Source organism: Chelon labrosus, assembly GCF_963514085.1.
Source record: "Chelon labrosus genome assembly, chromosome: 24".
Classification (NCBI taxonomy): Eukaryota; Metazoa; Chordata; class Actinopteri; order Mugiliformes; family Mugilidae; genus Chelon; species Chelon labrosus.
In genome coordinates, this window is record NC_140357.1 from 7,411,954 (window position 1) to 7,484,042 (window position 72,089).

The window sequence follows — 72,089 nt, forward strand, 5'->3', positions numbered from 1 at the left end:
TCTAACGGAAACGTCTGCTCTGTCATTGGCAAATGGGAGCAATATTGATTAGAACACTAATGCCCTTCCATCTCAACACTCATGCAGTTTGCTGAAATGGAGAGAGAAGGAAGTGTTAGGTTGGGAAGCAATTTTAACAGGAATGCAGTTCGGAGTCCTTGGTGAAGTGTTTGTTGGACACACCAATGTAAGCTGTTGAATACTCCTTGTCCTAGCCATGCGAGTCTGGTAACACCCCATTTGGATTTCATTTTGGGCATGTTTAAACATGTACAAAGGAAAAACAATACATCTGCATGTCACTGGATAGTCCTACAACCAATCAGAGCCATTCAACTAGACATTGCTCAGATGACATGTATGACTGTTACTCTTCTGTCAATCAAAGAATAACAATTTCATCGGGCTGCCAGATTATCTGTTCCCAACAGAGTGACTCCAGACCAGCTTTCTGTTGCAAAAGCTTTGTAGGTAGTGGAAGTCGGGCTAGCTCCCAGGCTATCCTAGTCTTTCAGTGCTTGGAAAAGCATTAACTGCTTGTACTAATTTTGCTTAGCGCTTAAATGAGTCAATCCATCCTGAGGGATGCATCACGCACGGGAACTGGCGTTGTACACCTTCGTGTGAACACGAGCTAAGGCTAAAAAGCTAAATATGTATACAACGGTCATCCACAACATTAAAACCATTGACGAGACGAGTAAATAACATCTTGTGACCATCTTGTGACAATTCAGTGTTCTGCTGGGAAACTTTTGGACCTGTCATTCATGTGGATGTTACTTAGACATATAGCACCCACCTAGACCAGACCAGGTACCCCCCACCCCATGATGGCAGCAGCCATCCCCAGCAGGATGCAGCCTGATATGGGCACATACACAACTAAAAACAAAACGTGAAGAACAGCACAAGGTGTTGACCTGGCCTCCAAATTCACTAGATGAACTGATCAAGTATCTGTGGGATGATCCACAGAGGCCCCTCCCCTCAACCCATAGGACCCAAAGGCCCCCCACTAACAAGATTCTGCTGCCAGACACCACAGGACACCCTCAGAAGGCCCATGTCCATTCCCTGATGAGTCCCAACTGTTTTGGAGGCACAAGGAAGACCTACACAATATTAGGAAGATATATACATATATGTGCATATAATCTTATGGTGTAGATAAGAAAGACGAACTTATAGGCGGAGTATGAAGGCTAGGCTAGGTCAAATGTCTTAAGCATGGTATAAAAACGTCACAAACAACTTGATATTAGCTGAAAAACCACATTGCTGTTGGAATCCCTTTTGAGTGTGGGACTATTTCAAGCATACACATTTAACCAACCAGCGACCAACAACAACCGAATGTCTTATTAGCTGGAAATACCAGCAGTCAGCCTTTTACTACACACCCTCTAAACTGATTCCAGAGACAATTACATTCCTCCTTCACTTCCTCCTATTTTGCACTTTGCTTTATGCCTCTCATTCTTTACATCCCTCTCCCCCGGCGTCAGCTACTTCCTCACAACATCCGATTTGGGCCAAAACGTTTCCTGCCAAATAACCAATCCCAAAGTGCTGTCCGCTGGATTAATACCAGAGCTCGCTAATTTATAACCGCTCCATTGTGGCATCTGCATGCTGACAGGCCGGGTCCTCTCTGCGTCGGCCTCGCTCAGTGTCTAATCGGGATGCCCTTCTCACAAGGCACTTTATTTTTCCACCTTTTCACTGGAAAACAATAAATAAGAAATAAAAAAAATAAGAATTCACCACAGCAGTGCCTTCTGAGACCAAGATAAGAAAACAGCTTTTTTTTTTTTCTTCCCTTCTCATAGAAGTCTGTCTTAGCAACACATATCTTTGGTTTACTTGTTTCTGTAATAAGACATGAGGGACGATGACTTATTCTTTGAGCAGCGGTTGGATGAAATCTAATAAATCTCTTCAAGTCCCATCAGAATGCAGGTCGTCTACAAAAATGATTTTATCTCACGGGGCAGCCAGATTCAAAGTTAAATTAGGGAATATGACAGCTGCTTGAGGAGGAAAATGGGAGGAATTTGCATTCTGCTTCATTGCCATTCCCACCACCCTCTAACAAGGAGAGCCAAGTGATTCAGTATTAATGAAAGGCGTCTAAACGGAACCGGGATGAACCGGTGCGGCAGTTTTCTTATGACAGGGTGCAAGATCGGGTGAAGTGGTGCTAAAAGAGACACTGTATAAACCTGTTGGTCTGGATCATTTATTCACAAGACCCTGTGAACAAAAGAAAGCACAATGCCAATGCTGTTAGTATATATTGCACTTGAGACTCTGTCCCTTACATATGTGCAACCCAGATAGATGTTAAACCCATTTGCCGTGCAGTATTTTTTCGCTCCACACAGTGTTTACTGGCTTCAAAGACTCGTATTGTGCAGTCGCTTTCGGTTGTTTTGTACCCTACAACTAAAAAGCTGGAGTAAATCTTACGGAAATGTTCTGCAGGACATAAAACGGGGAGATAAACACTTCACAAGCGCAGGAATGGCAACACATGTAAGCGACATATACAAGACATATAACGTCAGGGGAAAAAAACTAGAAAGTAGTCCTAGATACCGGTGTTATTGTCAATACACGTCCCTGGTGGGTTATATAAATAACTTCAAAGCCATTTGTGACATAAGTATATCTTAAGGAGGCCACTGCCTTGTTACCCCTGCACGCCATCTGAGACTGTGGGACGTTGCATATGTAGAACAGTAACAGGGCCACGGCCGTGGTGATTATGCTCCGAAAAAAGCTTTCGGTTATAAATTAAAGATGCAAATACAAACACAGCCAGCTGGCCAAAAGTGATCACGGCGCACTGGTTAACAAGACCCCGAGCAGCTGCCCTCTCCTCCGACACCTAATGCAGAATCGGAAGTGTATCGGCGCGGCGAACGGGGAGGACGGAAAATAGGAAGGTCACATGCTGCAGCGTCACATGGTGTCAGAGCCTGTTGCGGAGTGCCTGTGTAATGTTAGATGACAAAAGCAGCTTAGTGATATTAAAACCTTGAGTGTATGACGGCGGCGGGAGTAGATTTTATTTTTTTTTCCAGTGTTAAAAATACACCGCAGAGGGAGTCACGATTAAGACCAAGCGAAACAAAAATCTTTCTTCTAACAAGCTGCGACGAGAGCATTTCAGATTCGCCACGGATGACTCAGACTGCCACCAAGTGTTTTCTTTTACCTCCCCGCCGCCCACGCGAGCCACTTAGGAAAGAAAAAGGTCCAACATGTGTGCAAATGAATCATGTCACACCGACATCTGTCTATAAGCCAGAGATTTGACATTTCTACCTGTGTCGAGCGGATGTTGACAACATCTTTTAGAGCTACACTAAGAAGGGAAAGTGAAAGGTTTGAAGAAACGCTACGTGTAAAGTGACATGTTGATTAGGACCCAACATTACACAATGTGTGCATAGTGTAAATACTACATCCTTGGATGATTGGTGTGGGAAATATTCTAGGTTTTGCCAGTAGAAAAACAACATGACCATATACGAGTGATTTATTAAGATGTGACAGGCTGTAATAGAGGCAGTGGCAGTTTCATCATGAGAGTTTAAACCAATCTACATTGGATATTGCCACTAGAAAAACATAACAGCTGAAGGCTGGTATGCTCGGTGTACGTACATTTACATACAGTTGAGTAGAATTTGTGTTATTGGCTCTTTTCAGTGCTCCAATCTCTTCCGTTTAAATTTTAATTGGGCGACGGCATGACGTCAACAAGCGCTTCAACGGCGGCTTGCCAACAGTGTAGCTGGCCACGCTTTCTAATGTTGACACTCATGTAATGAAGTCATGATAGTCCTTTAGACTTGGAACAAAAAAATAAATAAAAAAAACACTTACAGCACCTCTTGAAAAGTGTAAAGCCGTGCACCAAATGTGATGACTGCTTCGATTTAGCAGCGCCGTGGCACGCACCTGCAGGCGGGAGCACTTTCCCTCCCTTTGTCTCGTCCTCTCACACACATACCTTATGCAAACAATATTGCTGCCAGTGTAGAAAGCGTCTTCTTTTGTTCAAATTACAAAGAGACGGAGGGGGGGGAGAAAAAAAAACAGACTCCCACTCACAACCCAGCTCTTCCAATAAACAATCTCAGAGGCTTGTGTGAGTACTACTTTTGCTTCTTAGTGTTCTTTTCCCTTCTGCTTCCCCTTAAACTGTAAGAAAAGAAGAAAACACTTCAATATTATGTCTGCGTCACTTTTAAAATACAGAAAATATCTTTTGCGGAAGTTATTGATTTTATAAGGTAGATAACACGGGAGCTCCACAGATGGATTTGAACTTTCACTACGAAATATAAGCTCTTACACTGACAGTCACACCAGTACCTTCCTGTAGCTGTCACCCAGTATCATCTGGACCGTGCCCCTGACCTGGTCATGGAAACTCCAGCTCCCCAATTGTTCTGTCTTTCATTCCTGTTAAGTTCTCGTCTTATGCCTCAGACGGATCTGCTCAAGTCAGACACACCGGCCTCTCTTCTTAACGCTACACCTGCAAGAACCTACCTCAAGATTCTTTGCGAGCCGAGAGGTTATTTATCCAGCAGCTGTGACACAAAGTCTAGCAACAAGAGCAATGAAGCCAGCCAGAAATGAGATGCCATCGCTGCAAGAACAACAAAGGAGCGACTGGTTAAAAAACGAAGATTTCCAAAATTGGACCACGGCACAGCAGGTGTCTACCTGGCATCTGATTCACGATTCTCCCGAGCCTGGCTGACCAACAAAACCATTTCATTGACTGGTGACTTTCGGCACACAGAGCTAAGGGAGTATACTGTGCACATGTGGTGAAGCACAGATTAGTTCAACGTGTGACTTCAAACGTGACTCCAGCGACGGTTCGTAGTCAGGTTTTTTTTGCGCAGCCGGCCGAGTTTGCGCTTCACACAAATGCAACGTCACGCTTGCCAACCTCTTTCCTAGCCTGGCACCGCTATCTCGCACAGATCAAACAGCCATGCGAGAGAAGACTCAAAGCTCCCGCTTCGCAAAACAAGCTCCTTTGTTCTGACCTATCGCATGTTCATGCTGATAAGGAAAAAAAGTAGCATAGATCCTTCCTGGCGTGCAAAACCGAGCATGCAAACACGTGCACTTTTTGTTCCTTAGTCGAGTATATTGAGTTAGAATCAATCATATATATTGTGTTTCAAATTAATATTACCTCTTGAGTGCATTTGAATATATGCTCTTGATTATTTAATGTTGTACAACAGCCTCTACTCTTCCCAACTCCAAAGTCCTTCAATCTGTTCTAGCTACTGATATCGCAATTTTGACTGCAACTATTAAATTTCACCATTAATCGGGTTCTCGACTGATAGTTTAGTACATTTTACGAGACTGGTTTATGATATCCAGATTTTTATGAGCGTGATCTGACTAACCCCGGTACAGGAACAATAATAACAAAGCAACAGCAGTGATTTAACTACACCAACGGCTTCAGTTCTGAAAGCTAGGCCTTCAGTAATAGAACAAGGACGCTGAATATATTGTAATGGAAGATAAATGCACTGTGATGAAAGCTATGAGACACATACGCACAAGAGGCACTTTGCTCAAGGTTCTCTAAAAATAATATATCTGCCTTCCAAACGAAACCACCCAAAAATGCTGCGACTGCGTCGTTTAACACAAATATTATACTACTGCCATATTTTCTGCTGTTTAATGAGCCGTCTTCCATTTTCTCCCAGTGTTTATTATGGGGAGTTTTACTTTATCTAAGCTGATGGTCCAATGATAGGGACGTCCGCTCTACACACCATGGTGGCCCATGAGGAAAATTTGTCAACTGTGATACTGAGTGCTATAAATAGACATGACTTGACCTGATGCGACACTTGACAGGCAATAGCCAACAGTGCAGTTCTGTGATACTGCACCGCATAAATCTGATTAGCGTCGGTACAACCTTATTCGACCTATGCTTTTCAAAGTGACAAGTCCGTCTTGGGGAAAACGACTCAATTGCAACTTCCAAAGCATTCAATCCAAAAGAGACACAAAATGATACATTAAAAACTGCTACAGCTGTAATGTAACATTAAAATAACTTAGGCATTACAAAAAGTACTCATGACTCATGGATTATAAAAGTAGCCGTCAGAGTAAAGCAGATGAGGAATGCATAGAAAACTGGCACTCACTCTAACCTTCAACCTTTAAACCACGTTCAGACTGACATTAGCAATATAATACATGAATAGTCAGTGGTTCCCATTCAATGTTAATACTATGGCGGCCGCCAAGGTCTAATGTACTCCGCCATGGTCTCATAACGAATCAGAAATATGTTTTGCACGTTTCAAACAATGTTGTGCTTGCGTTGTTTTTCCTATTGCTCCTGAAAGCATGTCTCCGTCCCTCCCCTCCCCCGAAACACACCAGTGGCTCATCCACTCTGATTTAACTCACGGAACTCACGTAGCACGCAAAGCTATTTGTGCTATCACTAATAAAATGTTAAGTTACCACGACTATTTAAAACCCGATGTTTGTGCTCTTGACTTTTTTGACCATGGAGATTTACAGTTATTTAAAGAGAGTTGGTCAAAAAGTTAGATTGAAATTCAACAGTTTTCTTAAACACGTTTTATTCGTGGATACTTTATTTAATCTTACATACATTTGTCCATAGAATGCAACATTTCAGTTTATGTTTAGTATTAATGTGCTGCTATTTGTCGTTAGATCCCATATTCATGTTATTACGGTAATTTAAAGACAGACTGATACAAAACGCATGATCTTATTTAATGTGCCATGTACTGTATAAATAGTTTGTTAATAGTTGGGATAGCATCATAATTAGGGGCTTTTAAAACGTAGAACCCCCCTCCCCCACCCGGGTCCAGGGTCCCATGAAACTTTGTGGGAAACACTGAATAAGTATGATCCCTTTACTCATTGTGGTGAGACCACAAAGGTGGCACAGCTCGGAAGTCACGTAAAGGAGAGGATCATCTGTAAACGAGCGGAGACTGCCTTAACATTTGCTAAAATAGTGACAGTCTCCGGCTTAACATTCGGCAGCTAAACTGAGATGAAGGAAAAAGTTTATGTTGTGATAACTTGACTGTACATTCCTGTTTGATTTGATGCGTTTCCAACAGACTGATGAAATCCCAAGAAAGCTTGCAAACAGCAACCATTACAGAACACCTAGCTAGCTTTTTCCAGAAAAAAACACTCTTACAAGAGCCCCAACACAGGAAGAAATACACTAAAAGCAGTGACTGCTGAACATACGTCAAGCCAAGGTGAATGGTGAATGATGTTCCTAGAGTCTGCTTGCAGAGAAATCTGAAATGTGTTTGATATAACACAAAAACCTTTCTATATTTGGCTGCATTGATAAAACCATGTGAATTAAAGATTACCAGAGCTTCTGCTGGAGTGGCAGACATGAACACAGCTCCTCACATCAATGAAATAATAAAATGGACACTACATGGTTTTACGTTATTTAGGCAAAATAAAGAATTGGCACCACTGGCTGTTTAATTGCACCCACTTCTTCTTTATATAAGAGCAGTGGATGAAAGTGTTTCCCAGTTTTATGGAAACTCTTCAAATTGTTGCTGAATTTGTTTGGAGACTTGGCGATGGGATAACGAGCTGTACTGTTCTTGTGCCTAATAAGCTTTCAAACCCAAGGGTGCCTTACTCAAACTGCAGTGCTATTTTCAGTCTGAACTCCCACTACTAGATAGCAGATAGTAAATGGTGTTTCTTTGATTCCATCTTTCACTCACTTGAATGTGATTAGTGGTGAGGTTTTTCAAATGCGTTGCTTGATAACGAGGGGAAATGTCCCTGATTGAGGGTGAGTGAAGCACGCTAAGCCGTGCAGATATTATTCCAGGCCAAGATTTCATCCTCGTATAGACGTCTGATGGCTATCGACAGGGGCAAACCAGCTGAACTCTGGGGCCGGCCATCTGAATCGCGCCGAAAAGGTCACTGGTTTGATACACAAACACCAACGGGACGCTCTCAGCTGGAGATGGAGCGCCTGGGGGTTCGGAGTGCCGGCTGCTGATGTGCACTTGAAGTGAAGCATTTAACCCGCGGGTGCCGTGCCAGAGCTGACCCTGCCCTGAGACGTCCATGTGGACATGAATATATTTAGCTCATTTACATTTCTGCATACGAGTGTGAGCTCAAATGTAATATTGATGATGAAAATGAACCCCTCAAGTTTATGCAAAGATCCCCCCTTGCCAGACTGAACGGTAAACGATGCTGCACGCGCTTTGCATCAAATCCCAGGAGAATACAAGTATGTACCATATGCGCCATAATCTAGGATGAGCTGTCTATTCGGGTCGTTAATGCATAACACTTATTCTGTCATTAATGATGTACAGTGCAATCTTTATTTAACCGGGACGCGTGACTCATAAAACATCTATTTGCTCTGACAGCTTTGGCGTGCCGCTTTTAGAAAGAAGGGAAGGACAAACACAGACTCCCCTCTGGGAGCTGCCCAGTGCAACCACAGCCTTGCACCGAGCAGCTCCACTGGAGTGGCTCAAGGCTTGTGCATCATTCTTAAGAATCCCTTGTTTACTACTCCCTCTGTCCAATCCAGATTCCCCCCGCTGGTCTGAGCTTCCTTCAGGGTAGGCCTCCGTTTTTATCAGCAACACCCGGAAGGGATGTTGTGATCTTTGCCCTTTAATGTCTGATACATAAGTCCAAATTAATACGGTGAATTACAACAGGAGGAAATAGCAATTACAATCAGTCAGAGGCAAACGTAAGGAGACATAATGTATGCATACCCCCACGTACACAGTCGTACAGGTCTACGCGGGAGCAGTAAATGGGAGGAAAGCCCGCGGGGAGCCTGTTGAAGCAAATTAGCTTTATACGTAAGTCTATCAACAGTCAGCACTAATAGACGCCAGTACAATTGGATCATTGGCGCAATTATCTCCGCGACTGTCAGCTGTGCTTTGTGTTCAGAGCCGTCACAATACTCGGAGCTGAAAGGCCGTGCGTCTCAATTAAGACGTTCGGAAAACACGTGAGGCAACATAACCGGTGGCGCCATTCATCACGCAACTGTTCACCATTCCCGGCAACTATGACCTTCATTTTCCCACCTAACGCCCTCCCCTGTTTATAAAATGAGCCTGAGATTTATTACAGCTCATACCATTTCGGAAATCAGATTTATTTCCAACTCCTTTGTGCTGTTAAGGTTAAAAAAAATAAAAAAAGAGGGAAATGAAGGTGGTAGAAAAGGAACAAAATAATTGCAGCATTAGACAAATGGCTGTTTTTCCGTCATTTCGAGGGTAATTGTGTCACTGCGTATTTTTCTGATGGAACGGCGAAGGAAGAGCATTCAACCGAAATTACATTAATGGTAGACGGTAAAAGATTTTCATGGCTTGTTCTTATAAACCAGCCAAAGACTTTAAATTAAGAGTAGGATACGAAAGAGTTTTAGCAAAAGTGGTTCGTGCTTGGAGCGCGCCATTTAGTGGAATCAACAGTAATGCACGGTATTGCAATGAATGCGGCCATTAGGACCATTTAATAATAAATGTCAGAGGGGCCAAGTTAAACAGCCCAAGGGCCGTAGTTTGCCCACCACTGTTTTAGAACAAAAAAACGAAGGAAATGCCAAAATAACAACATGCAATGATTGTGCGAAAGTGTCTGATATCTCACTTTACTGCCGCTACTGGGTGTTCATTAAAAAGGGAACAATGAGCCTTGAGTCTATAGCTTAGCTGGGGATCCATAAGCGTGCTGGCACCATTACAATGCAGGATAATGTCCATATTTAAATTGTTGTCATCGACTGTAAGAAAGGTCAAGAGATCGCCGGAGCCAGTTACTAGCTTCGTCTATAGTGCTTTTCTACATTAATGGTACTCAAAGATGTTACAAAGCTCCTCAGTCGTCCATTTACATTCAGACACCAATGGTGGCACAGCAGCCATTGGAAGCAACTTTGGATTCATTGCCCTAGGACATTTCAGCATGCAGAGGGAGAGGGACCAAAGATCGACCCACAGACCCTATAATTAGTGCACAACAAGACCAATTGTTTTTTCTTTCCTTCTCTTTCCTATCCACAGAAACCACGCCGCCAAAACTATCACGTCCATTTCCCTCCGCTTCTAAACTTGTTGGCAGTCGTAAGTAATGGATGTTTTTCCGGGTTTGCCTGAGTAATTCCTCTCATTCGAGTCTTCATTTCATTCTGTCCCGTGGGTGATATGAGTACCGGCTAACCTGCTGTGCCTCCGCATGGTTCCCACTGATGAGAAGGTCCCGGCCAATCGATTTTTACCAGCTTTCACTCAGAGGCTCTCAGCGGCAGAGGCACCCTGGCATCGCCACCATTACCGACCGCTTCAGATGTACAAAAACTCAAACATTTGGCAGATGAAACTGAAGTTAAATTTGGTCCTTACAATTAGCCTTTTCTAGTTTGCTGTGATTTGTGATTGGTTTAAACTAACATCAAGACCGCAACGCCACAAAAGACTTCATTACCGAAAGACAAAAGACAGATCAGTGGCAGCAGCAGAGTGTGTTTCGACAGATGAAATGCCGTCTTTGTTATGACAGTGAATTGGTTACGACTCCTGACGTGACCGAAGTTTAAGAAAAGTCTGCCAAAGCAAAACTTTGAGATGAAAAACCGGATAATAAACTTTTTTTTTTGCTAATTTAAGAAGGCGGCTGCTGCCAAATCTCTTATCACGCTGCTGTATTTCAGGACACCCTCTGGAATTTGTTAACCCCAAAGGTTCCGAGTTTTTTTTTTATTTCCCTCTTTTCATGCGGTCCGGCGTATCTCTCCGACATCACCTCCAGCCTGCGCGGGGCGTTATTTTTAAACAAAAATATCTGTTTCACCACCAATTTCTCGCCTTATCTGCGAATCCCTCGTCACCCGGAGCTCGATTTAATTTAATTCTCATTTCTCATGTGAGCGCAATTAACTGTAATTAATTAGATGGTGGGATAGAAAAATCAACAGTGGTTTGCCTCCTGAGGATCAAACTAAAGGTCAAAGGATTAAAGAACGTTCCCTTACACTCATCAGGAGCTATTCATCAAGAAGTTCTTACCTACATTTACTGATTTACTATTTACTGATAATTTATGAAATCATAAGGGCGGCTCCGTTCTACTGTTTCACTCTGCACGCTCTAATGTTTGCAAGAAAGCCTCAAAACTTGTATAACACGTCCTTGATACTCAGGTTCTTGTGTACTGCTCTCCTTTCTGTATGCCGACACGCACTCCCACTCCTTATCTCGACTCTCAAACCACCAACTGCAACCGAGTTGGGGGTATGGGGGGGGGGGCCTTCAGTTCCACATTAGCACATTGTCCTCCTTTGATGTCTTCCCTTCAGCCTGCCCCCAATTGAGGAAATTTGCTACGTCGAAGAAGAAGCAGCGGCGAGCGCCTCCGTTCTCTGGCGAGGGTGCAGCTCAGGTTCACAGCGAACGACAGTCGCGCCGAGGGAGAATCGATCGGTCGATAAACTTCAAAAATCAAAATGAAGCTAAATGTGTTTTGGGCCCTTTCTTTCTTTCTTTCTTTCCTTCTTTCGCCGGCTGCTGTCGTTTCACGCTGCAGCACTGTAAATTAAAAGATAATGAAAGCAGAAAGTGTTGCAATTTGGAATATAATTTTTTAAAGCCGCCCTGTGGGGGTTTCTTCTAAATAAACAAAAGTTGTGTTTACATTCGGCGTCAACTCACCAAAAAGCATTTGGAGTGTCCTTCATGCCTGACAAACATACTGAAAGCATTTAATTCCTTTTAAAAGTTGCTTTTAGCACAGTATATTATATAATGCCTCGTGCTTGCTGGCTATTGTTTCACTTTTTTTGTGGATGCATTGCTAAATTAACTAAATTCTCGAAACTATGGTCTTCCTTTTTTGTACGTCAAAATGTTTTATATACCACGCAACTCTAAAAAACAGGAAATCAAATTCTGAATTATCTGCAGCCTCCTCATATTACTCACTCGCTTTTGAAACTGCAACCCGATCAGTGGTACACAATCAAAAGAGCGCAAAAGTGAAGAAAAGGCAAGCCAGGACAGAGAGCGACGGATAGAGTCACAGAAATACGGAGGAACCGTAAAAGGCCGGGGAAAATGTATGTTGGAAGAGCGGGAAGAATACTGCAGCCCCACTCTGGGGACACTCTGGAGCCTGAAGTAGCTCAGTCTCTTTGAACACAAGCCAACAGGAGCCCGTGCCGTAATTCCTTTTAGAAGTGAAGAGGAGATTCCGTTTCACCTTTCTGGTCTTGTCCTTGCGCACTAGTTTTTTTTTTTTTTTTTTAAATGTTCCTTAAAAGCCTTTCCACACACCCCCGCCCGCACCCCCAGAAGCAGCGTGATCTCCTAAAGCACCATTTAACTTGGATTAATTGTACCAGTGTCTCAGCCGTGTCATAGGGGACTTGCTGTGCCACACCGAAGCTTTTAAAACCACTGCAATGATAAACTCGAGGCATCTTTTTTGATGCCTGTACAAAATGACTCACTGTTGAAACACACAAGAATGACTGCACCGACAGAAAAACACAAGATTTACTCCTGCTGTCACTGAAAGCAACAAAAGTCTAAGATGCTTTCATTAACACATCTCTCCCGTTTATGCAAAAAAAAAACTCTCCGCGAGAACTCACATATATCAGAAAACAGGACGGTGGATGCAGCCTATAAATAGTTCGATACAGGGCTTTGTGTCGCACCGTCGCCTTTTGATTCGACGCGAGCCGAGGTAGACGTTTGATGCGAGCGGAGACGCCGGCCGCATCCTCGCAAATTAGGACACATATTTGCAGGAATGGATGTGTCATTACGGCACGACGCCTCCGTTTGATTTGAACGGATCTAATTGGACGTGATGTGCATTTCCGGAGACTGCGCGTCTTCGCCTGGTGCAAGATGATGCCACGGCGAACTGCTGCTATCTGGTGATCAGCCAGGGATTCTCTGTTGTTTAGCCGTGAGGAAACATAAAGATGAATGAACGGTCTCGTCTAAAAATAACATGAGGAAAATCACTTTACTGATGGATCAATCAAGTCGCCCACAACACAACGGTCTCCGGACCATCTCTGAGGTCTCAGACCATCTGAACCTTTTCCCCTCGACGACCGTCTATATCTATATACATCAGCATCTTGAGCCTTATTTCCAGCATGGTCTGATGTTATCCTTTCCACCAAGGGGCAACCCTGATTATTGGAGAGGGCCATCTCCTCAGCAGGGGTGTGCGTGAGTAGGAGGGCCCCCTCCTGTTTCCTTCATTTCATTTTATTTTCCTGTTGCTTGCTTCAAGCTAAGCCGGAGCCTTTTCATTGTGCTCGTGTATAGTGATATTATCCTAAGGCAGGCTGGCCGACTGAAAGACTGAAAGACTAAATCCTTTTGCCTGCTGTACTATTTTTTTATACGTCTACAAGGCTGTTTGACACTACAGTTGTTAGGCTAAAACAAATCGGTATAAATGTAGTAAGAAGAGATCGAAGCGATCATTTGATGTACTCATTTAATTATAGTCAGATGTACTCGTGCTCTAATTATAGAGCAGTGATGGGCTGCAGTCCTTCGCCGGATGCATTTGGCAGCCTGGTTAAAGTGTTGTTTTTGGGATTGGGCAGTGGCTGCTCAAGTGGTTTTGATCCCTAGCCTCTTCTCAGAAAACGCTAGGAGGCCCCGACGAGAAACGAGCTCCGAGTCTGTCTGGGTACCATGGTGCTCAGATAGAAGCTAAAGTGCTAAACGCTCATGGCTAGACTGGAAAATCATGTGCTCGCCACAGACGACTGCTTTGCATGACATGACAACCTTACTTGGACTATAGCACTACATAACTTCTCGTCAACCAGGGAGACCGGTTCACCTGCTTGTATTTGATTCGCTCTTACTTCCTTTTCCATTTTTGCAAAATCGACCCTTTCCTTTAAGCTGCCGAGCTTCACTGGACGTTCTCATTGGCGGACGAGCGTATTGGTCAGTGTTCGAATGTCACAGTGACACTGCGGAGATAGAACACCGTAGAAGAAAACTATTAAGGCAACAAAGCAATCTCAAAATTGCCTTTCAAAGGGGAACTGAAAACAAACAAAAACACTACAATGGGACATAAAACCCAAAAACCAGACCCCATGTTTTACAGGAAGGTCTATTGTGTGATATTTTACTTTGCTCCTTCTTCACACTCTTCATTAAGACAATCATCTGCTTTTTCCTTGGCTTATTTATTTTTTCCTGCAGTCAGTATCGCGGCAACCTCCCCGGAGGTGCAGTGACGACTGAAGAAGAATGTCATTGATTAGAGATTGATTATCTATTGTGCCCTTATGCAAATACACTCGTCAGCCACCGAGGTTTAATCGAGCTGGATTTTTCCTCCAGCTTCTCCACGGTCAGCTTATAAAGCAGCAGTTGTTCCCTTTTTCACTGCGACGTCCCGAGAAATAATCAGGCTAAAGTTAATCTCGGTAATAACTTGTTCCTCGACATTGTACTTTCCTCATTTGTTCCCTTTCTCTTCCCTTATTACTTTGTTTCTGACGCTTCGATTCGGTATCACAAGTCAACACGACTACAAGCGAGTCATTCTGCCCAAGGATTACCAACGTAAGCCGTCACGCTCAGCCGCGCCACAGATGTGCCTCTGCTTCACTAAACCTTTTATAATTGCGTTTTTTATTTATGGAATTCCTGACAATTACTGAGCAGTAAATGGATCACGGGCAAAGCTTAGTGTACATGTTTTTTTGTTTTTTTTTAAATGCTCAATTGTCCGTCGTCTCCGCTTGTGTGATTTACTGTGGGGGGGAGAAATTAAGCGTACCTTGGCAAAGTGCCTTCAATATGCTTAGAGAACTGCAAAAACAAAGCCTAAGAATTGGTGTTCTTCGCAGAGCTGATTAGTGAAGCAGAAAAATGGACATCATCACTGTGATGCATTTGATTTGACAGTAGCCTAAACACCACTTTAAATAGTGATCCACAGCCAGAGCTTTCCTCCTTTAAATGCTTGAAGAGAAAACCTCTATACCCACTTCCTACCCGTTGAAGTTGCAGGGAATGGTTTGGTACGGAAAGGGAGACTGACCACTGCTGTTCTACAAAGCTACACGTCCAAATTTTCACTCATTTTCCAGCTTGGGTGCTTCCTTAAGAGCAGCAATCCCATGAGATCCTCCTTTCTCTTAACCGAGGACGAATTCTCAACTGGTTTAATTGCTTAGTTTTTGTTTACGCCTACTCGTGCAGGATGAGTTCCCCGCGAAATCCTCGCCGTTCCCGTGAAGTTAAAGTGCCAATTATGGGGGTTTTAAAAAAAAAAAAAAAAGGATCTCCACTGGTGGATCAATTAGCTTCCCAGGCTGCGGCTCAATGCAGCTTTTAGCCACTTTCAGCTTATTGTCCATACCTCACCGATCGGCCATCACAAAGCTGCCCCAAGACAGACTTTGCACACGCTAATTGTTGCTCAATAGGACTAAACAATCAAGACAAACTAAGACTGAGTAGTTTTCTCGGCAATTGGTGAAACAAAATGACTGTGTATTGGAATAAGTGTTCAGACACGGTGGGTAAGTACTCCAGTACTACCATTACCCATACTAATACAACACTTTGTGTATCAAGAGATGCACGCCGCAGCTTTAACCACTATACACCGATCAGCCACAACATTAAAACCACCGACGGGTGAAGTAAATAGCACTGACATCTTGTGACACTGTTACTTTCTATGTACACCATCCACATAGACCTAGACCAGACCAGGCACCCCCACTCCACAGCAATGACACTGCATCCCCAGCAGGATGCAGCCTGACACAGACACACACACACAAAAACACTTTGGGAACATTAAAAAAAAAAAAACATGAAGAACAGCACAAGGTGTTGACCTGGCCTCCAAATTCACTAGATCCAAAACTGATCAAGTATCTGTGGGATGATACACAATATAGGCCCCATAAGACCCAAAGGCCCCCACTAACACCATCCTGTTGCCAGACAAGGGAGAACTACACAATATTAGGAAAGCGGTCATAATGTTAAGCCTGATCAGTGTATGTGTGTGGATAAATAAATATATGGATGGATTGATGGCCCCACTGTTTTCAGTTCTTTAGATTCTCTCTGTTGCCACAGAGGAAATGTTTTTTGACTACAACTAAATGAAGCATATCTCTCATCAGCACTGTCAGTCCCTTGGTGGCTCTGTCTTGTACCACAAGGGCTCTGACTGGTCTCAAACGTTTCCCACGAGGTGAACGAAGCAAATTTTGCTCATAATTGATGTGTCACTGTCCACACTGTTGGATAATGAACTGTGTTATTGTTCACAGTTCTGGTTCAGGAGTTGTGGGTCACTGTCTCTCGTGCTGTAACATGAATTGTGCGTCACTGTCCTTTATTATTATGGATCCTGGATTGAGTAAACATGAGCCATGGTTCCTGAATTCCATGATGCTGTCCATGGTCCTGGTTCCTGAATATTGGTTCCTGAATTCCATGATGCTGTCCATGTTTTTTTTGGTTCCTTGATTCCGTGACATTGTCCAAGGTGCAGAAGAATTAACGTCATACCATTAATGGTTCTGGGTCAGAAACTGTCCAACTGTCCGTAGCACTGAATCGTTGGTGCTAGATTATGAACCAAGTAATTTTGTCCATGGCTGTGGACCCAGAAATGTGTAACTCACCATAGTTACTGAATCCTGATTTGAACGTCACTGTCCACGGTTTGGAAAGAAATTGTGTAGGATTTTCTCAGCGTTCACAGGTCTGAATTGTTCATTTACACCGATAAAGCATAAAATTACGACCACTGACAAAAGTAAACAGCATTGACCATTGAGACAATAATATTCTGCTGGGAAATGTTTGGACCTGGAATTGAGTAACATGTGGATGTTACTTAGACATGTAGCACCCACCTAGACCAGACCAGGCACCCCCACCTCATGGCAATGACACTCCTTGATGGCAGCAGCCATCCCCAGCAGGATGCAGCCTGACACAGACACACACACAAAAACAGTTTAAGAACAACTCAGAAAACATGAAGAACAGCACAAGGTGTTGACCTGGCCTCCAAATTCACTAGATCCCAAACTGATCAAGTATCTGTGGGATGATCCACAGAGGCCCCTCCCCTCAACCCATAGGACCCAAAGGCCCCCACTAACAACATTGTGTTACCAGACACCACAGGACACCCTCAGAAGGCCCATGTCCATTCTCTGATGAGTCACAACTGTTTTGGAGGCATAAGGGAGACCTACACAATATTAGGAAGGTGTATATATATTTACATATATATGTGTGCATATTGACTGGATTCAAACGTTTACCACGAGGGAAATGAAGCCAACCAAAGACAGATTTTGTTCAGAACTTATTTGTCACTGTCCACACTGTTGGATAATGAACTGTGTTATTGTACACAGTTCTGGTTCAGGAGTTGTGGGTCACTGTCTCTCGTGCTGTAACATGAATTGTGCGTCACTGTCCTTTATTATTATGGATCCTGGATTGGGTCAACATGAACCATGCTTCCTGAATTTGATGTTGCTGTCCATGGTCCTGGTTCCTGAATATTGGTTCCTGAATTCCATGATGCTGTCCATGGTCCTGGTTCCTGAATATTGGTTCCTGAATTCCATGATGCTGTCCGTGTTTTTTTTGGTTCCTTGATTCCGTGACATTGTCCAAGGTGCAGAAGAATTAACGTCATACCATTAATGGTTCTGGGTCAGAAACTGTCCAACTGTCCGTAGCACTGAATCGTTGGTGCTAGATTATGAACCAAGTAATTTTGTCCATGGCTGTGGATCCAGAAATGTGTAACTCACCATAGTTACTGAATCCTGATTTGAACGTCACTGTCCACGATCCTGGTTTGGAAAGAAATTGTGTAGGATTTTCTCAGCGTTCACAGGTCTGAATTGTTCATTTACACCGATAAAGCATAAAATTACGACCACTGACAAAAGTAAACAACATTGACCATTGAGACAATAATATTCTGCTGGGAAATGTTTGGACCTGGAATTGAGTAACATGTGGATGTTACTTAGACATGTACCACCCACCTAGACCAGACCAGGCACCCCCACCTCATGGCAATGACACTCCTTGATGGCAGCAGCCATCCCCAGCAGGATGCAGCCTGACACAGACACACACACAAAAACAGTTTAAGAACAACTCAGAAAACATGAAGAACAGCACAAGGTGTTGACCTGGCCTCCAAATTCACTGGATCCCAAACTGATCAAGTATCTGTGGGATGATCCACAGAGGCCCCTCCCCTCAACCCATAGGACCCACAGGCCCCCACTAACAACATTGTGTTACCAGACACCACAGGACACCCTCAGAAGGCCCATGTCCATTCTCTGATGAGTCACAACTGTTTTGGAGGCACAAGGGAGACCTACACAATATTAGGAAGGTGTATATATATATTTACATATATATGTGTGCATATTGACTGGATTCAAACGCTTACCACGAGGGAAATGAAGCCAACCAAAGACAGATTTTGTTCAGAACTTATTTGTCACTGTCCACACTGTTGGATAATGAACTGTGTTATTGTTCACAGTTCTGGTTCAGGAGTTGTGGGTCACTGTCTCTCGTGCTGTAACATGAATTGTGCGTCACTGTCCTTTATTATTATGGATCCTGGATTGAGTAAACATGAGCCATGGTTCCTGAATTCTATGTTGCCGTCCATGGTTTTGGTTCCTGAATATTGGTTCCTGAATTCCATGATGCTGTCCATGGTCCTGGTTCCTGAATATTGGTTCCTGAATTCCATGATGCTGTCCATGGTCCTGGTTCCTGAATATTGGTTCCTGAATTCCATGATGCTGTCCGTTTTTTTTTTTGGTTCCTTGATTCCGTGACATTGTCCAAGGTGCAGAAGAATTAACGTCAAACCATTAATGGTTCTGGGTCAGAAACTGTGCAACTGTCCGTAGCACTGAATCATTGGTGCTAGATTATGAACTAAGTAGTTTTGTCCATGGCTGTGGATCCAGAAATGTGTAACTCACCATAGTTACTGAATCCTGATTTGAACGTCACTGTCCACGATCCTGGTTTGGAAAGAAATTGTGTAGGATTTTCTCAGCGTTCACAGGTCTGAATTGTTCATTTACACCGATAAAGCATAAAATTACGACCACTGACAAAAGTAAACAACATTGACCATTGAGACAATAATATTCTGCTGGGAAATGTTTGGACCTGGAATTGAGTAACATGTGGATGTTACTTAGACATGTACCACCCACCTAGACCAGACCAGGCACCCCCACCTCATGGCAATGACACTCCTTGATGGCAGCAGCCATCCGCAGCAGGATGCAGCCTGACACAGACACACACACAAAAACAGTTTAAGAACAACTCAGAAAACATGAAGAACAGCACAAGGTGTTGACCTGGCCTCCAAATTCACTAGATCCCAAACTGATCAAGTATCTGTGGGATGAGCCACAGAGGCCCCTCCCCTCAACCCATAGGACCCACAGGCCCCCACTAACAACATTGTGTTACCAGACACCACAGGACACCCTCAGAAGGCCCATGTCCATTCAATGATGAGTCACAACTGTTTTGGAGGCACAAGAGAGACCTACACAATATTAGGAAGGTGTATATATATTTACATATATATGTGTGCATATTGACTGGATTCAAATGCTTACCACGAGGGAAATGAAGCCAACCAAAGACAGATTTTGTTCAGAACTTATGTGTCCCTGTCCACACTGTTGGATAATGAACTGTGTTATTGTTCACAGTTCTGGTTCAGGAGTTGTGGGTCACTGTATATTGTGCTGTATCATGAATTGTGCATCACTGACCCATGATTATGGATCATGGATGGAGCAACTGTCCATGGTACTGAATCCAGAACTGTATTTCACTCTCCCGGTTCAGGAGTTGTGTGCCACTGTCCATGGTCCTGAATCAGTCATTATGTGTTCCTGTGGTTCTGATTCAAGAATTGTGACACCTTCCACTGTCCTGTATGCACTGTCCATGGTCCTGGTTCCTGAATATTGGTTCCTGAATATTGATTCCTGAATATTGATTCATGGATATTGATTCCTGAATTCCATGACGCTATCCATGGTCATGGTTCCTGAATATTGGTTCCTGAATGCCGTGATGCTGTCCATGGTTTTAGTTCCTGAATTCCATGACATTGTCCAAGGTGCAGAAGAATTAACATCATACCTTTAATGTTCCGGGTCACAAACTGTGCAGTTGTCCATAGCACTGAATCGTTGGTGCTGGATTATGAACCATGTTGTCAATGGCTGTGGATCCAACTGAATCCTCATTTGAATGTCACTGTCCATGATTCTGTTTCAGGAATTGTGTCGGATTTTCTCAGTGTTAACAGGTCTGAATTGTGCATTTACACTGATAAAGCATAACATTATGACCACTGACAAAAGTAGTAAACAACATTGACCATTTTGACACAATTCAATGTTCTGCTGGGAAACTTTTGGCATCCGTTCATGTGGATGTTACTTAGACATGTAGCACCCACCTAGACCAGACCAGGCACCCCCACCCCATAGCAATGACACTCCTTGATGGCAGCAGTCATCCCCATCAGGATGCAGCCTGACACACACACACACACACACACTAAAAAAAACTAAACAGTTTAGGAACAACTCAAAAAACATTAAGAACAGCACAAGGTGTCGACCTGGCCTCCAAATTCACTAGATCCCAAACTGATCAAGCTCCTCAGAAGGCCCACGTCCACGATGAGTCAGGGCTGGAAGCAGAAAGGAGACCTACACAATATTAGGAAGGTGGTTTTAATGTTACGTGGCTGATCGGTGTAAGTCACACCAGTGGAGACAACACGGCCTGCAGGTCAGCTTGATAAGCAAACATTAGCAAGGCGTTCAAGGGTGCACCATGTTACAGTCAGATATAATGAGCTACATTGCCTGCAGAGCTACGTCTCCATCTGTCATGGCATACAAGTATATTTTGCATATTAATAACGCAGGAACAGTAGACACATTTAGCATGTTAATGGGATGCTGATAATATTTGTCTGTGGGCTTAAGGGATCGGCTTCCCGGAAACACGAGCAGGTTTTTAAGCTGTGAAGAACCTAATCAGAGTTGCTGACGAGTCAAAGTAGCAAACATATTCATGGCATCGGCTATAAATGGCTGTGGATTGGCCTCAATGGGTCTAAGAAGTTGTTATAGGGCGGTATATGGAGCCAAATTTACTCAAAAACCACTGATATAAACAGAGACCTAATCTTTACATACGGTTTATAAGCCGAGCAGGACGTTGCAGGCGGCGGGAACCTCGAAGGTGGATAACTGCTCTGGCTCCGGTTCCTGCAAGGCAATTTTCGCCCAAGCAAGTGGGCGCCATCTTTGACTTACAGGAGGTAGCGGAGAAGGAGGCCAAGACCAGCTGGGATGTCGTGTTATTTCTCCATAATAGCAGCAATTTAGACTCCTACATGACAAGAAAGTACAAGGGGGGAGGAAATCCTGCAGTAACACTCATTGCCTGCAGAAATGGAGACAAAATTGCAGAGGTGATTATGTTCCTTGCTTGGAGATGGAGCACGTCGGGATACACCTGCGGGTCCAAACCGCTGCTGCTGCTGCTGACACTTCCTCACCAACAGGTAACATTCCTGAATACTGAATACTGCCAGGGCCTTGTTTCAAATAATTACCTCAGCTTTTTTGCTAATTAATGTTATAATCATTCAAAGAGAAAGTGTTTTCATCATTCTTCTAAGATGAAAATGTCTTACTAAGAGATTAAAGCGGGGTCACGGTGAGGGCACCTTCACAGTAGAATAGCTCTGCAAAGAAAATCAAACCCACAGTAATCGTTTATAGAGCAGAGAGAAGAATATCAAGTGTGTTTTATTATAAACAGAGAATTTCCGAGAAATCCAGATTTAATAGACTCTTAAATTACAAAGAACTGACCTGACCCTAGTATGGGTTTGTACATTAGAAAATATTCACTCAAAAATGGAATCTATTACTCCAAACAGAGGCCTTGGGGACTATCCAATCTGGCGTTTTTCCTGCAAATGAGGTGCTCCTCCTGAGCACCCACCTGCTGCATATTGATGCCGGTTCAAGTGTGAGCGTTTTCAGCAGGTGCATCATGTTCCTAGCACTCACATAACACGATCTAGTCTTGGAATTCACCGTCACCGCCCACATTCATGTTTTTTTCTTCCTTTCCCTGCTGCCAGCACTGATAAGAGGGAGCAGGTAGAATGCACAACGATCAAATACTGCTGAAAATCAACCTGCTTGACATTCTTGCACCTCCTTCATTTTCTACCGGACCTCAATATTTTTGGGTTGTTATTCTGCTAATGTTACTCCTCCTATTGGGAAGGCATACACTCAGTGGCTAGATTCATCACTTTGACATGACCCGAGCCTTCCAAAGACTAGATCTGCACTAACTTCACAACATAATTCAAGTCCCTATTCACTCCAAAGTGTTTTTGTTTGCAGCTACCTCAGCTGGATGTTCCCCCCTCACAAAGTAGAATGATGTACATGCGGAGTTTGACACCGGAAGGCTTTTTTCATATTCATCTGCAGGAGGGGAAACTGTTGTCACCTTAAATCTGACTTTAAGCCGAGCATGTACCTGCAGGAACGAGACATCATAACGCTGAAGCCTCCATACGGTGAGTCTTCGGCTATTTCTAGAATTTCTATTGTTTAAAAACGCAGAAGAAAAACATATAAGTTGTTAATTGTCAAAAAAGTCTTGTCAAATACAAACAATCATACGAATTAAAGTAATTCGAGGTGATTTCTCAAGGATGGAGCAGAAACGTTTTTTAAGACTCTTTAACACGTGTAATTAAAATATTTCCTAGTCAAAAACCCTGATCATACTTTAAGTATCTAAATCTGAGTACGTTTGTCCTAAAATGAGAAATTTGGTATCATGATTTAAAGCCTCCAGCTTTCATATAATCAAAATTTAACTGTCTAGGAACATAGGAGACAAAAAATAAATAAGGACAGAGAGGAACTACGTGTCATTTTGTATAGAATTTAATAACTGAATAACCGTTTTCTTGTGTAAAACTCTGGTTAAAGACAAACAATGACTGAAATCACAGTAATTCTGGGCGGTTTCTCAAGGACGGACCAGAAATACCTTTTATTTTTAAGAATCTTTAACTAATTGAGACATTTTCTCGTGCTAAACCCTTGGCCATACACAAATACTTCAAGAATTTAAATCAGAGAAAGGTTACATTATTATATTATAGGCTAAAGCATCCAGCTTTCATACAGTTAAATTTGACTTTCTAGTAAATTAGGAGACAAAAAAAAGAAGCTATTTGAACCTTTTCTTGGTAGAAAACATCAAACGGAAATGAGTAATTTTAGATCTTCAATATTTTTGTAGCTGGACGTTCTTTTTTTTTATGTTTTGTCTATACAGGTATTTTCCAGCGAAAGAGCTATGATAAAGTTCTATTATAATCCATCTATCGCCACTCTCAGTAGCAGGGTGAAGTGATTTCTAGATAATATGAATAAAAGCCTGATATGAGGAAAATTGAGATAGAACTGCGCCGGTAGAAAGAAAAATACACAGAAATATCAAGAGGGGGGATGTCGCCGTTTTTATGACAATGCCAACGTATCAACAACTCCACCACTATGAAAAAAATATTAACCTGACATTTCTCGGACGGCACAGATTGCAACATCAACAGCGAGCAGCCTCCTGCGAAGCAAAGAACGGGCTTACAGCGTCGACGGAGCCATGTCATTTGTTTATAGCGAGACTCTCAGCGAGCTAAAGGTCAGGTGCTTTTGAATCGGCATTAGAAAATGGATTTATGGGCTTGGGTATAGTTATCCACAGTGCACCCCATTTTTTTCACATCTGCAGAATACGCCAGAGTCAGGTCGTATTGACAGTGGAAGCCTTCGCTGCTCACTTAACGCGCAAGCAAGACAAACCCCATCAATGTTTTGTTTTTGTTTGTTCGCTTTCCCTGCGACCGTGACATTTACATTACTGTCGCAAGCAGGACCGCATTTGCTTTTTTATTTTATTTTTTCAAGGAGATGGGTGTTGCACGTCACGGGTTTTGCTGCGGCGTCTATACGTTGATTGGTATTCAATAAAATAACTGTGTTGAGGTTTAACCAAGCAGCAGAGTACAGGGCTGGAAAAGAAAGCAAACATGCAGTTCCATGAAAGGCCACTAGGGGCTCCAAAGTCAAGTTAGTCAAATTACGCGCCCACACAAGTTGCTAGCCTTCACTCATGCTCTACCTCTTTGCCTAGTTTTAAATTAATCACCATTTAGGTGGATTCCAAGATGGCGGCGGCCAGAGCCACCCACCCAGAGCTTAAAAAAACACTTGAGGAACTCCATGGGTGACGTTATGAGATCTTTATGTACAGCTTCAATTTTGTCTCCCTGCAGTTAACAAGACACTGCAAATAATGTATGTATGTATTCATTTACTAAGATTGTTTAGTCCCTTGGTGATTTTCTTTCGTCTCCAGTAACAAATAGAAATGAGAAGCTGCTGGCGAGCCTGTGTAACCAGCCCAGGTTTATATCTCACGAAACGGCTTTATATGCAGACGCGCTGTACGATTCAAAAGGAATATTCACAATGCTAGCTTTCATCATACACACAGCGTGTTCTATTTATAGTCACACAGCCTCATTCATATGTCATGTATTGACAAGTGAGCGCAGCTTTCACAGAGTATCTCCTTTATGTCCTATAGACCTCTTTTGAAATAATACTGTTCAGACTTGTTATTAAGAACAGTGTGTCCTAAACACACAATCACTGCTGCAAATAGCACAGGTGGAACTACTGTGCATACGGAGGCTTTCAGGGTCCAAGTTTAAATATGAGATTTGTGTGGGTCTGGAAAATAACTAACGGCTCGGGTCATTGTGCTCAACTTTGGTGTTGCCGCGCTCACACACAACAAACAGCACCACTCGCGGTTTTGAAACAGCGGTAGATAGCGATCCATCGTCTTGAGACAATCCCACTGCGCCTCTAATGATACTGGTGTTTATTTTTCATATACTTTGAAGCCTGGGGCTGAGATCTGATCACAAGTGGTCACTCGAGACACTTGTGGAGAAGGATTGCCAGGTGTGAGCACACCCACTTTGAGCTACAAAGGGGCTTTAAAGCATATGCAAATAAACAGCATTTATGTCTATTCTTTCTGTTCTTTGCGGGGGCTGGGCAGCTTGTTAAATTCGCAAAACGGTAAGTCCGACACTGTGCATGTGGGGCAGCTTAAAGGTGCAAAACAAAGACAGTTATCTAAAAATAAACCCAGGCTTTATATAATCTGTTGTTGAAGCCTGTGAAATGATATAAAGGCGTGAAGTAAAGATCAAACCATAGCTAAGAGGATGTTGAGTTTTAAGAGCTTAGATGATCTATTGTTGCTGTTCCTTTTGTCTTATTTTTTTTTTTAATTTATTTATTTTTTTAAATCTTCTCTTGCCTGTACGGTTCACTGATTACACACTTGTTTTGTACACACTATGGCCACATCCAGCTGGTCTGCACTAAGATTTGGTAGATCTTGACAGAAGGCAGGACATGCTGAGTCACCTGAAATTGCAATCTTGGCAAATTCACTTTGTACATATCTGCACTTTACTTCCCTAAAGGTTGGAAGAGCAGGCCTGAGCCCACAAGGTCAGTAGTCGAAATCCCAGAAGCAGCTGTAATATTTTATAATATATCTATACATAGACACGCAGTATATCAGCAGTGAGAAAGTGAGGGTGAGTAATTCTCACCTCCCCAGTGGTCTCACTAAGTGCTTTCTGTCAGGGCTTAAGAGCCCCGAATGTTTTGAGATTAGCTCCAAACAGCTTTTGATCAAGGAATTTAAATAAGTTCTACATAATTCTCACCATTTCACCTCTCACTGTCCCCGTCCTTTTCGTGCGCGCCTGCCTACGGAGTTTTACTCCGCGCAAAACTGCAGGGGAAGAGAAGGGAGACTCGGCGCCCCGAATGGTGGCAAGTCTTTTTAATCTGCTTTGAGAGAGAGCGTGAGAGAAGCAGGTTCAAACGGGGTACGTGTCACCTTGTACACACATCTTTGGCTATATCTGAAGGTAGGCAATGAGAATCTATATCATTTTAATCAGACAGCCAATCACTGGTAACACGGGGAAACTGATTAATCACAAGTGGAAAAGTATATCATTGAACATCCTTCCTTTTTCTCCATGATTATTTAAAATACTGCTACTCGGGCCGACAAGTGCTACGAACGCCATAGCCTCATTTTAAAAATGATGTAATGTGATTCAGTTAGTGTCAAGGAGAAAAGGGAGGAAAATATATCCATAAATAGTGAATGTCATTTTGCAGAAAATCTTTAACAAAAAAATTATGTTTTCCTAACTTTCCCTTTCTGCTTACAAGTTTAATGCTAAGCTCCGTTGGAAAAGTCGCTAATTTATGTATGATTTCTTGCATAAAGTTAAATAGAAACAGGTCTATGGTCCATCCATGCATCCCAACTAGAGTTTCTTTAGGGCCCACTATTCAGTATCAATATAAGGTCACATTGAATCTATGACCAAGAACATTCTCCAACATTCGGAGCATTAATCATCAGATATGAACAATGATTAGTCGAATATGGGACGGTCACACAAAGAGAAAAGCTCAAGGTAGTCTCAAAACAACTTTCCATATCAAAATACCCAACCTTTAATAAGCATACACCATTCTAAACACACTAGGACTTGATCTCCATCCACTCATCACCTGTCACTTTTGAGCTGACTGTGTCTCAGGAGTTGACAGTCCACTGATTGGACGGTTGGTCACACCACCTAATAAAGTGCCAATGATTTGAGTTAGTTGCTAGTTAACCAGGTTCTGGTTACCTCGGTAGACCAAACGAAATAAGCTACAAATAAATATATCGACAGTGAAGGGGCGGACCTAGCTGTGCCTGCCTTCATAGCTCCTTTATTTTAAGATGAAAATGCTGTGAACAACACCTCATTAGGATGATGTATTCTATCGTATGTCAATTAGCCATATCCATCGCTCCAAGGCGTCATCCACACAATCACACCGCCTGAAAGTTGAGATGAATTCATCACCCACTTTCCGTCGCACAAGTTTTTACCGCCCATCATCGCTACAACTCTCCGCATCGATGACAACTTCATCCCGCGTCGACGCCCCTTTACGTTTCATCGTTCTTGTACGGACACTCACTTCCTCGCCAACAACTGAGCGCTCACGTGAGACTTCACCAGCTGCAGCTGAAATTTAGAAACAAGGACAGGTGACAATGTACTGTAGCTATGCAAGATTATTTGCAAAAGTGTTTTATAAGTCACTCAAGTCAACTCATGAATGGGAAATATGCCTCTTATACAATGTTGACAATATCCTACGACAAACTATTTAGCTTACAACATCTCGGTACTTGTGATCTTGCCGAACTTAGTGTCTGTCCATCACTCTACACAATTTTATTTTGTCTTTTTAACTAAATTTTATAAAATAAAACCATGTGACAGACAGATATGAGCCTCAGCCACAGCTATATGCTCCTAAACCTATACAGCCTCACATGCTCCACAATGCCCTGAGTCATTAATCCATTTCTATGTATTTAAACTCTGCACTACTAAAGTCCAATTTCTAACGGTCATGTTTTAATGATCTTATCAAGACCAAAAAATATGTATGTGCACTTCATTGTGCATCGGTGCTAAAGGCTACGCGTTTCAATGTCATCCCCGTCCCGTATGTATTCATCGGCTCAGTCAGTCCGCTATCTTGAATCTGCACATCAAGTCTCTGTCAGGTCTGGCATATTGATTCTTATCCGTTTCAAACGTTTTCTGATTTATCTGCGTGTCATTTTTGACAGCAGCGCGGGAACGTTCATCGATATTATGAAGATACATTTTTCACAACAGAGGGAGATTACGCAAAGCAATGAAACTTTCATGTTATATGCTTATTTTATTTTTAGATTCATTAGTAGTTTTTACTCATGCTCTTTTTGACAGCTAAAGGAAAAATGTCACATGCATACAGTCATTTGTATAACGAAGCATGCCTTTAAGCTCATGCACAAGTCATGCCATGAAATTTCAACTGTCATTTTTTCCATGCGTCTAGTATTGTGATAGATTACGTGATGTTTTGGAGGATGAATGAAGGTTAAAGTTAAGGCACATCCAGACTCCATACCAGCATCAGCGTGAAGCTTCAAAGCTTATTATTTTTGGTTTATTTGGTTTTATGTATTTAAACCCGTGGATTTTATGACACGGCACGCTCGCGGGCAGATTCCGTTTCCCCAAAAAGGAGTCCCAGTGACAGAATTATATAACAAATCTTTGTTGTCACCGTCATCATCATCATCATGGCAGGCCGCCGCTGCCCCAGAGAAAACTTTGAAACCTTCTCAGATTTAGTCAGACATATTCTGGGTTAGGCACCACAAATAGAGCTTCTTTGCATCGGCTGGAGGAGAGGGCTGTGGGCAAATTGCTCAGGTTAATGATTTTGTGAATTATTCATGTTCAGGTCTAAGTGAAGTGGGGGACTGTGAGTAATCTGGCCGACAGTGGTAGTCATCATTCAGTTTTTGGGCTCTTGCAACTAAAATACGACGCGATGATGTGAAACAGGAAACACCTCTTTCTTTTAAAACCCTACAAAATAATGCAGTTTTCCAATACTACTTTAAATCTGAGGGGGTTTAATGCGTTTTGTTTTTTGAGTGAAAAATGCAAAATTGAAAACCGATCTATTTGGCTTACAAAGGAAATGTGCACATATTTACACAAGTATAAGTCTACTTTTCACCACCCAAACAATAGTTGTCGCTGTGTCTATTTTGCCAGTTATTAATATTAATTTTTGTTTCTACTTCCTGCTTCACTTTCAACAATGGCGACTGAAACTCTCACCAAAATCTCACAGAAACTTTGCTGAAGACAAGTCATACAAATGTTTCCATCTCAACCTCCTCAGTTCCTCAGATCCAAAACAATCAACTCGAAAATTGAACAGATGGACAAGCAGCCGGAAATACTGAAGTGGAAACACGCTACTACCAAGTGGACCAACCGCAGCTCTTGCGGTCTGCGTCGCCGCGGCATTTCTGGGGAGGTTCATATCAGCTATGGCGCTAGGGTCTGCGTATGGTCTGCATATGGTCTGTACATGCTCTGTGCTGTCATCAATTTGGTGCAGAAGTCTAAAACACCCATTAGTGAAGCCGTCTTCACCACATGGAGCAACGTTCCCACCAGCCTCCTGGAAACGCTTGCATCAAACATGCCTAAACTGATTCTACTGACTCACTACTACTACAAGATGTTCACCAGACATGGGTCAAGACCGCTAACAGGGAGGGTTTTGTTCCCAAACTGAACATATTGTTCCCAGCAAATTAGGTTTTTGTGTCACTATGACTTGTATTCGGCATATAGTAAAGAAAAAAGTACGGATACTTAAAAGTACTGATTCAACTCCTTTACTCAAGTAAAAGTAAGAAAGTACAGGCTCTGAAATGTACTTAAGTAAAAAGTAAAAATGACTTCGCTATTAATGAAACAACTCATCCGTTGATAATTTTGCAAAATGAAAAAAGGTTCCAGCAGAATAATCTAGACTGAACTGACCAGATGTCCTGCATGAGCATCTGGATCATTTTTAATAACAAACTGAGGGTTATTGGGTTGTTGTTTTTAAACCAAGAGCTCGCTAGCGTTAGCTATAAACTATCAAAACGTGTTCCCATAGCATTGCTACCTTGTAAATTGGCTTCCAAAAAAACCTCAAAAAGCTAATGATGGTAACAAAAACCACACCACACCTGAATTAGTTTTTTCAGATTAGACCAGTACTTCTCAAATACTGGAGTCAGGTGGGAACAAGCCTCCAGTCACTAGGTGGCAGCAGAGCTCAAACTAATCAACAGACTGTTCAACCCAGTAGAAGAAGAACACAGGCACACCGGTGTACAGGTCATTGACTGTAGGTACAGAGGGTACAAAAGTAACAAGCCTATTTTTCCAATGTAAGGAGTAGAAAGTAGAGATATTTGTGTACAAATGTAGAGAGTAAAAGTAAAAAGTCATCAGAAAAAGAAATACTCAAGTAAAGTACAGATACCTGAAAAATCTACTAAAGTACAGTTCTGAAGTATTTGTAATTCGTTACTTCCCACCTCTGGAAGTTTCCCAAGCTATTGTAGTGCGCAGAATAAAGTAACTAAATCCACAAACTGTGGCACAAACTGTGGCAAAACTATTGTGAAAAACAACATTGGTTGCTCTAGCTAGGGCAACACAGAAGTAAGAATCATTCTGATAGTGTAAGACCAGAACCCACGTCACGTGATGTAAGACTCTAGTCATTACTAGGTGTTTAACATCCTTGGTAATCTTGTGCATTTGTGTGCTATCTTCCTCCTCCGTGCTTATTAGCGACATCCTGACAACACAGAAGTCCACCTGCACCTGCTCCCGCCACCGTCGAGTTGAAATCGACTGCACCTGTTTCCACTCGCTCATCAAAGGAAGAGGGGGGTAAAGACCGAGGAGAGGCCGCGCTGGGTGCCAGGGTGGGCTATTTGGGCAGCAATCAGACCGCATGCGTCATTTACATTTTGCCTGGGTATTTCGAGGACTGCAATTTCCGCGATATGCATTTTGTTTCCGGTTGGAATATTTATGCATTTGTTATGTCGGTTTCCTTCTTTATCCCCAGTCAAATGAGTTATTTTTATTCCCCTCATATCCTGAATGTTTTCAGGCGAAGTAACAATGTACACAGTGAAAAGCAAGGGATGTTATAAAGAGCAAAAAGTGATTGATAAAAAGTTGATTACTCGATACAACTATCCACTTTTTATATATTTAATCTGTATAAAAGCACTCGAGTGCATATGAGCAGCAGCTATGGATATAAACGTTGGAATCTGCTGCTGAAGACGCTACTTCACAAACATTGTTCCTCTGAGGACCTATCGCTGCATCTATCCGACTGAAGTGGCTTTTAATGGCTCGTCGTCCTATTTTCTGACCTGAAGAGGATTCAGTTTCTCGAAATCTGAAAATAATTATTTTCCAAGAGGTTTTCGGTTGATGCTGAACTTCAGGTGAATATAAAGCAGGAGCCCTACTTATTTAGTCCTAACACTCAATTGTAACACTACTGTTAAAGAAACTCTCACCATCATTAGTTCTGCTCTGATATTTTAGGATTTTCATCCATGTGACACCACCACCACCACCTGATAATTACCATTTTCCCTTTGAACCTTCCAAAGATCAAACACACACACACGTCCCATTATTTGCGGATTTAACTCATTTAACAGGAGCCTTTTTCCCCTCCTCCCCAAAAAGCAGCCAGCCACTTCATGTAACACACACTTGATCAGCCGCTCTGGCATAAATCACCTTTTCCGAAGAGATTGTGCAGTCTTAACTTCAATGGGGTTTGAAACACAATTACCTCATCTTCCGTTGAAATATAATCTGTGACTGTAAAGAAAAACGAAAAGAGAGAGAGAGAGAGCGAGAGACGACGGTGGAGGGAAGCAAGCAGAAATGAGGCCAGGTGTAAGGGAGATAAGGAACGTTAGCTGTGCTCGTAAGATGATGATTCAGAAAAGGAACGGCGGGGAACAGAGTTCAAATGGGCTGAGCTTTCAAACAGAGCCTTAATCATTCCCATCGTGTATGGCCTCTTATGGTTCGCCAAAACCTCTGCAGGAGGAAAGGATGAATCCTGCATATAGAGCAGTGAAAAGACGGATCAGAATAGACTTATATCACCGCAGGAAGACACCATGCAGGCATGACTACACGCTACGTGAAGACATCTTACTGTATGCGGCCACCAGCGTGTCATATACAGTGGAAATGTGCAGCAGCAGCAGCAGCCTCGGCATATTGCTGACGGAATTTCACATTAAAGTCACGGCTGGATAAAACTATAATGTCAGCTATTGTGAAGAATTAATTTGACCTGTTTAAAACCCACTGAGGCTCAAGGCGTTTTAAATCAAATTAGATACCACTCAAAACGAACGGCAGACCTTATACAGAAGCACTGCACACTAAAATATGTTTTGTGGGCTATAAACTGAATAACATGACTGTGCTGTAATGTACCTCAAGGATGCAATCATGAAAATAATGGTTCAACAATGGCTCAATATGGCATTTACTGTTGAAAGTCATTCTCAACCTTACTGGGCCAATGATCACAGAGTTCATATTTAGTTCGTTAGACCCTCCTCTAACCACAAGACATTGCTTTTAACTATATTACTGAGTGATTCATCATTGGATTTAACCTGTGGTAACCACTGAATGTATTACAAGGATGGATGAACCCTCTGAGCTTCACAACCATGCTATGGGTGACGTCACAGTGTGGCGTGATTCATCTGCCGTGTGAACGCACGTTACCAAGGAACCATTACTGCCTACTATTTATAAGCTTATATAAACAAGCACTTTACCTGATGACACTCAGGCACTGCTACCAGAGAAATGCTATGAGCTTAGCTCTGCCACAACATTAAAACCACTGACAGGAGAAGTGAATAACATTGACCAACTTGTGACAATTCAATGTTCTGCTGGGAAACCTTTAGACTTGGCTTTAGTGTGGATGTTACTTCGACATACAGCACCCACCCAGACCGGACCAGGCACCCCCACCCCATAGCAATGACACTCCTTGATGGCAGCAGCCATCCCCAGTAGGATGCAGCCACAAAAACAGTTTAGGAACAACTCAAAAAATAAACGTGAACAGCACAAGGTGTTGACCTGGCCTCCACATTCACTAGATCTCAAACTGATCAAGAATCTGTGGGATGATCCACAATATAGGCTCCCCTCAACCCATAGGACCCAAAGGCCCCCCACTAACAACATTCTGTTCCCAGACACCACAGAACACCCTCAGAAGGACCATGTCCATTCTCTGATGAGTCGCAACTGTTTTGGAGGCACAAGAGAGACCTACACAATATAAGGAAGGTGTATATATATATATTTACATATATATGTGTGCATATTGACTGGATTCAAGCCAACCAAAGACAGATTTTGTTCAGAACTTATGTGTCCCTGTCCACACTGTTGGATAATGAACTGTGTTATTGTTCACAGTTCTGGTTCAGGAGTTGTGGGTCACTGTATATTGTGCTGTAACATGAATTGTGCATCACTGACCCATGATTATGGATCATGGATGGAGCAACTGTCCATGGTACTGAATCCAGAACTGTATTTCACTCTCCCGGTTTAGGAGTTGTGTGCCACTGTCCATGGTCCTGAATCAGTCCTTATGTGTTCCTGTGGTTCTGATTCAAGAATTGTGACACCTTCCACTGTCCTGCATCAGTAATTATGAACTGTCCATGGTCCTGGTTCCTGAATATTGGTTCCTGAAAATTGGTTCCTGAAAATTGGTTCCTGAATTCCATGTTGCTGTCCATGGTCCTGGTTCCTGAATATTGGTTCCTGAATGTTGGTTCCTGAATGTTGGTTCCTGAATGTTGGTTCCTGAATGTTGGTTCCTGAAAATTAGTTCCTGAAAATTGGTTCCTGAATTCCATGTTGCTGTCCATGGTCCTGGTTCCTGAGTATTGGTTCCTGAATATTGGTTCCTGAATATTTGTTCCTGACTATTAGTTCCTGAAAATCGGTTCCTGAATTCCATGTTGCTGTCCATGGTCCTGGTTCCTGAATATTGGTTTCTGAATGCCGTGATGCTGTCCAAGGTGTAGAAGAATTAACATCATACCATTAATGTTCCGGGTCACAAGCTGTGCAGTTGTCCATAGCACTGAATCGTTGGTGCTGGATTATGAACCATGTTGGTCATAATGTTATGCCTGATCGGTGTATAACCAAGCAGTTTAGCCCGATCTTTAAAAGAGTGCATGCCCAACAGTGTGCACTAAAACCTCAAAAGGTATTTTGTTTTGTAAGCATCGTCCAGACGCTCAGTCTAAGTGAACATGTTATACAGAACTCCAGTACATGAACTATAGAACAGAAGTAAATGCCTGCACCCACAGGAGCTGCTGATGCTCCATTATTGGTGTGTTTATTTCCTGAAATCCAATTGTTCCTGCAAAATTATGACCAATCACAAAACTGTATTTACAGCGAGCAGCGGTAGAAGTCTCCGTCTCGTCCTGTGAACTCAAACTGAACCAAGGTTAAATGCAGCATTCCCACAATATTGTTTTCATTACTACATCAAAAGGAAATATACTTGGTGTGAAACCACCATTGGGTACACTATGTACTCTCTTAGTGTGCTGATTTAGAAAGCGTAGCGTTGATTCAAACAGAGCAGAGCTGCTCACTGGAAATAATGGGAGCAAAGTGTAGCCAGTTGATCTGCCAAGCTAATACTAGCACCCACACTGGTAAATTAATTAGATTATTATAATGATGTACTGTATTGCGGTACTAAGTAAAAATATACACATGTGGTGAAGTATTCACAGTAACAACCACAACGGCTGCAGCTTCCTCTCCTATCATTTTCTCAAGTAGGAAAGTTGATATGCGGTTCCTCGGGTTCGACTGAAAGGCCAAGATTGCAACCATTAAGGGTGCGAACATAAGAGCAGCATTTCACACTCAACATCCTGACCAGTATGAGTACACTGTCCAGATACTTGCTGTGCAACGTATGTATTTACAGAGAATGCACTTATGCACTCAAAAGGTGTAAGTACATAAGAATGCTATTTAAGCCACGGCACTTGCCAGATTCATCACATACAGTTGAAAAACTATTTCACTCTTTGAAGCAGAGCCAGACGTGGTCTAGTTATTCCAGACATTTCCAAAGCATTGCACCAAAGAGCACCCAGTGTTTTCTTTATTAATGGAGCCTGCTCTTATGTTCTTTTAAGATCAAAGAGCAGAAACGGGAATCTGATTTCAACTCATCCCACAGTAGCCGAAACCAACACAATTACGGCCTGCGAGCTCAGAAAACTGACGTTACGCCTGAAGCTAAGCAGGGGAAATGATCTCTGCCTTGGGTGTTGCATCTACACTTTTGCTGCTCTCAAAGGTATCAACTTCCCAAGTTGTTATCTGCCAAGACCTTCACCCAGTTTACGTGCAAGCCCTAAACATAGACTTCTCAGCCCAGTTTACTTCATACACATATACCTGACTGTCCTGGTTTCTAACAACAACATTAAGTGCTGCAGGTTGGCACACTTGAAATAAATGCCGGTGTTTACTTCTTAAACAGCGCCGAGATTTAAACCACCATTTGGACTTTCTTTACATCCCTCGCATGTATCAGATACTTAACACAACATCAAGGCCCGCGCAATTAAGAATAATTTTCCATGGAGCTTTATGCTAATCCATTGCCGCCCATGCGTCGAGAACCAGACTGGTGCACATATTTAATACATGTTCGTCTGTAGCAGGGACGATCTTCAAAGCTTCATGTGTGTCACAGGCGACACGCAGCCCCCCTACTCTAGCATCTACCAGCGGGTCTTCTCAATACCGTTTCAGAATGACTCACGCAGCTGGAGACTAAAAATAGCTTATAAGTCTCCCTCCTTGGCTCACAATCTCTGCAGCTTCTGTTTCTTTCCATCTCTTCTCCTCCTTTATACGTTTGTCTCTCGCCATTCCCTCTCTCTCTCCCCCTCTAAATTTTCCACACAAATACCCTGAACTGGTGAATTAGAGTATGAATCATCAGTGTCCTCTGGAAAAGCAGAAAATAAAACATTAGGAAGAGGAGGGGTTAAAGGAAAAAAAAGGAAAAGGATGATGTAGCACAGCTGTGAAATGATGAACTCTGAATATAGGTCATAGCGAGATGATGTTATCAAGCTTAAATCAGACAAAGGGAAATGATATGGCTCCGTTCCATGTTTATTATTACGCAAACATAACCTACTTCCCCACATGCCTGTGCTGTTATTTTTAATATCTATATTAAAAAAAAAGCCAAATTAATCCAAATGACATTTGTTTTGCAAAATTCCCCCTTGTGAAATCCTCTCCTGCTAAAGGGAACTCAACCCCTCTGCATTCAGTTGCACAGATTCCCACTTGGGAGCTGCAGAGTACAACCACAGGCTTGTACTGACCGTCACTGAGCTGTTCCACTGGAGCAGTCGGAGGGTTAAGTGCTCGACTCAAAAACACCCCGACAGCCGGTTCCGACGGAGGACAGAGTGTTCCTCGGCCGAGCTTTTATGTCAATACGCCAGGCAGATATCAGCCTTTTATTAAATATTATCAGTGTGGAAGCTGCAAGTACACGCCAACTAAAAAGTTAAAGGAATCCAAGAGTTTCAGGTTGTGACTAAGGTGGCTGAGCAAACCGAGATGGATCAACTCCAGTCTTCAGAGTATTCTCAGATTACAGCAGATGCATGTTTAAGACTGGCAAACATTGATTTTTTTAGACTTGTTAACCAAGATATGAACAAAGAGCATTTGCAACATGTCTCTAAAAGTAGCACAACTAAACTATCAGGCGATTCGTAATGACTTCCAAATAGTCCTCTTACAGAGGAGGAGGTCTGGATGATGGTTTACGTCTTAGCTTGGACCTTCATTTTCGCATAAAGATGACTTATTATTCCATTTGTTAATTATTTTAATTTCCTGCCTGGTTGTGTTGAGAAAAAGAGAATAGCCGGGTTTAAAGGATACGTATTTCCAATTACTTCTGTCCCAGGTGTGAATTTTGGATGCACTGAATTCACACGGCCACTGGAAGACACGTACGTAGGTATGTATACAACGGTTAAATCTGCCTTAAGTACATACTCAACAACACTGTATCTAAATTACCTCTATCCTTTAAATCTTTTTAAGTGTTTTCCTACTAGCCAGTTTTGCTCAGGCTCACTTAAGAGGAAAGCAGCAATTTCGGCGTACTAAGGTGAAATGGATGACTAATTACCTGTAGACCATGTACAGGTGGATGCTGGGGTCGAGTTGGGGCTTTTAAAACGCCATGTGAACAATCATGAGCTAAGAAGGCCGGGGACATACATCGAGATCAGTACTTGCTAACCTTGAACAATGTGTGTCCAACCAAATCTAAACAACATCAACAGCACATTAAACTTCATCATCATACGATTTCTAAATATTCTGACCAGAAAGGCATAAAGAATATAAATGCAACTTTACTTCAAGTTGGAGACTGAAATATAACAGATATTTCAGAAGCATCGTACCAGCTAAAAGATCTATAGTACAAGTTGTACCTTCCTACCCCCTACAAACCTGTTCCTCCAGCACTGTGCACAGAGCTGCATATACTACACCTGATATCTCAGTAATGCCTGCAGGTGATTTGGGATCCGTCCTGTATTCCATCATTTAACACAGCTCATCTGGATACTGCTCAGAATCTGACCAGCAGCCCTCATTCATATCCTCACCAACTTTCCCCCCATGCTAACTCCTGGTGAGGAACATTTGTTCATTAGTAAAGCCAACAGCTCCGTCCTAATAGACTTCCACCCGCGTATCCAACTACTTGGCATACTCGGAGACATCACCAAGTGGTGCTTGGCAGGAACGGCAAATAGGAATTTCATCCAGTGAACCTTGTTTATTTTAATGGGCTCGATACTAGCAGTGTTAATTTTATGAGCTATAACTGCTAATAACAGGCACGGTTCCATATGACTCAATGCTGGCACATGTGCTGCTTGTGCGGTTATGCACGCACACACCCATACACACACTGCACCATAATATTAAACCCATCCACTATGCTGTATAGAGAAGCCTGTCAACTGAAGCAGATTGTGATCCCTGCAGAGCACTGTAACCATCCGAGTACAACCCCCACCCCAACACACACTCGTACTGTAACTCCATCAAACTGTATGCTAATGGTACTCAATCCATGTTCCCTCTTGCTGTCTAACATGACATCAGCTTCATATTATTTTTATACATCTTAATGCACAAATGTACCCGTCAGTCGTCGAGAAATCACATCATAAAAGGATGTAAATGAAAGAGCGCCAGTCAGAAAGGCAGGAATGAAAGCATGGTGGATTTGATCGTCTCTTTAACATCCCCCTCGCTGTTCCGCCCAAATCTGACTCCCTACATATCCCCAACTGTATTATAAATACTGGGGATTGAAATCACTATGACGAGGGGTGCCTATTAAAAAAAAAAAAAGAAAAAGTCGAGTCCTCACTTCAATCCAGGTGGCGGTAATGAGCCTAAAAGCTGCCAGCTGACGTCATTAGCCTACAGAAGAAGAAAAACAGAAGAAGAAGAAGAAGAAGAAGAAGAAGAAGAAGAAGAAGAAAAGTAATGAGAGTGTGGAGCATAGACGTATGCTTCATTTAAATCACCAGTGCGGGAACACCACTCTCGCGCCATCTGCGTTCTGTTGTACCGGGAAACCAGATTGTCTGCCGACTATGTTTCACGGAAGTGCGGTACGTCGCTGGAAACACATCAAACATGCTAACGCACATAAGACGACATCACCCCGATATGTCTATTTTTTACTTTTGTCAGTCAATTGGTGTCTGTTCAAAATGAATGAAAAAGCTAGTCTTACATATGTGTGAGTTTTTGTTGCTTTTTTTCTGTTGACCCCGACACCTAGGTACGCACCGAACCGTGACTTGTGTGTACCGTTACACCCTCAACTATAACTGATTTCAACCGTGAGCTAACAAACAAACTAAAAAAATAAACTGCTTCAAATAGTCAGGCGGATGTTTGAGGGGCAAACAGGGAAAATACTTTCAACAATAAAAATCATAGAACCGTAGTTACATTTAGTAACTTTTTGTTCGGAACTATTGGATCCATTTGAAGGGATTTAATGTTGTCACATGGTCCGTCTTATATTTTTCACAAATTTTACTTCCTGAAATTTTACTTCCTGGAATTTCTCAAAAAACAAAAAAAATAAAATAGGAAAAGAAATTTGATTGAAGGGAACTCTAAAATTAAATCAACTGATTACGCGCAAAGTTATTTTACTGAAAAAAGTACATTTAGTATTGAAGAGCTAGCTGTTAAGTTTCTCTCGCTTGTGAAAAAGTAAGTAGGAAGACTGATTAGTATTCAAGCAATTTGCCAGGGCTAAATATAAAAAAATCAGTTTACAAATAAAGCTGTGTAGTAGCCAGGTAAAATGAGCACTATATGATATCTGACCAATGTATTATTCACTGCCATATACCGACAAGATGCGGTTTGGCTGACTCATCCCCCTTCTCCAGCAGTAGTCTGAAACTTTTTTTAGTACAATCAAGCTGCTTTTTTGTGTCTCTAACCACATCTTGACATTTTTCATTTCATAAAATTTTGTTGTTCCCGGGCAGTTGAATTGCAGCCATGTAATACATTACACTAACCACTTACTTAGTGTACTTCGGCATCACTGAATTTCCTTTTCATTCCTCGGCTTGTTAATAGCTCCACCCTTGAGAAATTTCTACCACAGTGTGTATTAGGCTCTCCTTCACTCACAAAATACGATTAGTAGGCAGTCTTGGTCGCTGACTGCGTAATTACACTAGCTGCTGCCTTAGTAAATCAGACATTAATTTCACACAGATTGCAAGCGCACGTTGCATGAAAGGCACTGTGAAACATCCACTGCACCTTTTCATGTATGTTAACTGGGTACTACTGTAATATGTCTGATGTGTTCTGCAAACCTCTGGCTTCTCTTAAACGAAGCATAAAACCCAGGGATGCATCTGAGTAAAAGGCTGTACTCTTTTCTTCTGGATCAATTTATAGTTTTGCTTTGTACGACACTTACACTGACTAAATAGTGTTGCCTTCATAGTTACAGGAATAGGAGAGAGCACGAATGCTCACTAACTAGCTCCCTTGTTGCTGCAACAGTTGGTGTAGCAATCAATAAAGCATGGGCAGCTCTGCTCTGGGAATTATAAGCAGAGCTGGAATACATCTTTGACCAATCAGATGGCTTGGATGACAGTACCTGTTGCGTAAATTATCGAAAGGCCTCGAGGCAGTCGAGTCCAGCGCCATATGTTAGGTAGCTGCATAGACTGGTGTGTGTGTGGTAGACGCAGAAGTATGCGTGGGAATTCTCACCGCCTGCGCCTCACATCCAGACTACCTCACAGGATACGGCGTCTGTTCTTCATCGAGGTTCAGACTCAGACGCTTCCCATCCATTTTTGATTGCCGCTGTGCCTGTCACTCATCTGATTTAGAGGCAAACCGTCACAGCCGTGTTATCCGTCCTGGAGACGGCTTGACTTGACAGACGCTCTCAAAGGCTGCGGGGAAGAGCTCGGCTTACCGGAGCGGCGGAATCGTCAGGGTATGTCAGGTTAAGACTAGGAGAGTTTCGCTGCCTTATGGCTCTTGAGGGGAGTTTTATCATTTGTCTTCAGTCAAATTACTTTTGTGGCTTTTAACAGTTTTACGCCAAGGCAGTGGCTGCAGTGAAGAACAGAGGTTATGTGCTAAAATTGTCCGAAGGCTGCAAGCCCAGAGCCCTCTTACTGCAAAATTTGTGCTATTTTAGTAGTATAAATACACGTGATTAGTCTAAAAACATAGGGAGTCCAATATACTTTTTGCAATGTCCACTACTAAAAGAGCAAACATTTCATAATAGCATCAGATTATTCTTTGCCAGTCTTTTATGTAGCAACCACTAATGTGTGTGTAACTGTCAAGGCAACACCATTTCTGTATTTGTTGCTGTGTTGCAGACACATTATTTTTTTTATTTTTAATGCCACGGACGTGTCTCAGTGGGTAGTAGATGCTCGAGAAAGCACGAGAGTAAGCACACACCAACCAGACAGGATGTACAATACACTTAAAATCTGTCTATCACCGCCCACTGACACACACACACGCACGTATAGCGTTGCTGTGTTTCCAGTTCTCATTCCCTTTATATCTTTCTGTTTTCTCTTTTCGGCTTCCAAGAGCAGGGTGCGGGGAGTCATTTGCTAATTGGTTTTTGCAGAGGAAACGTATTCGCTCGCCTCTTTCTCTTCAATACCCCAGGGCTCTCTTCCTCTCAGATGATTCCCCGGTCTCCTGCTCCTGCCAGCTCAGCCGAGCACTCGCGGAGGCTTGTTATTCTCCTGCGCGGTGTAAATCTGCGGAGCTGCAGGGGCTTCAAAAACACTTCCCCCAGACCTGGAATCCATAAAGCGTTTAAGGGGGAGAATCTGTTGCCTCACACTTGTCTTACAAAAGCAGTAAATTATATTACTCTGACCAAGTTTTGACATTAAAAAGCTCACAAAAAAAAATGTGAGGTCACGATTACAGAATAGGGTTGTGTTTAACAGAGGAGCTTTTGGAGCTTGACAACAAGGGAGATTTTAAATTTGGCTCTGTAATTAATTAGTTCAGGAAGTCTTACAGCAGGCACGAACAACGAGGACTGAGTCTATATTTGTACATGGCACTACATGATCCTGTACTCTGTGTTTTTTTTCCAGTCTCTAAATGAAAGAAAACCAACTACTGGTATTGATCTAGGGTTATGTTTTCAAAACCAGCAAAAACAGCTCGGTCATAGGCCTCAGGAATGAACATTTTCTTGGTGTGGTTCTGGCCTGGGCTCTTTGTTGAAAGTTTAATTGCTAGATTGTGCACAAGACTCCTGGAGAATCCAAGCATATCCAAGGTTCTGGCCTGCTAGTGTGCAGTTTCAGCTGTGCTTACACAGATCAGCCACAACATTAACACCACTGACAGGAGAAGGAAAGATCATTGACCATCTTGGACCATCATGTTGGATGTTACTTAGACATGTAGCACCCACCTAGACCAGACCAGGCACCCCCACCCCATAGCAATGACACTCCTTGATGGCAGCAGCCATCCCCAGCAGGATGCAGCCCGACATAGACACAAAAACGCTTTAGGAACAACTCAAAAAAACATGAAGAATGAAGAACAGCACAAGGTGTTGACCTGGCCTCCAAATTCACTAGATCCCAAAATGATCAAGTATCTGGATGATTCACAGATGCCTCTCCACTCAACCCATAGGACCCAAAGGCCCCCCTAACAACACTGTGTTGCCAGACACCACAGTACACCCTCAGAAGGACTTTGTCCATTCTCTCTGGTTTGGAGGCACAGGGGAGACCTACACAATATTAGAATGATATGCCTGATCGGTGTAAGTATACACATCATTGTTCTTGGGGTGTTTTCAGCAGCTACCAAGAAACTTCTTCCGCTCTACCGCCACCTAAAAAGGGCACAACCTTGATTTGCACGTTGACAAAAAGACAAAATTGTACTGAAACTACCTAAGTCTTAAATATTTTTGCAGATTTTAGACACTTGAAATGACAAACGTAAATGGGACTTCAGACATAACAGGCCCTTTGAGGGCCCAGAAGCGCCAAGTGACAAATTCCAGGAAAAATAAAGCAATCGTGCAAATACTGAAAACTGAAAAGGCCACTTGAGGCCGACTTCAAGTCAATCCACATAGACCTCGATGCTAAAAAGCCCTACTTCACAACCAAAACAACACAAAAAGAAAATAGTGAATAGGTTTTGCCCTGTGCCAATTAAAGTACCAACAACCATGGGCATAGTTAAGGGCGTAGTTGCTTTGACAGTCAGGTTGCTGGCCTCACAAGTTGCTTGCTGTCCGCTTAGGCATCAAACACCCATGTCGGATCCTCTCACACTCCTTCTCTTTGACCATTGTTTAGTCTGGTAAGGCCAATGTGGCAACTCGATTCTTCAGGAATCAAGAGGGTTTGTCTAGTTTTATATAAAGTCAATGGCAATCTTACAAGCATTAGGCACATAACTGTCACACGTTTAAAAATAACTATGAATTGTAGATGTGTAAATGGCTCTCTCAAACAGTATGTTACGTATTCACTGTAAACACATACTGTACATGATACGCATGTAACAGTGTGGACATGAAACACGTACTTCTAAAACTGTAGCTACATCTCCATTGACGCCAAGAGATTTCGCATCACACTCTAGATATATATATACATCGTTAGCTTCTTCTTATAGGTGTTTCTAAGTATGACATGATCACAGCTTCCACAGACGTTCCATTTAACGGTGTTAATATGCAGCGTGTACTGTGGATGTGTCTTGAGCCTCGGCAAGCTGTTCAACCTCCCGTTTCATCGTGCATGAAACGAAACAAATCACAGATGGGCACATCTGCTCAGGGGTATTTAGGAGCTTGTGGGGGGAGAAAAAAAAAAAGGTGGCAAAGTCATAAAAAACTTCACAAACATCTCTCGTTTGCAAGAGGGGATTGCGGTTTATGAAAAATGAAAGAAAAAAAAGCCTGAAAAATATGTTTGTTCTCGTTTCTGATACCCTTTAGCAAAGCCTCGAGCACTTCTTGTTGTCAGACGTTGTAAGTTGAGATGCAGGCTCTCAGGTGTTAATTAGGGGATTGTGGGTCAATTAGCAAACGGAGTGACCAGTCATCCATTGCAATAAATCAGACGAGTAGACTGCCTCAGTCAATCAATCAGTTAATCAGAAAGCCGGTTATTTCCCCAACATCTGAACTTAGCCGTACTTGGAAACTCTGCTTGCGCTTCGTCTCCAAATGGCAGCAGATTTCACTTCAGAAAACGACTACAATTAGGTGCATACATTTCACAAAGTACAAGCGTTTTAACACCCTGAGCCAGGTTGCAATTATTTTATACCAGAAGGACGTCGGAGTTAAAAATATTCCAGCTTTCTGTGGTGGAACACTCACTCACTGCTTAGGAGACAGCCTTCATTCTACTCTTATGTTCCCATTTGCAGGGTTCTTTCAGCCAAGAAGTGTCCATATCTGACAAGATTTAGTCCTTCCTCATTGTCCTCACATAATTATGAAAGATGCAGCATTAAACCTAAAGAAATGTTTCCATTGTAGGAAGAAAAAACATAAAAATCACTCTGATCTGTCACCCTCTTGACAAGTTTTTTAAAAAAAACAACTTTCTCCCATGTGGCTGCCATTGTCTAGTTGGTGACAAAGAAAAAGTCGTGTCCTCGGGGTTGTGTGTGCATCTTAGAGCAGAGATGAAACTCCATAGGCGGTGTTTTGTCTGCTGTCATGCTGAGCTTTATTTACACCCTGAGCTCCTTTGACTTTTGGGGCTTTGCTGTTGTCTTGCTACTCATCACATTACGCCGAGGGAAGCTGTGCGAGCAAATTGCTAACGTTATTGTAGGAAATTAGGTAGCTCTTCTAGTGCAAAGTTACCGTGTTTTATGACTCAAATTACTGAAAAGCAGGAAATGTAAAAGCGCAAAGTTCCACTGAAAAATAAGTTAAACTGATGCATTATTATTTTAATTCCATTAGCAGAGGAATAACTCTTTAACGAGGCTCTATGGATTTAACCTCTGGACAACTCTGGGGAAATATCTTGGAAATAAAAGGCAGGTTAGCACAGAGGACACATCCTTGAGTAGTACGTACGACTACAGCCTAATACAGACTTGTAAGTGGTTCATTTGAATGAAAATTGTTGCCTGCAGCATCTGCCTTGACACCAGTACTTGACATACAGAGCAGAGCAAGTGCCTAAGGGTACGGATGTTCAAGAATATAAGGTCCGGTTAACTGTGGCCTTAAGGGAAAAAAGGCAATCACGGTGATCATTTCTTACAAGCAACCTTTCATGGGCAGAAAACTGACAAAAAGAGTCATTACTGCTGCGCGCCGTGATACTTATGATAGCGCTGGCTTTGCCGAATGCTAAAGCCAAGGTCCAGGTGTTGTTTGTGTGAATTCGCTCGACGCCAACTGTTCAAGGGGTGTTAAGCACAGACCGAAGTGGGAGTAAGGCCTGGGAAAATAGAGACCTGGGACTAGAACACAATGAAATCAGCCTTAATAATTAAGCAGGCTAAAACAGGGTAACACATAAGGGCTACGTTAAGTGATTCTTCTATATTGGTTGCGTAAAGCTTATAAAAGTGCTTGGGAAAGGAATTCAAACATTGCCTACTTTCAACTGCACATACAACAAATCTTATGCCAAAAAGGTTTTGGAAGAGGAGGTTTCAAAGCCAGCACATCCCTCATGGAGTGCGTACCAGCCACTCTTGTCGCCATAGCCGACAATAAGGTGGTGCATGGGTCACAGCACAGCAATGCAACACCTTATGGCATTTACGGGGCAATCTGCTTTTCCTGCCCTCTCCCCCCCTGCGAGCTACAGACGGAAACATCCAAGTTTCAGTTCTCTTAGCTGTTGAAGCTCAGTATAGCAGCGCGACAGTGCTCTTTGATGACCATACAGCTGCTTCAGAGAAAGCACAGTGCATCATAAAAGACCTAAGAGAGTAGTCTGGTTGATGAGTTTGAAAGGTTATGACAAATATTTTAACTAACTAACTAACTTGCTAGAGCCTTCCTTCTTCACGTCTATCCCTTTGTCTTTGGCTTGTGGTGAGGATGTTTTGCTAAGGCCCGCTAAGGAAAACAGATTTCTAGACTGAGCGGGCAGTCAACCAGAACCCCCGATACGGAGGCCTTAACCCACAGGGGATCAGAAAACTCTGCATCAACAAACACCCAGACTTTCACAACAACAGCAGACGCAGGTTTTGCTGTCATCCCAAACTCGCAGACTCCTTGAAGCAGCCAGCGTGATATGATGCAGAATACCTCGGCAGCAACTTAGACAGCCAATGTGAAGTCCGCTCACGGTGACAGTGGAGGCTTCTTTCCTGCAGCGGAGATAGTATAAGCGCTGTCAGGTGAAGACAGGATCCTATTACCTCCCTCATCCATCTCCTTATTCGCCCCCTTTTTCTTTGTAGGGGGGAGGTAAGTAAGCGGAGATGGACAGGAACAGATGGTACCGCCTCACCAGAACTGTGGTCACTCTCCGTCTAGCCGTCCTCCCGATGGACCTCATACCGAGACTCAGCTTGGGCAAAGTAATCCCATAGCTGCTTATGCTGACCGATCTCTGAGCCCAGCTGCATTGTGATTGACCCCCCCATGCAGAGGCTGTTTGCCTGTTGAGGAGCCCTGCCAGGCAGAGTCTTAAATGGGCAAAGTTATCTCAGGCTACTTCTTCTTGTCCCGCTGTGGCATGAGCTGATGTTTGCCTTTTTTAAAAAGCAGTTACCAAAGTGTTGTGCGGCGAGATGCTCTTTAAATAAATGTGGATGCAGTGGTTAGTGAACACGCCAGTTCTTTAGAGTTGTTATTCGTGTGTTTGTCCTGGGATGACGGAGAAAGTTGTGCAAATTTAAGTGTGTGCTTAAAAGATTGGTAGGTTAAGAGGAGGCCTTTAGGTGCTGAATAAAGCTCTTGATTCTCATTTAACATTTACCGACAGTTGAGCAGCAGTTGACCTATATTAATATATTTAATACATATCTTTTATATTGAAGTTTCAAATATTTATAGCTCAAAATTTATTGTCACTGTATATTGAAAGTCTCTTGATTGTACCATTATTGGCTGTGCTGCACAGGTCGACAGTTTGAATTTAAGAGCCAAAAGATGTATATTTCAAATGCAATTTTTTCCCTTCATAAATATTCTATCACATCCCATAAATGTTACATAGAAGTTAGTCTCACTGCGCTCACATTTGTTTAGAAGTTTAGGCGGAGGCTGTATAGCTGAGTGGTTGCTCTCGTCCTCATATTTTAATCATCGCTCTGAGTGACACATCGGGAAATATGCATTTTCTGCGAGGTATCTGAACGACAGCTGGAGCAGAAACTCAGTCTATTAATGGAAACCTTTAACTGTATTTTCTACTTAATGATGCCATCCAGAGATGTTTAAGAGGCTGTGTTGTAACTAAAATAATGTTGGCACTAAATATAGACACTAGATTAAGGCCAAATGCATCTTATCAGTCTATATCAGTCTCTCAGTCAGACTGTGGTGGCAGTCTAATTGCTGGAGGAGGTTGGGGTGGATGGAGGGGATGAAAAGCAACCATGAGACACCAGGATTTCCATCAAAATACAATTGAGAAGGGATATTTTAAATTATAACTGTTGTCTCAACAAATATGCATTTAGAATTACAGATTATTGGATTATTTGTTACTAATCCATGTACATAGGATGTTCTTTTTTCATAGCACCTGATTACAGAGTTCTCATACACTTATTCTGCCTCTTTACACCCAAATCAGTGGTAAGAAAATGGTTTACACTGTTTACTAAAAAGGCTCAAGCTCGCTCTGCTGCTCTCCTCAAAAGAAGAGATTTGTTGGATGAATATTAAAGACCTCTGGGTGTCGGCACAGCAACAGAAATGATTCATTACATCCTCCACTATGTCCATCATCCAGCGTGGTATTGGCCTCAAAAATTTGATAACGTGTCAGAGGGAAGAATAACTTTCCCGTCTCGAAAACAGTCCCAGTGTTAATGTTACTGGGTTAGCACAGTGGATAAACAGATTGATTTGAGGAGCCCAAGCTGTCTCTCCCTTCTTATGGGTGTCCCCAGGCCCCTACCAACTGCTGCCTGACTCATTATTTAATAAAAAGCCTCAGTGTTTTTGCCACACTCACAATCTCAGTCTGTGTCTCTGTCACAAAGCAAAAAGAGAACATGACAGGCAGCGTGCCAAAGCAATCACTTCATTGCTGGACTGATGATCATTTGCTGCTTTAAAGTAACCAAAGCTGTTCAACGATTCCGTTTACTTTATGATCCAAGCAGCTTTGGGAATACGTTGCTATTTGTTTTAACCTTTCAGCTTTTCAATTCAGAATGCATATGGGGCTGTGGCTAGAAAGAAATGCATGATACAGAACATACAGCTACAATGAGAAAGTCCAACTATGGATATTTAAGTGTACTGGAACAGAACAGCTGTCTGGAAACTAAAAAGGTAAAAGGTACATTTATATGGGGGCTAATTCACTGCAAACGAGAATATATCAAGATACTACTGTTGGTTGAAATACGTATGTTGAATCAATGATGCACCACATTAATGACTAATGAAGATCCACATGAGGTGCTTGGGGTGGATGGTGAGCATACAAACCACCCAACAGACATCAGCCCTACTGTAGGCTTAACAAACACTTTGACTAAGTTAAGGCGGACAAAGAAAACAAACATGGTTTTCTTTCTGTGTCCTGTGCAGACCAAACCAGAGTTATCCCTGTGCAATGTACTGTATGTCTATTCAGAGTCAAGTAATATACAGTCAAGATTTCAAAGGAGTTTCGTAAAAGTGTTTTTCATTAACATAACGCAGTCACAATAAAGTTTTGACCTTTTGCAGCTAAAAAATCTCCACGTCGTCGTCCTAATAGGCATTTGAGTGAAACATTTGTGAAGGCCACAAACATGCTTTCTGAGGTCACAGCGCCTTGAATTTAACCACCAAGATTGAATCAGTACATTCTTGAGTCCAAACAAGAGTGCCTTCAAGGCGCTACTGAGTTATTGCATTCATTATTGGATGAGCAACTTAAAAACCTAAATATGTTAACACCTTGGCCATGACTATCCACAAAAAACAAAAAACAAGGACAGCTGGACTTGTGTTTCTTGTTGACATTCAGTCCCTCATCCAAGTAGCTTTGTCAGTTCTAAAAAGACTGGTTGGAGACGGAGTTTAAACGGGGACATCTAGACCGATAGCTCCCTAATAAACAGGCTCTGGATCTGGGGGTGGATTTTGTGTGCGTCTATCCATTACCCAAATGTATCGATACACTGATCAGCCACAACATTAAAACCACTGACAGGAGAAGTGAATAACATCTTGCAACAATACAATGTTCTGCTGGGAAACTTTTGGACCTGGCGTCATGTGGATGTTACTTAGACATGTAGCACCCACCTAGACCAGACCAGGCACCCCCACCCCATAGCAATGACACTCCTTGATGGCAGCACAGCCATCCCCAGCAGGATGCAGCCACAAAAACAGTTTAGGAACAACTCAAAAAAACATGAACAGCACAAGGTGTTGACCTGGCCTCCAAATTCACTAGATCCCAAATTGATCAAGTATCTGTGGGATGATCCACAGAGGCCCCTCCCCTCAACCCATAGGGCCCAAAGGCCCCGACAAACAACATTCTGTTTCCAGACGCCACAGGACACCCTCAGAAGGCCCATGTCCATTCAATGATGAGTCTCAACTGTTTTGGAGGTCTACACAATATTAAGAAGGTGGTCATAATGTTATGTCTGATTGGCGCATGTGCCATATATTATTATTACAGACAAACTAGACCAAGTCTGTTGCTAAAAAAGATAGATAAAAACTTCTACAGGGGAGGAGAGCAAAACTTCATTCATTAAAAACGTGTGCCACACATCTGTACGAGTTTTATCATTTTATGAGTTACGTGTTATAACCTGATGCATTATGCAACCAAAGCCGTCAGTTAGGGTTGAGAGTCAGTTCATTTCTTCTGAAGGTTGTGTAGTCTAAGGCGCAAAAATAACTTCCTGTATTTATGCACCTGGTTTTTCTAGCCCCCTCCTCCACACATTTATCAGTAACAACACGGCTTAGAAATCCATCTGTTGCGGTTTCACTAAATGTTACATTACAGTAACTGTACAACTCTACACTGAGAGGCTACAAAAATATAGCTGCAAACTGTATACGGGGAAATAATAAAAAGCAGCTGTTGTTGAAACGCTGTCTGACTCCATAATTAGCCAGGAGATGCTAATTCTCCAAATTCCCCAGTTAAACTGCTCAGCTGGACTCCAGTCAGATGTTGAGTGTCTTAAAGTGGTAGGGGGAGAAAAAAGGCTTTTCCTGCTCGTTCCCTTCATGATCAAACAGCTCTTAGCAGCACAGAACGAACATATCAGCACTTTAGCCGGGCTTTGAGCTTAAATACAATCAGTATTCTTCTGCATGTATGCGCAGGCATGCTCAAACTTGTACACTTGCACTATATCAGCACACCATCACGAGACACAAGCACTCTCTTCCAACCAATTTAACTCACACAAAGCTGTATTAACTAGTAATCCCTGCTTTCTCCCTGGGGCTGTCTTCACTTTGCACTTGTCTCAGTGAATTATTGGAGTCCCTACCTTCTCCTTCCAAGGCTCCATTCACATCGGAGTGCTTAAAACAAATGTCGCGCACTCAGTCGATACTGACAAGTATGCATTTCTACCCTATTTTAAGCTTCAGCCACAGTACATTTCCTTCAGTCTCCTTGTCCAAATCCAAAATGATTTCATAAAAACTGCGCAACATTGTAACTATTCCCTAGATCTAGCCATTTTTGCAACCATGGCAACAAAGGTAAGTGGTTCTGCTTGAAAGTAAGCTAAAGGCTTATGTACGGCTCATTTCTGCTAGAAAACAGGTTTAATAGTAGTCGATTACTGGGATTACGGCAATCTAGTAATTGGGTCCTGATAAATTACAAGTCAGCAGTCCTGAATACACAATAAGATAAACGCACAACGAGTCCTTTCTCATGAAACTCAAGTGTCCATATTGCACAGAGGACTCGAGGACAGACAGGCTTATTATCAATGTGTCACGCTCGCTCTCAAACATAATGTCAAGCTTTCTCTCAGTTCAATGGCTCTCCGAGTCAATCAGCAGGCGAGGAAGCATGAGCATTGCCCAGGGGCAGGACTGTATCTGCGCATCCGTACAGTTCAAACGGCGCAGGCCACAGCTCGTCTGCTGTTGCCGAGCGCGGGGTGGGGGTCGTTCACAACCAGATCTCTGCCTTTCGTCCTAAATCTTTGCCGCCATAAATCACGACCTCACGCTGAATATGCTAAGGCAACGCAAGCAATTTGTAGATAGAGTTGAAAATAAACGCAGCCGTACACATCTGCTTAGCGTGTAAAAAGGTGTTGTAACGCATTGTGCTTAGTCAGAGTTTTTGTGCAATGAGTACGCAAAAACGATGGCATCCTCTGGGGACCTTTGAGATTTCAGGGCAGTGCTAATTTTGGCAGGGATGCCAGGGATGTTTTTTTTTATATATATAGCAAGAATTTGTCTGTTTCTCTTTTAGTTGTTTGTCTTTGTGTGTGGATGAAAGAACCCTTCAGGCAGAAAACTCAGTTCATGAAATACACAAGCTCAGGTGCCAGCATGATCTCAGCCTTCCTTAGACTATTAAACTGACCTCATGTCATGAAAGTAGGAAAATGATTAAACTCATCTTGTGCTCCAGGAAAGGTGCTGTGAATTATTCTACCACAATTAAAGCTCATAAATTGAGAACTTAATTATCATTATTATTAATGTCAAAACTCTGAGGCCTCTGTCCATGGCAGTATCACCCACCATGACCAGACCAGTCACCCCCACCCCATAGCAATGACACTCCTTAATGGCAGCAGCCATCCCCACCAGGATGCAGCCACAAAAACGCTTTAACAGCAACTAAAAATAAAACATGAAGGACAGCACAAGGCGTTGACCTGGCCTCCAAATTCACTAGATCACAAACTGAACTAGTATCTGTGGGATGATCCACAGAGGCCCCTCCCCTCAACCCATAGGACCCAAAGGCCCCCACTAACAACATCCTGTTGCCAGACACCACAGGACACCCTCAGAAGGCCCATGTCCACTCTCTGATGAGTCACAACTGTTTTTGGAGGCACAAGGGAGACCTGCACAATATTAGGAAGGTGGTCATAATGTTATGCCTGATTGGTGTATTATCACTGCTATCTATCCATCTATGAATGTAATGATGTCCCTTATTACGCATTATGCTTCATACTTAACCGAAATGAAAATTAAAAAAAATATATACTCTTGCTATTTCACTACCATACATATTTCCAAAATAATGTCCCACCAGAATCCGGGTACAGAACCCCCACTCACTGTCTTTCAAAGCAAAATGAATTCATTTTTGTTGGCTGGCGATGACATGCATCCTTTAAACTGAGAGTTGGCTGCCGTAATACGTCTTCTGGTAGCTTTTACATACCGGGTCAGTGGATTTGTGAGCCTACTGATACACACATAATAGCCATAATAAGACATGAGGTTTGCTGTATTTGTCCTCTGGAGTGACGAATTTATTCATGACTTCATACTGGGAAATGCAGACATTGCAGAGGAGGAGAACAAAATCGAACTATAGTGCAGGAGAAGCACAGCTGTTCACTCCTATGAATGTTGGCATGTATTGGCATTCACCCCTACTTTGCTAAAATTAAAAAATAAACAAATAAAGAATTTAAGCTAGCTCTGAACCATTTTTATTTCATTTTGAATTTGAAAATAGAGTACAGCATGTGGAGATTCAACAAGTATGTGCTCCTGCATCTAGTGACGCGTGCGCCGCAGTTATATCCATGAGCTGTTAATCCTCAAGTTAGGCAGGCTGGGTCATAGAAATTAACATCCTGATTAATAGTGGATGGGTGAAAATTTTGCCTGAGTCATTAAATATTATTAGCTAATTACATTCTCTAAAATGTGATTTTTCATCAGACATCAATTACTAGACATTTGTAGTGTGAAAGTATTAAATGTGTTGGCTCATTTCCAAGCTATTGTGAAGTTAGACGTTTTACCATTTTACCAAAGATTATTTTTTTTTAACATAGTTGTTTATTCATAAATTCATACTAATACAAATGTAAGATCAGGTGTGGGTCTCAGTCTGAGAAAATATTGCACCAAAGCAGGCGGGTGATTGGTGATTTGCGCATGAATGTAGATTGAGATATCCCAGAGGATTGGGGTATCACTGCTAAAGACAACAGAAAAGGTAAGAAACTTTCCATGCACACATGCCAAGTATAAAGATAGAAGCTATTGCTGCTACAGTTTTGGTATCCTAAATGAATTGTGAGGTTTTGCACTGTTAAACCATGTTTACTTTAAATCAGAAGGGACCCATACAGGAACCCTGTGGAACCCCTTCACTAGGAGAATGTAAAGCGGATGTAAAAACACAAAAGAAACAAGACAAACGGTCATAACTTTCAGCTGATTCTATTGTTTGTACATCTGTTGTATTTAAATTACAAAACACAAAGGATATATAGCCTACAACTCTTGACAAAAAGTGAAAACTAATGCATTCCAGTATAAGAGCCCTGCATTAAATCATGCCTGTTGTAATGTTTAAAGTTGAGACAACTTCAGAAAGGTGGTGTTTCAAATTGAATTAAACACTAAAGTGTTATTTTAAACAAATATCACATTCTTCATGAAGTTACAATTTAGTGCAAGACTGTTAAACTAGAAGGCCTTTGGTTTCATTAGTGTACCTAATAAACTGTACTTTCACAAAACTACATAATAGCCATCAGAAAATATAACGTGTGAGAATCCCTGACGTGAAAACAAACCCCTGAACCAAATCACAACTGATCTAACAACATCAGACTGTTAACAGTTGCCTCTCCAGCTCCGCGTGGAGCGAGACGACAGCAGTTCCGCCGACAAAGTCTAGTTGTAAAAGGTAATTAGAGTGAACACAGATCTCCGCTACTTTGCACGACTGATCAGATTTTCCAGCCCGTTGGAAGTGCTCAATGCGTGCAGGCCAAAAATCAGCGCGTGGTCCGCTTTCCCGTTCGGGCACTTGCATCGACAGCATTGTCACGTTAGAACATGCTGCTGGGAAACAGTAGCCTCAACCGCAATTTGTTTGTGGAGAATTTAAATTCATATTTGACATATTTTGAGCGTGTGCAATATAAATACAAAAGAATAAAAGTGCTAGGAAATGCCTGCTGGACACGACATGTTTTGGATTTTTTAGTATTCCTGTATTTTACAGGCAAAGAAAAAATATTCATGACTGCTGACAAGTCCCTGTGTGTGGGCTCTGCATCTCGCAGTTTTCACCATGGAAACCGCAGATGGTTGGAATTAGAATGACAATGGCTGATATTATAATCCAAATGGTGCTTGTAGTTGCAGATAGAGAAGCATGATGATTATGATGTGCACTCCGGCATGATGATGTTCAATGCTCCGACAAAATCCAAATGAACCACTTGACTTTGTCCTGGATGAATACTGCCTTTATATGTTTTTTTTTCTCTCTCTGTGCAGTCCCATCCCCGCTACTGGTATAGCTTCAGTGGAGGCGGTTAACATTTCAAAAGGGAAGTTTGTTATTAAAATGTCACCCGGTCAGACCTGGTTTGGGAAATCCAGCTGAGGGTTAGTAAAGGAGACGCACTCTGCCCTCCGCTCTACAGTTACTGTCAAGGTCTGGCCTGTAGTACAAGACAGTGGCAGCGCTACAGTAGCAAGCTCCAAAATACGAGTCTGTCTTTGTGTAACACTCCCCTCCCACGCAAGTGCTCCCACCAGGTTACCGCTGTCATTCCAAATGCAGGAAAAACCCTAAGAGAATCATAGATGTGTGTAGGCGATATAGGTCTTCTGTCTTTCAAGGAGGGATTTCTGGCAAGAGCTGATTAGATGCAATAGCTGATGAAATGAGTCCAGGACTGTATCAATACATTCCTGAGATAGTCTGATGAGTTGGGCTAATGTACGAGATATATAAACACTTCAGATTGCTGTGAAAAGGCGTGCTGAAGGAGGAAGTAATAAATTCATAACCTTTGAAAGCACCACAGTGAATATGCTCCAAGGTAAATTACACTGATTATATTTTAAATAACTAAACTGGTCAATAAACAAACAGTTTGTGGGTAGAAGAAGCAATAAGTTAAAGGGAAATTACCATTTTTTTTTTTACAACCTGGACCTTGTTTCTGGCATAAAATATGATGCTTTTAATCAGCCATATTACTTTGGTGTCATTTCGAGTCGTTCGGCCGATATTCAGATCCACGTATATATCCATATAGTGGGAGTGAATGGGGCACCGAAAGGTAGCCTCTAAATAACGCATTATCTGCTGCGAAACTCGTTCATTTCAGCAATATTTTGTTATGATATGCTAGTGCTATTCCCCGTTGAGTCCGGGATAGAAGCCAATAGGTATACAAGCCAGGTGAGCGATTGTAAACGATTGTATTTTATGCCAGAAATAAGGTCCAGGTTGTAAAAAACAGTAATTCCCCTTTCAGTGTGTGGATATACAAACTCTTGGAGTATTTTTAAAAAAAATAAAAATTCTACAAAATATGCTACTTGCAAATAAATTATGCAAAAATAAAAGTTTTCAAATGGCTAATTTGTTTCTTAATCTTATGGAGGACATCTTATTATTATGTATATAAATAAATCTGATATAATTTTTTTTTAAAAAGTGACAATTTGTAACCTTGTGTAAGAATATGTACAGTATATGAAAGATACATATACTTTATTCATATTTCATTTTGCTGCTGTAACTGACCACAACATTAGGCCTTGCCTGTAAAGAAAGATGTGCATTTACACGGACACATGATTTCACAACATTTTGACACCAAGCACAAAACATGAAGCATGAACCACACAACACAGAGCACAACAGCCACAAACCAAATGGATCCCTTTCACCAAGTTACTACCTTGGACAAAGGTTAGCAACAAGTTACCCCAGCGTATTCAGCTGTCCTCACCACAGCCACAGTCACACACACACACACACACACACACACACACAAACACCCCTTCCAAATGCAATAAAGTCAAAACACAAGTGACCTCCCACAACTGGAGAGTCACACCCACAACAACAACAACAACAACAAAAGATGTGGCGCCACACCATACAAAGTTACTGCCTTCACCCAGCAAGGAACATCAAACCGTTAACAACCAAAATTGGGCCGAGTTCCCCACAACACTAACACCCACACACACACAAAACACCTGTAACTGCCAATATTCACACACACACACCCACACAAACACACACAATACCTCCAATCAGACCTTAATGAAGAACACAGTAAAAACAAAGGCCAGCGAATGATACCACATGTCAACACAAAATTAGAAGTTGTCGTTAAATTGTTCCAGAACTTACCTGGTTTCCTCGACCTAAGAGACTGGAGTTCTAAGTAACTGGTCCTCAACTAGTCTTCGTCGGCTTTCCCGGGCACGCCAGGGGCCACCCCAGGGTTACCGCCCAAAAAATAATAAAGTGGTGATGGTCACACCAACACCCGGAGGCTTTCTACACCAGGCAAGTTCGGAAAAACTTGAAAATTTACCTCATGTGGCAACATTAGCTTAACCATACTGACTTTAGCCTTCATTTATGTTACGACCCGACTCGAGGGCCGCAACATAAAGTGGAGACACATGACAGAGTTACAAAATTAAGGCCTTATTTCGTTAAAAAGAAAACAAGAAGGCGAAAGGTGAGACGTGGAGAGCTTCAGCAGCTGGAAAGTGGTCATCTTAGGCCTCTTCATTCACAATCATTTTCTTAGGTGTTGCTTGTTAATCACAGTTCAAGGGTAGCAGAGGTACAGATATGAGTATTTAAATCATCTTTGTATAAAATATGCTACTTTCATATATATTATGCAAAATAAAAGCTTTCAAATGCCTAATTACCTGTCTTTATAATAAACTGCCCTCCACAAGATTATGTGTAAAAAATGAGTAAACATTTAAAAGTAATTTTTATTAATGTGGGTATGTTTTTTATGATAATGCTGCTGCAATGGACCACAACATTAGGCTTTGCCTGTAAATAAGCATGTACATTTACAACTCCATGTATAAAAACATTTTAAATACATGTATTTATGCTTTTAAAATGTTGATTAAATATCAGGATGTATAATAAAGTCTTACATTGCTCCACCATGTAATTAGCACTTTAAAATACACTCCTGAACAAAATATTAAGCCCGGGGGAAAAATTACTACTAATTGCAACTGGTGGATCGTAACCACCAGTGCGAATTGCACAAAAGAAACTGGGGCAAGAGACAAAAAAAAAAAAAAAAAAACAGACTGCAGGCAATTTATTGAAAACTGCATTTAAACCCCTACCCCTCCAAAAAAAAAAAATGTCAGTAAAGGAGTACTGAGTAGCCCCACTGTTCTTGTCGATCGCTTCAAAAATTCATTTATGGATGCCTGATGCGAGAGTTTCCAGGAGGCTGGTGGGAACGTTGCTCCATGTGGTGAAGATGTCTTAACCTAAAGCTCCATTGTTCCACCCCAGATCACGGTGGAGCCTCCTCCAATACTCTCCAGTGGGATCTCCTTCTCATTCCAGTAATGTTTGAAGCCATCAGGACCGGCCAGGTAGTTGGAGAATAAAACTTTCATCCACCTTTCAATGTTCCAAGTTTGGTGCTCCCTTTCAAAGTCCAAACAGGCAAGTTTGTGGCATTAGAGGAGACATGGCCTTTGAAGATGTTTTTTGTTCTTTAAGCTCTTGCAGATTCCGTGTTAGGGTTAAGATTTTGTTCAGGAGTGTATATACCTTTTGGGAACAACATGGCGTAGAACTCAGTGGTACTGCGGACATTTTAAGGCGATAAAACTAAAAACAAACTCTCTTGCAACTTCTCTATGGTCTTGAACTGATTGCTTTGTTTTCTTTTGCCCATGTCGTGTCAACACAGACAGAACAAACCCACCCTTTGCACTGATCCCAACAGACAGACTGTAAAGAGGAGCTGCAGGAGCTGCTTTAACGGGGCACAGACCTTAACTGTTGTGTCTGCTTTATAGTTTGGTTCATAAGACATCAACTCACAGCTACACCAACTGTACATAAAAAAAAAGGGAAAAAGCAAAAACGCAGGCTGTTTTAGAGGAGCTCAAGAGTCATCAATCATTTTACTTCAGAAGTTAGCATCTGGTAACTGCATTATAGTTTATTGCTTGCTTAATAAAATGACCAAGCTTCCATTCTGAATACACTCATACTCAGTAGGAAGGTTTCAAATACAAGCCTAAATCATTCTGTCATTCTACATCATTGCTTTACCTACCTACATAACATATAGACATAGTTGTGGTTAGTTTTGCCTCATTTTTGGTAATACAAAATAGTTATCCCCTGGTTTCTTGTACTTCTTCATTTGTGCCCACTTAGTATTTTCTTGGTATCACTTATACTGTGACTGCACTTTCCTGGTGTGAGAAGTCAGGTTGGCTATACAGCTCACTCCGAAAAAAAAAACCCAAGTCAGAGCTTGACAAAGTCAGTGTATGTTTGATCTCACTCATCAAATATTAAAAGACTTTCAACTTTGCGGTGAATCTGCTGGAGTCAAGCACACCTGTGTGACATAAAACCTTTTCTTACTTTCTAAAAGTTCTTCTGAACCTTCTGCAACTGGTCAGCCGTGACTTTTTGTTTCGCCAAGTCATGAAAACTTGATGAGGTGAAACACGGGGCAAACTGCTTGGGCGCAAGTTACCGGAGGATGTAACAGATTTAGGAACGGCCAGAGACTTTGAATTTGTGGTCATATGATGTACCTCACTGTCAAAGGATACAACTTTGATTTCTTTGATTGACAAGAAGGCAAGCAAGTACAGCTAGGTGGCCACATGCTCGATCAAAGAGAGGTCGGTTTGATTATATGGCGACGTTGGTACAAGACGTAACAAATCCAAGTACCAAAAACTTTAAGACCTCAAACTGTGTTGTGTCGAGCAGGTGGCTTAACTTAGTTCATGGTTGTATCTTGGAGCAGGATGACTACAACCCCCACATAAACAGGATTCTACGACCGTAGAGTCAAGACCCGCAATGGACATCCTAGTTTCTTGACCTAAATCTTTGGCTAGGGCCTATAAACGGATGTGGAAAACATTCTGTGTGCATCATTTGCGGTGTGATCTCTCACCTCGTCAAACTTGAAAAGCCTCCGTGCTGTTATTTCCTGTTTTGTCCTCCCAGACTAATGGCATCGCACGCAAGACCTTGCACCACTGCTTGAGACAGGGGCATTCGTAGCTTAAAAAACATGTATTAAGACCAGCATGCGTCTCTGTGCTTTAAAGTAGGTTACAAGAGAATGAAGCTTTGGATGAAGTTTTCAAAAGGCTCACAGTTCCTTGGATTTCCTGTGTCAGAACAGGGCTTTCAACTGGATTTCAGAAGCAGCTCTTTGCAGAGGTGGGAAATGTTTATCAAAGACCAAAGGCCAGAGCGCGTTTTCAAATGTATTCACCTCAGCTTTGCCGCTGCACTGTAGCCGACTGATGTAATCCCTCCACAATGTAGCTGTGTAGACCAGAAGCGCCTAACCAGTCACCCTTCTCCAGTGTCATGACCGGCCACGCTGCGCCAGAAGAACACATTTAAAACATCTGGAAATATGATAGAAAAACTCACATAACAACTGTTGAGTTGATTAAGAATATAAGTTTATCAAGTGCCACAGAAACTCTTGATGTACAAATAAGGAAAAGATGGCAGAAGCAGCGGCCAAGGAGTGAACATATGGCACTGACTTTAAGTAAAGACGAATGTAGCAAGCATTGACGTCAATCGTAGGTGTGCATCGGAGCCGAATTGAATCCTCTCGTGTGATTCACTGGCGAATGCCATCTTTTCTGGTTGATTAGAATTAATTGAGGGTCTTCAGTATGAACAAAGAGCCAGCTATAATTATGATGAACCGAAAATTGAGTAAAACGAGCTAAGACAAGCTAACAAGTTCCTTCCTGTCTTCCTGGCTTCAAAGTGTAAAGTAACACTTGTTTTTTTCAGAAAAATCTAAAGTAGATTTGATTGTTTTGATTTTTTATTATTATTAAATGTGAATATATGTAGTTGAGGTGATTTATTTTTTATTATTATTCTCAGTGTCCCTTTTTGCTGTACAGTTGTTCACTTCATTGCACAACACAGCCCACTACGCCGCTGCTGCATAATACATCACCTTCTTGACACCAAACGAGCAAGACACTATTGCGCCTTACATCCTCCGACTCGTGAAAGACACATCTTTGAAGCTACACTGCGTGTTAACTCCACAGAGTGTCAGGACCACTGCGACCTGACACTGCCTCTGAAATGTTCATATATATATATATATAAACTTGCATGCACAGAAGTACTTGGCGAGCCAAACTGTCTTTCTAATAATACATTTGCTTCTGGGATGGAGGGAGGGGAAAAAACAGACCGGGTTTATCTTAAATGCAGCGTTGTACGCTATGACAGGTAAATAATGATGCGTTGTTATCTGTGAAAGACCTGAGAAAAAAAAAAAAAAAAAAAAAAGGCCCTGTTTTCTTGCAACCTGACAATTTAGTGTCCCTGTCATGTGCTACAAAGAGTTTTGTTATAAAATCAGGCTTGCTCTCATTTCGTTGACTGCTGTCACTGGGGAGTAAATAGGATGTCTGTCCTACAGTATGAAAGAGACACTATGAGGGATATATGATGCGGCATGAATGTAATAGTGCAGTTTTATGTTCAAATCTGAGTTTTGTACAACAAAAAAGGAAGGATAAAGCATGTAAGAGCCTACACTTTTAAACACAGTGTCTACACTGACTGCCATGTTAACTGCATCTGCTGCCTCCATGTCAGCGACACCAATCACATGCTCAGTTGGGAAAAAAGCATTCTTCAAACGTGCTATTGATTTGAAGTCATCCTTAAATTACACGTTGGATAAAACAACCATTTTACTTTCACAACCGCTTCAAATTGCAATTAGGTTCTCTTTGTCCGTACGCTTACAGAAAACAATAGTTGAATATTTCAGCTGCATGTACACCTTTGAGATCAATAATGACATCTTGACTTTTGCGTGTGGAAATCCAGGCTGAACTTTGGGAGAGCTTGTAATTAAACCGCGGCTGAATCTTGTCCGATGCTCGTCGGGAAAAAGCTCCCGCTAAATGACAGAACAAAAGAAAACCAGAGGCTGTGTTGCACAAACGCTGTCATTAAGGCTTCTCGGCGTCTGTTCCCTTCTGTGACAAATTAATACCATTCTCCCGGAATAAAAACGGCAGTGAATGTAATGTTCAAACAAAGAGCGTGGATTGAAATCAGGGACGTAACATCAATACCTTCAGAGGAGCCATACCAACGTTTGTCATTTCTATAAATGGATGTTCACAGTTATGTGTGCTGAGGGCTGCAGTTTTAACCCTTTATGGGGCAAAGAATCATATTTGGTAATTTCAGCACACATTTTAAATTGCGTCCCTGTGCCTATCAGTGAGATTTCAGTCTGCATGAACGCCTATTTATAAATCCATTATTAATATTTCACTTCCTTCTTTTAACCAGAACAGTTCCTTCAGAAGGAATTCCTTTGAGTCCTGACCAAAATGACAAAACGATAAGTTGTGCGCCTCTTATTTTGGTGCAACATGTCCACTTCCCTCTAAAACACAAGACAGCTCAGGACAGACTGAACTGTTTGCTCATTGGTTGTGGCTTGAAGTCAAGTTTCAAGCGTTAACAGCCTTGATGCTTGTCTCGTGCGTTTCTCTGCTGCCACAACACTGTCGGCGACTCTCCGAGACTCACACGGTCCTGTTTTTTTCTGCGCAGTCAAAACCGACCAACTCGCCGCAACTGGTTTGACAAGAGAGGACAACAGCGCTAATGTGAACAGATTTCCTGTCCGTTGTGTTGGAACCGAGCAGTTCTTGGCGTGTGCGCTTCAAATGCAGCGGATATCAATACGATTCAGACAACAAAGCGTCCACCCGACAGGCCGACTATTAGCTCTCTCTCTCTCTCTCTCTCTCTCTCACACACACACACACACACACACACACACACACACACACACACACACACTGAGAAATCAATTACCTGCTGTTGCCTAAAACAAAGCTCGAGAAAGCAGAAGTGTAAAAATGTAAAAGTAATTAGTAAAAGGCGTTAAGTCGATTTGGAGCCTGGTGAGAGGGTTTGTGTGCGCACTGGTGCATGTTTGTGTGCGACTGGATGTGCATTAGCTCCGGCAAACCACAGCCATGGGTACCATTGTCTCTCGCACTCTCTGCCCCCAGCAAATATTACTGCCTAACCCGTGCTTTTGTGCAGCAGGGAAGGCAGACAGAATAGCCAATGAGGGAGCAAGAAAAACATTTTCAGTGTTTACTGTAGTCCCAAAAATAGGCGGATGCACCCAAAAGCAAGGATGCTGGGCGAGGTGACGTGCTTAAAATGCCAAATAACGTACAGCAGCTTATATAAGGCTGCGACGGGAAAAAGCATCGTGCATCGTGAACAGTTCAGCCCAGAAACATGATCCTGAATCAGGTGAGTAGAGCCAAAACCGGCACGCATATGAACAAAAACTAAATTACTGCTGATTCATGTAGTAAATAACAATGAAACACCGTAACGTATGGTATAAATAGATGTCTTATGAGGCTTCTCTTCTATTGTATTACAACTTCAGCAGCCTTGTCACTGTAAAGGCAATTTATGCGTCACTACAGCTTACTTCTTGCCATCTAGTTATCCACCGAAAACTGGTTCAAATGCAAAAAACAAAGAAAAAGGGAAGATTTCAGAAGTAAAGTACCATCTGGTCAGAATACTACAGCACTGACCTAGAGCAGGTCAACCATTTTTGACAAATCTCAACACGGAAACAAGTTCCTTCACAACAGCAACATGCACATAGGATTAGGTGCAAAACAAGAATGATCTACCGTAATGATAAGAGTTAAAAGACACACAGTTACTCTTTTCAGCTCACATAAGATAATGGTCCATCTATTTCTCCATAATATATATATAAATAAATGTAAGCCTTGTTATCGGTTTGTCTGCCCGTCTGTCTCGCTCAGACTTTTCCTCTGGCTCACTGTGCTCAAGGTGAGTTCAGCCCTTCACAGCCCAGTGGGCTGGTAACATTTCCTCCCCATTAGGATGGCTAGCTATGCACATGTATCCACACACACACATAAATATATATATATTTATATGTACACATACACACATACAGAAGAAGAAAAGGGAAGGCGAGTCAAGCGCCAAGCGAGCAGGCCAGCCAAGGTTTTCCGGAACATGGGTCTCATCCCGCCACACGTCACCCTCGATTCTAGTTAACGCCGACATGATCAGAGGCTCCAGGACACTGCTCTGTTGCACCGAGAGGGGAAGGAGGGGTAGAAAGAGAGGGACTGTACGCTTGTGCAAAAAGGAAAGAGACAGAGGAGAATGAGGGGTCACAGCTGAGCAGCGGAGAAGGAGAGCTGGCAGCTAGCGGGTGGTGAGGAGAGGAACAAAGAGTAGTGGAGGAGGAGGAGGAGGAGGAGTGATGGAGGAATAAGGCAGCAGATGAATAAAGGAGGGAATGTGTGCGAGTGTGGGGGTTGAGTTGAAAAAGAGGAGGAAAGAGGGAAGGTGAAAAGAGACTTGCAGAGGAAGAGGAGTGTGCGAGAGAGAGACTGAAGATACGTTGAAGGGAACATCAGCGCTGGTGTCCCATCCGCCGTTATTTCTGCTCCGCTCTCCTGTCATTAGCCGGCATCACTGCCGCGGCAATTAACTTCACAACAGTGTGGGAATGCGTCTGCGCGCGCTTGTGTGTGTGTGTGTAAATTAATTAGGAGTGAGAAAATGAAGGATGGATGAGGGGAAGGAGGAAAGGGAAGAGTGATCATTCTCCTCATCAAGCACTGAAAAAATGCACACAACACACACACACACACACACAGCCCCTGTGGAGATGGTATATATATGTGTGTGTTTGACTCAATCAAGCTGCTAATTATCTGATGTGTCCATTTGCTGCATGTTTCTCTTTATGTGTGTGTGTTCTTCTCTGCTGCACCGTGCCTCCTGCTGCATTCAGTCACGCAATCATATTTGTGAGTAGGTGTGTTTCTCACTTCATATGTGACTTTTTGTGACTCATGCTGAACGTGTGTGTGCATGGGCGTAGGAATGTGTGGTGCCAATAGTAGTAGTAGCCTCCCTCTGTTTGGAGTAGTCATTCCTTGCTCTCTCTCTCGCTGTGATAAAAGTGCATGTGTGCGTTTGCAGACGTGTCTCTATCAGTGAATGTGTGCGTTTCGGTAATGCAAGACTAAGCCGAGCAGTTGTGTTGCCCCGGTGTGGCCCCCGTGATTCACCTTCTTCTCCTCCAGGTTTCCACCTGGCCACTGGAGCGGTGCGCTGATACGACCTGACACCTGTCTGCTTGGATGGCCGGCAACAGGCCTCACACACACCGACGCACACCTACCGACATGTGCACTGCTATGCGTTCATGCATAAATGCACGTTCACACTACAGCCCTTTTTTTTTTTTCCTCTTTCCTCGCGTTCATGCACAAGCTCGAGGATAGCGGCAAATAAACGTACGCACACGGGGACATATGCACGCTCGCGCACATAATGAACATAGACGCACAAAATCCCGGGCTTCCTTTATCATCTTGAACCTCACAGCACACAAAATCCTGACATTATTGGGCCCGGAGTGCCTCGAAAGCAGACATAACCCTCCTGTGTTCTGTAAAAGAGTCGCACCGTGATGTGTGTAAATATGTCAGAGTTTATCTAGTGCTGTTTTCATAAGGCAACAAGGCACAGTGATTCACAGCCAGCCAGGCTGCATTCATGTAACGCTGCACTGTGTTTATGTAGATATCTCTGCCAGGTAAAAAGGTAGAGCCATCGTGCTGAACTTTAAGACGTTTTAAATACTCCGAGGTTGAGTAGAATATGAAAAAATATCACATCCTTCTGCTGTCATGACATAAACTGACAAGCACATGCAAGTTTCGGCAATTAGGAGCAAAAGAGTGAGAACAACTTGGAATAAATCACCTTTCGAGCAACAGTAACGGCGTTTTCATGCTAAACAGCTCTGGGGCTGTTCTGAGGATAACAATACACCAGATAGCCTTCAATATCTATTCCTCTACTTGTATCTGCAAACGCTGACGTGACATGATATATAGCCTGGACAGCTGGTAAAGCAACATTGTTGAGATCAGTGCAAAATACAATAACACACAACAACATCACATAGAGACTCTAAGCTAACAAGGAATGCAGAAATGATGCAAACAGCCTGGACGACATCCTATACTTCTCCCGTCCACAAACTTTGGGGGGTAAATTTGAACTGAGTCGCTCTGTTGGAAACCGTTTATACAGCAAAGGTCTGTCGGCCAATCAAATCATTTGAGCCTTAGGCGGTGATAAACAAAAGAGCGGCGCCGCGTCTTCTGAGCTCCACAGGGTTTGTCTACAAGAAAACGGGTTTAGAGGCTGTTATTGCATCTGTTGTCAAAGACACCAAGAACAAAATTACTTAAAACGCTTATGTCTGAACCCATCACCAAATACACCAGTGTTGCAAGGTTCATTTTCCTTATGCTACAAACACACATCCTGAAGTAGGAGCTCAAAGAACCTGAAGTTCTTCAACGGCTACAGAACCTGTGAAAAGGTTCCTGGACAATTACCAAAACATAAAGTTGGTCAAACATCAAAGTGTTGGCAAAGTGATCAACTACAATCACCAATGTTCCTCATAATCTATCCTACAAACATCAACATGACTGTAGCAGAAAGGAAGTGTCCAACTGTGAACGTCTGCACCAAATTTTACGGCATTCCAATGAACAAAACCATATTTCAACCAAAGCCGCCATCCCTAGAACCCTGCACCTGGCGTCATTAAAATGTCTCCTTCAACCTTGTTAGCCGGCGGAATTAATACGGCGGGGACAATGCTCAAGATGCACACGTGTGAGCAGTTAAAGCAAATGTAGCATGGGTAACCGTGCTAAGACTCTCTCTGCTCTCAAGCTGGCGTTATCGTCGTCACAGAGGACAATGGCAGCAAACGCAATCACAGCCGGGTAATGACTCATCGCTGTTGTACCTTAAATAGCACCGTCAAAGAGAATGTGTTGGCATTTGACGATTAAGAATGTAGGCCATGTCAATACAACCGGGTTCTTTTTGCTTTTTATCGCTCTCTCTGGCTCAGTCGGATAAATTTTGACTTAAAAAAAAGCTGGAAGAAGTAAAGAAAAAAAAAAAACAGTGACTGAAATGTTTTTAGCGAGCTGCACCCAGTGTCTTTCTGAAGTCATTCCACAGAGCCACGGCTCCTCTTCAAAGCATGTGGGTGTTTGGGGCCGCGTCGAAGACCGGGCTGCGGCAGATTTGACAAGTCCATCATCACAAAGGCTTTGCGTGTTTGTGTCAACATAATATTGCCAGCTAGTGCTAGTCCGTGAATGACTATGAGCAAGCAAGTCATCAAAGATTCTCGTGAATGCATGATTTAACAAGTGCAAGGGTTAATTACGTGCTTGAGTGCTATTTTCATAGCAAAGCTGGGATGACACCATTTTTTTTTCCTTTTATTAATTATGCTCACATATGTTAGCACCACATATAGCGTAAGTCACACCTTTATGCATAATACAACATATGATTTGAATAATGTAGGTAATAGAGCACTCGCCTTCTTACTGTGAATTATATTTATCCTTGCAATCTGATGATCTTTTAGTGTAGGGGTGTTACAGGAAATAGTCAGGTCATTATATAAATATGTACTAATTACAGGGAAAACATAGCAGTTACACGTGAGCATCTAAACCGAGACCATTTGCCAGTTTTCACTAATTCTTCATTGGATTAGAAGACTCAAATATTTTGTCTTCTGTTTACTTTGGCTTCTAATGAACTTGTGCAGTTGCGCTGTGTCCAGCCTCTGTGCATCAACACAGCATTTTCATTATCTGGGTCAGAGTAACAGTTTTCTTCAAGGAATCCTCTCTCTCTCTCTTTTTCACTCATTTCCCACGTTATGACTCCAATTTCGTGATTCAGAGATCTGGCAGTGGTTTCAGTGGTTTTTGTCAGTTCGAGCGCCCAGGCATCAAACGCCGCGAATCCACTTGCTAATTTGCGGTCTGGACGCTGCTCGGCTGCAGCCACGAGCAAAACAGCTCTGACAGCGTGATAGCGCGGGGAGCATCCAGCCACCAGCGCCGATGACAATGAACTTCAAATGGTAATGTGGTTAATGAGCAGAGATGAGAATATTCAAAGCAGGAGCTTTCCTGGGCTGCGACGGCACCGCTAGAAGTTAACAAGGTATGCCTCCTGAATGTGCTGGGGCGCATTTTATCCTGAACTAAGCTGCTATTCTTGGAGTGTTTGCTTTAGCATGCCTGGATTACATCAGGGGCCAAAAAAGTAATCGTTCATTATTTCAGCAGCTCCTCTGGATTTAACAGCTGGAGATGTACTACTTTTAACAACATAAGCTCCATGGCAACAGTGTACTAATGATGCAGTGTTGCTCTTTCCCCTGATTCACATTGTTTGGGCTGTCATTGTAGGCTCCTTTCAGCTGAGAAAAGTGTGAGGAATGATGAGGCACTCATCAGTCACTCAGGAAACACAAGCACTAGGCCACAGACTTCCTATCTGGGTCTCTTTTAAGACATCTTTTCCAAAAATAAGTTTGCAGTGCATGTGTGCAATTTGGAGATTCTAGGCTTTCTATGATGGCCTCAGTGCACCGCGAAGCATCGTGAGCGAAGACTATTTAATGGGCCCGGGCCCCTCAGCAAGACACCGTCTCATCATAAAAGGCCCTTAAGCAACTCTGGCCATTCCGGTGTCAGAGGTGGACTGGCCGTCTGGAGTTGCAGTAAACCTGTCCAAGAGAGTCGGATCCACCAGCATCACATCCAAATGTCCCATGATGTTTGGAAGTGCTGATGTGGACTGGAGGCCGCCTCGGTGCAGGTGTGCATCGGAGAGTGGGGTCACAAGTTCCTCACATCTGATGAGTTGATTTTTCTCGCCGCCCCTGCCATGTCCGCTTTGATTCATTCTAACTTCCACCAGAGCTGACAGCGACTGGCTGATTTTGGAGGGCAAACTATGGCTAAGCTGAGCTAACAAAGAAACACAGAAGATCTGAAAATGTAAACTTCGGTTGTCACAGCTGTCCCTCGTGACCAAACGTGACCACATGTCACAAATTAAACTACACGCTTGCAGCATAACACTGCACACGATGCACATAAACATGTAGCACCATAATGATTTAATGTACAGTAACTGGCATTATACCGCATGCTCACAGGTCAGTTGGTTGCACACAAATAGTACTGGGCTGGGTGATTGTATAGATGAATCCTGGAAACATCCAATAGTAAAGTAATAGCTTTCATCACAAATATAATAATGTGCTGCTAATATGTCTGTACATTTTTTTAGATGGAGGCGAAATACAGCCAGAAGCAGAAAACAAGGAAGTCACTTGACTTGGAGGCAAACTGCAAATCATGCTAGTAACACACAACGGTACAGTAAAGTATTTCCATTCCATTGTGTATACATAAGGGGTTGTACCAAATAGTTGACTTTATTGCTACGCCATGACGCTTTAAGCAGGAAGTTAAATAGTTGCCGATCACATGACAATAACAACACAGACGCCTCCGAAAAGACAGGTGAGGACCCTAGTGGGTCGTTGCAGCAAACTAGCAGCAGTTCATCAATGCTTGGCAATATTTCACTCAAGATGAAGCCCAAACTAACGTGACATGCAGAATATGTAAGCCAGTACTGAAATACAACAAATATACTACTGCAATGCACCGCATCTGAAAAGACATCCACTAACGCTAGCAGGGGAACGGTCCAAATCCTCTCAGCGGCAGTCAGCTAACAACTTAACCAAACATCCTGCGGTAACAGAGAGAAGGAGGCTGCACATCAACTAGTTGCTGATGAATTTCATTGTCTAAAGTTATTAGACCTTTAGCTGTAATACACAGAAAAGGACGCTACAATATGTATTCAGGTCAAGAATATAGATTTCATTGTTGCAAGGCATTACTTTCTACTGTGTTTTTAATGTATGTATACATCTGCCTATTGAAGAGTCATTATTTAATGCCATGTTTCTTTTTTTTTTTACTAACATAATAGCCATGCATTATTCTCTTTTTTTTTTTTTTGCATTTCCTTATAGTTTAAATTGCTTTGTGAAACGTCAAAATGTTCCACGTAGCGCACCAATACCCTGCACATTAAGTGCACTATGATGACATGTTCTGGTTTGAATAATTGAAAGCTACATAACACAATAAAGTCTTCCGGGGCACGAACTATTTATAATCCAATGCTTTCACACAGCACATAATGCATGTACGCGTCTGAGGATGTTCAAGAAAAAGTCAAATTATTAGGATGGCAGTCAATTTTACAGCATCTCATTAAACATCTATACATTGAGGTCAATAAAAGACATCCAAAAATAAAATCCACAAGCGTGAAGCAGTCACCCAAATTCTCCCACCAACAACTGCCGTCGCGCCCACGGTGCTACCGGCTGCCAGTCCCTGTTGACTGATCCCACTCATTAAGTATCTCTCCGAGACACGCGGCGATGGATTGCGGCGCCTGCTGCCAGAGCCGATCGGAGCCACTGACGGAGGAGGTTCGCGGATATTTAAACGCCAACAGCTAGAAATATTGGGAAAGCGGTTCGTCTTATTTAAGTTTCACGAGCCAAAGTGGCTCGGTGGCATTCAATAGCTTGCCTTTTAACAGCAAATGTTCCATCTCTTTCTTTTCTTTTTTATGGCAGAGCTCAAGAATATAATAAGACGAACAGATCATTGGATTCAGACAAAATGGGTTTGCTGAATGAAAGGTATTCCATTTGATTTTGAACAACTTACAGTACAGATTATGAAAACTGAGCTGGAGTCCTTGAAATAACTCAGGGCCAGACACTTTTTCCAATACTTTTTTTTGTTTTTCAACTCTTTTCTAAACTTCTGGATATGTCTTCACGCAGAAGAAGAAACAACTAACACTTTTTTTTGTACAAATATGCCTAAATCTGCAGATTCTGGTACCTACATTGTGTTTACCATGCTCCAGCCCTTTGAGAGCAATCAGGTCTATCACTCAATTTGAATCCGTTCCTATAGCAACCTACTCCCAGTCTGGTGTCAGATCTGCAGAGGATTGCAGTTTCCTTTCTCCACTGCGCTGGCCTCCGCGGTGCCAGGCGGGATCAATCAAGCCCCGTGGAGGCATTTGAGAGGAAGTGAAGCTGTGTTTGACCCTGTAGGTTTGCTGCCAGGCAATGATATGAGCCGAGTGGACAGGTTCAGCCTGCCTCCACTCTGCAGACGACCAACCTGGACTCGACCAGACAACCGGCGGGAATGGAGATGAGCAGCAGGATGACGGCTGTACGAGGGCGCGAGCGAGTAAATCCCTGCAAAAGTGCGCTCTCCGGTGAGAGGGTCCACTTGTGTTTGCACGTGTTGCATGTGTTTTGCCGGTGAAGTGGCTGCTGTGTGCGCGAATGGGGTTTTAAACTCGAGCGATTCAGCCAGGGCTGTGGTCTGGAGAAATGATGGAGTGGTTTGCGTTGGATGTGGCTGGCGGAGCGGCTGTGAATGCCTGTCAGTTTCTTATGCATTTTTAATCTTGTGAAGTCATGCCACTATAAGATACTGCCAGCAAAGTACTTACAAATTAAATCAAGAAGTCACAGGGAAAATGTTATTCTAAGATTTAAATATTTATTAAACGGAGCAAAAAGCAAAATACCTCGGTTGAGTTTTGCTGGTTGTTATGATGCCTGATTAACCTTCTCATTAAATAGATATCATACATGGGTTAAGCAACCACACTGTGCTTCTTTGATATACATATTTTTTAGTTTGCCATTAATTCAGCTTATAAAACATCCACCAGTGATTAAAAAAATTGAAAAAAAAAAAAAAAGAGGTCAACATCTGTTCTGTATTAAAATGCAAGAAAATATCAAGCAACTATTTTTCTTTCCTAAAATGAGGTCGAACGCTAAAGTGAAATTTTTTATTGAATTGGATTTAACCATACTTTTACAGTTTTATCAGTCTTTTAAGACTTCTGGCAGTTGATTTTGATTCCTAAACTACATAAAAGAAAAGTAGGACACATGCTTGAGATGCATGAAAAACATTAATAAAGCGTTTATTCCCCAAATGCTCTAGTGGGGCGAACATTTACTCAAAAACTGGATTTATAATTCCTAGTACTTTAATACTTCTGCTTTATTTCAGAGGGAAAAAATGAATAAAATATGGACTTAAAGTTTCCGCTACATTATTTTAAAGCTCAAGTAAAATTTCACATATATTGTGACCATTATAATCAATGATTTAGATTATATTATCTTATAACCAGGCAAAACTATGTGACACACCTGCTGCAACAAACAACATGGAGGTAAAAACTATCTGCACCACAGTATGCATCCCAGGACCGATTCAAAAACTGTAAATAACTATGACAAAGAATTATTTTAGCTAATGTTAGCTATGTGTTATATTACTGATTGCCTTGCAGATTTACACCGATCAGTCACCTCATTATGACCACTGACAGGAGAAGGAAAGATCATTGACCATCTTGGACCATTGTATTGGATGTTACTTAGACATGTAGCACCCACCTAGACCAGACCAGGCACCCCCACCCCATAGCAATGACACTCCTTGATGGCAGCAGCCATCCCCAGCAGGATGCAGCCTGACACAGGCACACAAAAACACTTTAGGAACAACTCAAAAAAACATGAAGAACAGCACAAGGCCTCCAGATTCACTAGAAACTGATCAAGTATCTGTGGGATGATCCACAGAGGCCCCTCCCCTCAACCCATAGGACCCAAAGGCCCTCACTAACAACATTCTGTTTCCAGAAACCACAGGACACCATCAGAAGGCCCATGTCCATTCTCTGATGAGTCACAACTGTTTTGGAGGCACAAGGGAGACCTACACAAATGCACCATAACACAAGTTGCACACTGTACTATAAATGCTTTAACCTACAGGGATATAGTAGTCTAAAACTGATGTTTGGACACCAGCTGTGTCACAGGAAAAATAAATTTAATATTATGTAATTAAAATGGTTTAAGGTTGTAAACAGATATTCATAACTGCTACGGTACGGGTGTCACGGTTCATTGCACGCAGTCATACGGCGAATACGTCTGAGTGAGTACCCTTTAAA